This window comes from Hippopotamus amphibius, chromosome 2, assembly GCF_030028045.1.
Source record: "Hippopotamus amphibius kiboko isolate mHipAmp2 chromosome 2, mHipAmp2.hap2, whole genome shotgun sequence".
Taxonomy (NCBI): domain Eukaryota; kingdom Metazoa; phylum Chordata; class Mammalia; order Artiodactyla; family Hippopotamidae; genus Hippopotamus; species Hippopotamus amphibius.
The window spans coordinates 152,611,446-152,683,287 of record NC_080187.1 but is presented as its reverse complement, the minus strand read 5'-3'; the positions used below and the strand labels follow the sequence as shown (position 1 = coordinate 152,683,287).

General features: G+C 42.2%; 2 protein-coding genes across 6 annotated transcripts; both read right to left on the bottom strand.

The window, feature by feature from the left end:
- Positions 1 to 1,177: 1,177 nt before the first annotated feature.
- Positions 1,178 to 11,670, bottom strand: TM2D3 (TM2 domain containing 3). 2 transcript variants are annotated; one of them, XM_057724110.1, is made up of 6 exons: positions 11,549 to 11,670; positions 11,103 to 11,195; positions 9,498 to 9,655; positions 4,933 to 5,107; positions 3,359 to 3,434; positions 1,178 to 1,500 (listed from the first exon to the last, which is right to left on the bottom strand). In XM_057724110.1, the coding sequence occupies exons 1-6, from the start codon at positions 11,637 to 11,639 to the stop codon at positions 1,335 to 1,337; spliced, it is 759 nt and encodes a 252-aa protein (XP_057580093.1). In that variant the 5' UTR covers positions 11,640 to 11,670; the 3' UTR covers positions 1,178 to 1,334. The 2 variants fall into 2 exon arrangements, with proteins under 2 accessions (XP_057580093.1, XP_057580094.1); XM_057724111.1 differs by lacking the exon at positions 11,103 to 11,195 and having other exon boundaries at positions 11,549 to 11,661.
- A 1,877-nt stretch (positions 11,671 to 13,547) lies between these two features.
- TARS3 (threonyl-tRNA synthetase 3) lies at positions 13,548 to 60,275 on the bottom strand. 4 transcript variants are annotated; one of them, XM_057722537.1, is made up of 19 exons: positions 59,920 to 60,275; positions 58,873 to 58,938; positions 57,952 to 58,148; positions 51,110 to 51,233; positions 47,605 to 47,726; positions 45,925 to 46,042; positions 43,663 to 43,727; positions 41,292 to 41,370; positions 40,238 to 40,384; positions 39,335 to 39,433; positions 31,435 to 31,601; positions 30,045 to 30,207; positions 24,220 to 24,357; positions 22,263 to 22,340; positions 22,080 to 22,180; positions 19,125 to 19,229; positions 16,851 to 16,923; positions 15,382 to 15,496; positions 13,548 to 14,063 (listed from the first exon to the last, which is right to left on the bottom strand). In XM_057722537.1, the coding sequence occupies exons 1-19, from the start codon at positions 60,220 to 60,222 to the stop codon at positions 13,915 to 13,917; spliced, it is 2,409 nt and encodes an 802-aa protein (XP_057578520.1). In that variant the 5' UTR covers positions 60,223 to 60,275; the 3' UTR covers positions 13,548 to 13,914. The 4 variants fall into 4 exon arrangements, with proteins under 4 accessions (XP_057578520.1, XP_057578521.1, XP_057578524.1 ...); XM_057722538.1 differs by having other exon boundaries at positions 59,977 to 60,275; XM_057722541.1 differs by lacking the exon at positions 59,920 to 60,275 and adding an exon at positions 59,481 to 59,870.
- Positions 60,276 to 71,842: the final 11,567 nt, after the last annotated feature.

Below are 71,842 nucleotides of genomic sequence, written 5' to 3'. Positions count from 1 at the left end.
GAGTGTACTATTTGGTATCCCAATCTCTCAATTCATTCCCCTCAACCCTCCCTGCTTTCCCCACTTGGTGTCCATGTTTGTTCTCTACATCTGTGCCTCTATTTCTGCCTTGCAAACCAGTTGATTTGTACCATTTTTCTATAGTCCACATATATGTGTTAATATACGATATTTGTTTTTCTCTTTCTGACTCACTTCACTCTGTATGACAGTCTCTAGGTCCATCCATGCCTCTACAAATGTCCCAGTTACCTTGCTTTTTACAGCTGAGTAATAGTCCATTGTATATATGTACATCTTTTTTATCCATTCATCTGTTGATGGACATTTAGGTTGCTTCCATGTCCTGGCTATTGTAAATAGTGCTGCAGTGAACACTGGAGTGCATGTGTCTTTTTGAATTATGGTGTTCTCTGGGTATATGCCCAGCAGTGGGATTGCTGGGTCATATGGTAACTCTATTTTTAGTTTTGCAAGGAACCTCCATACTGTTCTCCATAGTGGCTGTATCAATTTACATTCCCACCAACAGTGCAAGAGGGTTCCCTTTTCTGCACACCCTCTCCAGCATTTATTGTCTGTAGATTTTCTGATGATGCCCATTCTGACCAGTGTGAGGTGATACCTCATTGTAGTTTTGAACATTTTACTTCTTAATAATAAAAGTTAAGTTGCTAGGATTATTCAAGATTATGTTTTAATATAAAAAACATGATAGGAAGAAGTCTGCAAAATTTTTTAAGTAACTTGTAATTTTATTAATTTTCCAGTACTCTTGCAATCTTTTATATTACTAACAAAACTGCAATCACAGGAACCAGACACAAAATTTCTGCAGTTTACTTCAAACAGTCATATATGAAGACCAGACTACATAGACATTACACTACAAAACTCAGAGATGCCTAAAGTTTAGGTAGATAACTTTATTTAGCAAAAGAAGAAAAACACTTTCCACTTTCTGCAATTATAGTGGAAAAGCTTTTCATGGAAGATGACACCCAGGCTGGAGATACAAGTGATACACTTTGAGGTAAGCAATACAAAACTCAAGTCTAGGAATTGAACAGGTTTTCGGTCACTGCAGAGGTTGTTCTTCTAGCTTAAGTAAGTTTAAACTTTTTTCACAGAAAAAAAAAAAAAGATTTCAGGCAAATAAAAACAAATTCCAAATAAGCATGGTTCAGTGTTTTTTATTTTACCTTTATCAAGGCAGGCAAAGTACAGATGCTGTACATTAAAAACATACACATACGTCACTCACAGCACATGGATTCCTACAGGTAAAAGGCCATTTTATAAGCACTGCTCCTCTCTGAAGCATATAACTGCAGCTAAATGTACAAAGAGCCATCTGCTGGTCCCACGTAGCCGACTCCAATGAGCAGGACATCAATCAGTGTCCATATTCCCAGGCCCCCGAAGCTGAAGAGCTTGCCGAGGCCCTCTCGCCACTGGCCCAGGTAGAAGCGGTCCGCTCCAAACCCACCGAGGGTGATGCTGCAACAGCAAACAGGCCTGGAGTCCATCAATGGCCCAACTGCGCCAGCTGTGGCTCAATAACTGCACTAACGCACACGTGTGCAAGGGCCTCAACTCACCAGACCCCTTAATCAGGACACACTATCTCACAAACGTGTAACACTCAACAACCATGGGCAAGAAGACCGTTTAAACATCAAAAGTAAACACACAATTTTTAGCTGTAATAAAACCTAATGCTTCACTTTTAAAGAAAATTGAGCTTGCTGCTTTTTTAACCTTGAAAATGGTGCATCCGGGAGAGCAAAGCGCAGCCAGTCTAACAGACGGTGCAGGAATGTGGAAGCTGCAGGTGGCATTGCCAGGCAGCCAACGCCATCTGGCTGCCCCAGATCAAGTTGTGAACTCTGTCAGTCACTCATCTTTAAAAATTTTGTGTTAGGAATAAATGACTTTCCAGGTTCCTTCAAATTCTAAGACCTAACAATACTCAGACAACCTCTCATTATATTCTTTTAAAGTTTTTATTATGGAAAATTCCAAAACATATAAAAGTAGAAAGTAAAGAGAACAGCTCCCATGACCCAACTCCAATAATTCTCAACATACATCCAAGCCTGGTTCATCTACACCCTTCCCCTCCCTGACCCGGAGTACCATGAAGCAAACACGGGCGTTATCACATTCACCATGGATATTCTGAAAGAAATCATGTTGAGCCCAGAGGAGGAAACGATTCTTACTTTTTAAAAGTCAGCTGTTAAAAATACCCTGGTAATTTAAGATGTTAACAATGTGGGGGAAACTCAGTAAGGGGTATACAGGAACTCTCTAGCTTTGCAACTTTTCTGTAAATCTAAAATTATTCCAAAATAAAAAGTTTGTTGAAGAGCAGAAAGTCAGTTGTTAGTTTTACTTTGAACCACTGCTGACAAAGACACTGCGTGTCAGCAAATCTCACTTTCGTTGCATCTAATTTTTCTATCCTGGACCATCTTTCACTTTCCACATGTGCTTTCTTACCAGGAAAGGAGCCCCCTCTTCCCCAGCCCAAACCCTGACACAGTGATTCCCAACAAGGGGCTACACTGCAGTATCTGGAGGCATTTTTGATTGTCACAACTTCGGTGGGGAGACATCTAAATAATATCCTATAAATGGAGTCCAGAGATGCTACTAAACATCCTACTCTGCACAGTACACCCCCAAACAAAGAATTCTTGGCCCAAACATTAACAATGACAAGGCTGAAAAGCCCTGCCTACGTCTCACCACAGGCTGCAGGGCCTCAGGCTCTCACCCTAAACCTCCAACAATGGACACACAACTTCTTAAATTAGAGAATCGTTTAACCAGCACCCCACCTGCCCTTCCCTCCAGTGGGAAGAATTGGTACAATTTTCTTTTCAAATGTTGAAAAGTTTAACAAATACAAGCACATTTTTATGTAAAAACTGTTAATGTCTATAATTATGTCTGGATGGTGGAATTATAGGTGACTTTCAATGTTTGTCTGTCATTTTCATTTTTTCCAGTTTTCAGTATTGAGCATGTATTATTTTTATAATAAACAAGAAAATTACTGAGAATTAAAGATATACACTCAGGATGGGAAGCACCGACTGGTTCTAATGATCTCTAGTAATGACTCCAGTCACCTCTAGAATGTGCAGGCATCTTGGGAGGAAAACCAGCAAAAGGAAATTAAATTCCAGAGGGTACTGGTCTGATCATCTAAATAACCCCCTACAGTGCTGTCCCTATGGTCTACCTAACACATGACAGGGGCTGAGCAAATGGAGGAAGAGTTTGGAAGAGTCCACCAACCCCAATGACATCCAAATGCCATCTCTGACTTACTAGAAACAGAGCTTACCTGAGAGCCAGAGCAGTAGACCACTTATAACCACCAGTCCAGTTGCAGTACAGCATTTTCGGAAAAGTACGGTTACCTTAAAAAAGGCAAAACACTCCATACAGAAACATGACTATAAAAATACTCTCACTAAATTTTAACTAGCGACTTCATGATTTACAATCTAAAAAGTCAACTCTCTTTACAAAAATAAATGTTCACTACAATGAATGGTAAAAACAAAGCCCTGACCATCTATGAGCATAGATTTGACATTTAAATCAGTTTTGTGAGGATAACAGCTTGAAGAAGGTGAAAACACCCCACCTTCTGTCAAGACATGGGTAAAGTGGGTCTGAGACAGTCCAACCACACACCGGGAGGGGAGCAGACTCACAGACCGCGTGGGGGTCCTGGGACATAGAGCTGTCCCAGTGGGAAAAAGTGAGCCTGAATCCACCTCACACCATACCCCAAACCAACACTGGGGGACTAGAGACCTAAACATGAAAGGCTACACTTACAACTTTTAAAAGAAAGTACAGGAAATTATGAATCTAGAGTAGGGAAAGATCTCCTACAACAAAAAAGGGCTAACTATGAAAGACTCAAAACCTCAACTAATTAAAAATTTAAAGTTCTGTTCAAAAGGTACCAAAAGAAAATGGGGGGGTGGAGGGAGGAGTTAAAATCTGGGAGAGGATTTTAGGGACATCAAAAGGTTACTACCCAAAATATAAAAGAATTCCTAGAAATCTGTAAGAAAAAAAAATGTAGGGATAACAAGTACTGGAGAGGGTGTGGATCATCACAAACAGTTGTGTACCACTGACGGGATACAACCGTCCTGGAAAATAACACATGCAAGAGAGCGTATGCCAGACAAACTCCTGCACGTGTGCAAAAGGAGACACAAAAGCTTTAACAGCAGCTCAATCTGTAAGAAAAAAAAACTGTAAATAACCCAAATACAGTGGAGAATGGATAAACTATGATACAATCTTACAATAGGTTAATATACAGAAGTAAAAATAATAATAAGAGAAGACAAATGGAAGAATCTTAGAGCCATAAGGTTTAAAGAAGATCCCAGAAGACCATAAACAGCCTATTATTTTGTACAATTCTAAAACATACACTACTGAATAATATACCACACCATATTCTAGCACATTCATGTGCTAGAGCTATAAAAAATTTAAAGAAAAGGAAGTGGGATGATAAGAAAATTCAAAAGGGTGGTTACCTCTGAAGAAGAGACAGGGCAACTGGGTGCAGGAAACACTCTGGTAGTTTAGATGGCATCAGACTGCTTTAGTGGTTAATTTGGGGGAAACTCAATCATACACTATGCTTTAGACCTTACACATTTTTTGTCTTACCAAATATTACATTTTAAAAGAGAACTGCAAACTTTCTGGGTTTTTTTTTTAAAGTTCATTGGGTTTATTAATGAGGCCTGGTGTAATTAAGAAGTGCTGATAACTGTTTCTCAGTAAACAATGAAAATTTAATTCTCAAATTTCTGGTTACAGTTCTGCAAGTAAGCCTAGAGAAAAATATTTTGCTCACAAATTTCCTTAACGCTGACTCACCGAGGCAGTGAACGTGGTCCCGTACAGTGCAGTTGGCCATGTAGCGCTGCCTCGGACAGGACACCGCCATGCAACTGGTGGAGCTGGAGCACTCGTAGTCAGCTTCCGGAAGCTGCCAGCAGAACCTGCAAGTCATGTTGAGGACGAAGCTCTTTTGGGATTTGAAGTCTTGATCCTACATACCAAAGGACACAGAACTAGTTGATCATAATATAGTAGTTTCTTAATATGTCAATCGAACTACACAGTCATAAGGCACAAAGTGCCTAAAATACTTATACTTACGACCTAGGAGGAAGTGGCAGAAAAATAGGTACCAAATCAATATGTATACAAAAAAAAAGTATATGCTCCTATGATCATAAATACACATCCAAAAGTATATACCCAAGAAAAAATATCTAGATAAATGCACATCAAAATAACAAAGGTTATTCCAGGATGATAAGATTATATCATCACTGTTACTTTGGCTAAATTCTGAATAATGCACATGTACTTTTATAACACAGAAAAAAGGAAAATGTACTTTATGAACCCTCAGAGTCACAGAGAGCTGAAAGGGAAGATGAGTCCCTCTGCTCAAGGTCACAGAGCTGCGAGCCTGTGCAGAATGCAAGAATCCGGCCCCGTCTGAGGCTTCTGGAGGAACAGCCTGGCTACTGGGTCTCAACTCTTCCCTAGGAGCCGTCCCACGTGCGGTCCAGCAGTCCAGAGCCCCAGGGCTGTCAGTCCAAAGCCCCAGGGCTGTCACACGCTCACAGGAACCCAGCTGGACCAACTCACAGGCGGCTCCAGAAAACCACTCTCAGCTTAGAAAGGACCGCATGGAGAGGCCCAGCAAGTGCTCACTGTGGGCCCTGAGCTTCGAGACCAGAGATTTTTTCATTTCAATTTTAAATGTCCTTATTTAGTCTTCTGCCTATAAGAGCAGTCCATGTTCTTATATGTTGCACATTTGGAAATCACAGAAAAAACCTGTAACCTCTCCAGAGACACGCACTTTTAACCTTCTTTCATTTTTCTTTCCTGTAGTACAGATTTACAGAGGTGGAATTATACTGAAAACATTGTGTCCTTTTACACCCCCCCCCCCCCCCCCCCCGTTGACATTATATTGTGATACATATTTTTCAAAATCACATTTAAATTGTAACACAATCACCTCTGGAAGTATCATATTTACTAACTTTTTTGATTAATGCAAAACTACTTTTATGGATAGTATTTGAAACTGAATAAGGCACCACTTGATTTAAGCAATATTGCTGTAAACATTTGCATATTTCTAGTGATACATCCATAACACATGCTTCTTATCAATGGTTTTTAAAAACTAGGCAATAAGTCTATGTGATACAAACTCCCGGAGACAAGAGAGTAAGGGGGAGGCTGCCTCAGCCCGGCCACAGCAGAACCGCCCTCCCCAGCAGCAAGCACAGCTCACCCACAATGGCCTTCTAGAGAGTCTGTTCTACACATGGGCACATTTATGTCAGATAATTTTTTTTAATTTAATGTTCTCACTGATATTTACTTTTCACTTAATTCTGTAGATATCAGTAAATATCTCTAGAGCTGCCTAGTTCTTTTCAAAAGCTGCAATGTATTTACTCCATTACACAGTGAAGCGTGAATTAAACTGTTCTCTCTTGGACATTCAGCTTGTTTCCAATCTTGCCTATGTGAACAATGCAGCTAATACCCTTAGGCATATTTATTTGCTTCCATGTGCAATATGTAGTATCTGTAAGATAAATTCCTAGATGTGGAATTGCTGGGTCAAAGCTTATGTGCATCTGTAAGTTTCACAGATAAGACAAAGTGCCCACAAGAGGCTGACTAACCTACCCACCCACTAATAAGATACAAGAGTGTTTGTTCCTTATACCTCCAGAATTCAAAGTGTTATTAAACTTTTTGACTGTTTTGCCAATCTGATATGTTTAAAAATGCACTAATTTGTATTTAATTATGAGAAAAATTAAACACCTTTTCCATGTGTTGAAAGTCTACTTGTATTTCCTTTCCTATGAACCATGTGCTCATGTCCTAATACCGTTTTTCTACAGGATTGTCATGTTCTTCTCATTGCCTTTTTGGATATCTTGATACACTATTAGTGCATTATTTGTCACATGTGCTAGAAATACTTTTTCCTAGTTTGTCATCTATCTTTGGACTTTATGCTTTTTTAGGTCACGCAGAAATCTCTAGTTTTTAGTAGTCAATTTTTAGTAGGCAACCCAGCATTTACTGAATCCATTTTCACACCACAAAAAAGTGTAGACCCCAACAAAAGCTCATCTGTAGTAAAAAGATTTGCTACCTTTCCCTTTGTGAAACAGCTGTCATTATTAAGACTACAGAACCTATCTGAAGGAATTGAACTTGTTCATTCAAATACACCAGCAGACTGAGCTCCTCTCCAAGGAACAGAAAGCAGTGTTTCTGTTAAATGCATTTCCAGCTGATGTAACTGGCTTGACAGTATCCATTACAGCTGGAGCAGGAACAATCTGATATGACAGGGATTGCAGGATTTTTGCATTTATTTCTATTTATATACTTTACAGGACCATTATATGTTTTTGACTAGTGTAATCCAGGAGAGAGTCCCTGGGTCTGAGTCCCTATGTAGTATGCATCAGAAGGACAAGAAGAGTGTATTTCCTTCCATTAATCTGAAGCTCAAGATAAGGTGAGGGAGGGAGGGAGAGAGCTCAGTGCAGCACAGTGAGAAGACAAGCACTTGCATGTGCGCCTGCTGTCATGGCTTATTTCTCCCTGAAATGCTAACTTCTTTAGCAAGATGGGACCCTACAGGTGGTCAGTAAACAAACAAGGAAAGAACACGTGGCCTGCCCCAGATCACCTGGCTACAGCAGTCCTGGGACCTGCAGCTCCTGACAGCCAATTACTTAATAGCGCTTCATTTTTGTGAAGAAACAGACCACCAGACTCTCCAAAGGCTGCCTTCAAATGCCACACCTGAGGGCTGGGCGCCTGCTGCTTTACAGGAATCTCAATGACTGGCTAGTCAGGAAGCAGGTGAGATGAAAGCACCTGGGGGAAGAGGTAAAGAACCTATCCAGGGCACATCTCACCCAAGGGGTTAGGACGGACCAGGGGCCAGGACCCAGGAGTCCGGAACCTTCCCTAAGACCTTGTACTTTCTCCTATCCTCTGCTATTTCCTGCTAAATGAAACTACTTGTTTTCGGAACACCTAAAGAAGGAAAAAATTGAGAACTATGTTTCAGTCAGGAACCAGTTGTGAAAGATGAATGTTAAAGATTCTGAGGTGAACAAAGGAGGCTAATCCTGGAAAAGCTCCCCTCAGTCATCAGTTTTCTCATTTTTTAAAGACACCTACTATGTGCCAGACCCATGAAGTATGCAATTTCAAAAGCCTTCAAACAGGTTTCGCCATTTGGTAAGTAGGAGAAAATTCTATTTAAGATACAGCAACAGGACGAACTGATAATCCAAGGGCAGTCATGAAGATTACCCAGCAACTAGTTCAACTTTCCAGCATGCTTTAAAGGGTAAGGCTGATACACAAAAATGACAACTACTAATGGTTACAAACACTATGGCCAGACACTGAGACCACATAAAATCTCATTTCCCCTTTGGAGTAAATTTCATTTCCCTCATGCCCTCTCCTGATACTAGACTTCACGAGAAATAGAGAAAGAGCCTGGGGGTAGAAGGAACTTTCCAATCTAGCCCTCTACAGACCAAGTTCCAAAGAACTGATGGGGAAAGGTACCTTCTTCAAGTAAGTCAGAATCGTTGGGTCAAAGGAAATCTGCAAAAGAGAATACAGTATGGAATCTGTGTTTTCCTCCTAGAATGAGGGCGCCATGGAAACACTTTAGGAAAAGCTGTTCTGGGTCCATCTGCTGATTTAACAAGAGACAGATGACTAAATCACACAGTCATGACAGGACCAAGAGTAAACACTGCTTCACTATTCACTGCTACTCTCTATCTCACCCAGATGCTGGGACTACAATGACGTGTGCAATAATTTACCTGGTCCAACTGTTCAAAAATGCAGATATATGAGTCTCTCTGCCCTAGTCACACTCAACAGGTGTGTGGCTGCCTCCAGTAGTCTGCAGCTCTGAAGCAGGTATCCTGAGAGCACTAAGGAACACCAGCTGTGAAAGGCTTTGTAGGTTCCTTTCTGGCTATCAACATATCAGAGATGGGCTGCAGGTGTGACCACTGTAACAGGATCATTTCTAATGGACAACTGTTGGTGCACTTGAGCCTTTTCTACTTCCTACTTTTTGTAAGAAGTCTGACAATTGCTTCAATTTATCTTTATGTCAAAAAATTGCTATCTAAACCCTTGCAACCAAACCCTACTTGGACATGGAAGTTTCTGTCTTCTGATAAAGTTGACTTTACTCCTCAAATCTTACTTTTAAAATGCACAGCACTTTCTGAATTTCCCCCATAGTCAAGTCTAAACTCCACAGTCAAGTCTAAACTCTACTTATAACTCAAGCTTTACAATGAGTTAATTAAGAATAAGGAAGTTGCAGTACTTACAACACAGGTAACAGAAGGTTTGACTGTGCAGTCAAAAGTGACAGGCTTCCCATAGACACAGGAGAAATTGGTCTTGCACTCTATACAGTCTGCGGGAAGTCTGCTACACAAACCATTGCTTGGACACTTCATCACATAAGGTGGGATATCGGTACTTTCTGTGAGAGGTGAGAGAGAAGCTTATTCTCTTAGAACACTGATTAGAATAACAGAGGAAAGCAATTTTCTAAGGTTAAGAAATGCAATCATGAATATAACATATTTACAATGCTAGGAATAAATTAGGACCTCAAAAGATCTATCATGTTACAAGGTGAAAAAATGAATGCCTACAGATGGTAAAGCTGGTTCAAGATCACAGAGGGAGGACAAACCTGGAACCAGAACCCAAATGTCTCAGTTTCCAATCCAATGTTCTTTTCACTTGAACTCACTAATTTATAATTGAAGCCACTGACCCTCTAACTGAATCAATCAGTACAACCAAGTACCAACCCTAGAAAACGTCCTGTCATTATTACACATTGGTACTTCAACAAGCCACAATCTGCAAGTAACATTTACAGCTTTACACTACCAAAGTTCAAAATAGTTCCTTATAGTAGTAATTTATTCAGTGAGTTGCAGTTCTTTTCTCCAGCCAGCCTAGCTGGGAGTACAACATATTACTATCAGTTAAGAGAGGATCAAAATTGCAAACAGTAGTCTCAGGGAGGAAGAGAAGCTCTCAAAAAAGTCCAAAAGAGTCAAAAAGTCTTGTGCTTTCTCTATAAAATAATCTATATTTTAAACTCAAGTATGTTGCTGTCTTCTAGTAGCTTTTATACCCCAATTAGAATCAGTAAAATACCTCTGACAGTTTCAATTCATTGAAATAATGCAACTCTAAAGGAATGAAACTACAGAGACCAAGGTTCCATTTAGCAAAACACACTAATATTCATTTAAAACTGGTCATACTTAAAGTCACTATTAAGTGGGCAATTCTACAAAACACCATTTTTCTTTTCTTTTGCTCCTACTTCTACTGTGGCTAGTGGATGGGCACTTAGAATCACAACTGAAATGCCTTTGAGGGCCAGACTAACTCCACCACCTTAAAGATGAGAAAACCAAAACCCAAAAAGGTGAATAATTCGCTCCAGCTCCCAGCTGCACCACCAGAGGTAGATGCCAAGTCTGTACCAGTCCCTCTGCAATCCCTCCATTTCACACAGCCCTGGGGGAGCCTTTAATAATATCCAACATCAAGAACAGGGTTCAAGAAGCACAAGAAATTATCTGAAGGGAAAGAAGCATTGAAGGTTGAAGGTTATCTAGATGGATGAAGAAAAAAAAAAAACTTGAAATAAAGAGATGGAAATGGGGAGCCTGGGACTGGAAAAAGATGAGGCAGGAATAACAAAAGGTACTGAAATACCAAGACTGTCTACAGAAAGGGTATGTATACCTACCTTTAGTTCACATAATCTAAAATGCAATCTCTAAAACGTTCAACACAAGAAAAGTAATTTCACATTCTATAAGAAATCTTATCCAAAAAGGAAAGGGAGAGACCCCTAGGTAGAATTACACACATTTACTAGAGTAGAAAACGTCTAGTACCTGCTGCCCTGGGCACTACTGTGAACGTACGTGTGGGGCCCGGATCCTTGACGGACTGAGCCAGCGGCTGCGAAGGCTCTACACTGAAGGACCCTACGAGTAGAGAAACGAAGACCTCAGGCTGTGTGGGGAACGCGCCAGGCCAACGGCTGCTCAAGCAAAGCTCTCGGCCTGACTGCCGGGAAACTAAACATGAAACCCAACGGGGTCGACACCAGTTTAGGTCTGCGGGCAGCTGCAGACGACGCCCGGCGCCGGGACCCAGCTCGGGGTCCCCGGCTCCCTGAGCCGAGGGGCGGCGGCAGGACGCGCAGGACTCGGATGCAGCGACCCGCGCCCTCCGCCCGCACGCAGCCTCCACCCACGGGCCCAGCCCCACACTCCCCGCGGTCCCAGGCCCCCCGCCCCTCAGCCCGGGCCGGCGCGGATCCCAGCCCCCAACTTACCGCCGCCCGACAGGATGTAGAACTGGGAGAGGAACAGCAGCACGCGACAGAGGCGGCGCAGGGCCCGCAGCGGGACCGCCGCAACCGCCATGTTGCCGGCGAGCGCACTTCCGGGCCGCGGGGCGGGGGGGGGGGGTTGCTCAGCCGAGGGGCGGGGCGCCGGCGCACGCCGTAGGGGCGGGTCCGGGTGGGTCCTCAGCGCAGGCGCAGGCGCGGTCGCTCTGCCCGGGTTCCCCACGCCTCATCCCCGAGGGCTACCTCGTGCCAGAGCACCGCCCGGGTCTGGGATGAGGGGGTCACTTTTCCCCCGGCGGCTGGAGACCCGGAAAGGTCACCTGGGCCCGAAAATCACACCTGAGGGAACGAGAGCAGAGGCGGACAAATATGGGAAGTTGGTCGCTGTTTACCTGTGGCTGGATCTGTACGTTTAGAGACTAAAACTGCTGCTGTGCGCTCGGTACCGTGCGAAGGTTTGACGACGTTACGTTTCATGTCAGACTAAAATGGTGCTTGTTTACAGATAAGGAAGCTGGCCCAGACTGCTCTGGAAGGGTCCCAGGTGTGCCAGGTGGCCCCGAGGCCCCGCTCCCCGGGAGCATCTCTCCAGGCCCGTCCTGCCCGGAGGTCTAGCCAATCCTTAGAGAAGCTCCTCGAAGACAGGGAGAGGCTGGACTGAAGTGTGGCCGCAGGTCTCAGGCCCCCAGGTCCTTCTGGGGGAGGCCCGCCCGGGGAGGGAGCTGCTCCCAGGCTGCAGCTCCCTGCGGCCCACATGGCGGCCATCCGCACCTGTTCCCACCGCACCTGTTCCCACCGCAGCATCCTTTGTCCTGGGCTGCGCACAGGCTTCCCTCTCCCCGCTCACCCGCGTAAGGCCGTCTGGGGTGGGAGTGGGGAGTCTTCTGACACTCCCTCCCTCACTAGTACGTTTGGTGAATGAAAGGAATATATTGAATAGTGCTTGGCGTCAATAAAAGTTAGCTTAAAAGTTACATTACACAATCTGCAACTTCTAGCATCACACAGGCCTGACCCTTGAACAACTTGGGGGTGAGGGGTACAGTGAGAAACCCACATGTAACTTGGAGTGGGCCCTCCTCATCCAGTTCCTCCCTGTCGGTGGTTCCATCTCATTAGATTCCACCAACGGCGGGTAGGATCGTGTGTACTCTAGTACTGGCTATTGAAAAAAACCCACGGGTAAGTGGACCCGTTCAGTTCAATCCCCTGTTGTTCACGGTCGACTCTACTGTTTTGTTCTTCCAACTCTTCAGGAAGCTAAATGATGTGCATACAGAAGAGAGAGCAGGTCTTAAACTTATTTTTATTCCACAGCACATAGCCAAATAAACACACACACAAAATACTGCTTGACTGGTAGCTAAATTTACTATTGACATAAAGCCATTTTAATTCAGTTCTGAGCAGTAAGGTATTCTTCTCAGTTAAAATCAGAAATCCATTTGAGTCTGTAAATCAATGGAATGTTATCCCATCAAAAGAGGAATTTAAGTCTAAGGGAGCAATTATGGTATAAACCTATATGTGAAACCCTGGAAGTACTATGTAACACATTTTATTTGAGTTTATTTTTTCTAAAGATAAATAAGGTACAATTCTCATTTAGAAGTGTTAAAATGGCAACTCTTATCCTATAATGGAAACTACATAAGATCGCACAACAATGAATTTCTTTGATTTCAGAAGCCTTTGTTAGTAATCCAGTATTTAGTACTAGCTTCTTCTTTTGTGGCTGTTGGTTAGTTAAATCAAACTGATTCCGATTTTGAAAGTAAAGTTTCAGGACTTCCTTGGTGGTCCAGAGGTTGAGACTCCACACTTCCACTGCAGGGGGCACATCCCTCCTTAGGGAAGTTCCACGTGCCACATGGTGTGGCCAAAAATAATTAATAATAATGTTTCAGTGTGAACTTTAGTAAAACTTTAGTTAAAAAAAATACCTGAGACATAGGGTTATTAGAAAACAAGATTTTCCGCCATATTCGAAAACCTTTGCAGACTTTTATTTGAAACTTACCTTTTGAAAATCACAATCCTTAACAATAACATCTCCTAATGCTCATTTCCTAGTATTTCCCTCTTTTGATGAACAACATTTTCCCACTTAAGTCTCTCATGATATTTGGGAAATTTAAAATTTCCCACCCTTGTCCTCTCATTGTCTGCCGACACAGTGAATCAGATTTCATGCATATCAGCCACTCATTCCCGTCTCACATCTCACTGTGCCCATCAGTGGACGGGACAATGAGTCCCAAGTTCTCAGAATAAGTAATAATGGTAATTAAGGAAAATGCACATTCAGGGGTCAGAACAAGGTTACACAGACATGAGCACAAGGAAGGACTTCAGAATTCTTCCTCAGCATTCAGGGTACGTGATTTCTTGAGATTCTTCAGTTTATCTATGGCAGAATTTACTGAAATCACTCCATGAATTTTGTTGTCCCTTGTTCGAACAATTACGGCATTATTTGTCTTCTCCTTTTCTCCAACCACTGTGGAAAACAAAGGGAAATAAATATGTTTTCAATCAACAATTTACTAAACATTAAGTCAGCAGTCACATGGCATGTGTCTTACTGAATTTTCTTCTTAGTACTAATCACCAAATATCAATCTAATGTCCATTTGGTCATCCTCTGAGAGTAAGTTTCTTGAGACAAGGAATGACTTCCGATCCCATCTCTCTATTGCCCTCCTTTTGAGAACACCTGTGGTGGTCGTGGGGTACACATGGGAGCAGGGATCTCCTACAGACCCCAACTTCATCTGACACACCTAATGTATCAAGACACGGGCACCAGACACATGCCCAACCAGCTAACAGAATTTTCTGGAATGTATGTAAAAGGTTTGTTCTCACTAGTGACCCAAACTGTGAGATGACGCAGAATTCTGCAGCCATGTTTCTTGCTGTCTGGAAGGAAGATACTGGCCAGCAAGTAAGGGGGATAAAGTAGATTTAGAGAAATATAAAGAACCAGAGCAAAACAGGGAACAGAAATGGGGAGAAATGGTCCTGGTAAGGGTTGAGTTCCCATTCCAGTTACTTTTCTAATGGTTTGGCTATTTAATTCTACCTCCTATGGCACAAGATACTCTAACTCCCTTCGTATACATTTCATCATGTCTAAGCTAATTTGAAATTTCTGTCATCACCAGAAGCCTGAAGAATCACAGTACCTACTACAAGCACTTTTGATGATAAACTGCTCATAGGATGACCCTGTGCATATTTATTTTACCTTCTACAGAAACTTTCAACTTATAGGAGATAATCATATTGTGCCTGCAGCCATATCAATATCAGTTTCCCTTGATTTTGAATCATTTTTACAGTCAAAATTTTAGATTCTGCACTGAATTACTCATGTTCCTCAAAAACATTCTGCTTTTTCACTTAATTCTTTTCTTTTGATCATCTTAAATTTGGAATCTTTCCTACTCATTAGTTTAATCCTAAAAATTTCTAATAAAACAGAAAAGCAAAGGAGATTATTTCAGGCCTGTCACATGGTTGAAACATAAGGAATATAATTCTACCTGATAAGATCATTTTCACATTTTTTACATTGTCAGTTTGAGATATTAATTCTTCCTAGTAATACTACACCACAGGATCCATGTGAAACTTCATAACTCTTCCAGCAAACAACAAAGAGTATCTAGCCAGGAACGCCATAGACTCTTCTTTGTGTATATGTACTCAGCAGCTATTTGTCATAATCAAGCAGTTAAACCATATTCTTTGTTTTTTGTTTTTTTGGAATTAAAGTGAAAAAACAAGCATTTATACATACAAATTTAGATTACCCAAAATAAAATTATACTGAGCCAGCTGTGCATTTCGTATTTTCTTATTTAGTGTACAACTATGATCTAAGTCAACATCAACCATGAATCCTTCGTCAAAAAATTCACTGGATACCTACAAAAGAATGAGACACTGTCATTAGTACATTGTGTATGGTAGTGTGGTGGCCAGCCTCCATGATGACCGCCAGGGTCCCACCCCATGATATTCACACCCTTGTGTGTTCCCTCCACCTTATACCAGGTTGGTCTGTGTGACCACAGTGGAGGGGGAGTGATGGCATGTTATTCTGAGATGAGGTTAAAGGGCTGAGTCACTCCCCCTGACGGCAACCTCTGAGAAGGCTGCAGCCTCACCAGGCGGTGGAGCCAGAGTCCCTGCCCAAGCTGTCCCAGATTCTGACTCGCAGAAACTGTGAGACAATAAATGTTTGTTCTAAGCTGCCAAGTTTTGGGGTAATTTGTTATGCAGCAACAGATTATATAAGTATTCTTCCCTAATAGAGCCACAAGGAAAAGAATAACTATGAGGTGTTTTAAAACACCAGTTTCTCCACAAATATCGTATATTAATTAACACATACATGTGGAATCTAGAAAAATGGTACAGATGAACTGGTTTGCAAGGCAGAAGTAGAGAAACAGATGTAGGGAGCAAACATATGGATACCAAGGCGGGGAAAGCAGGGGTGGGGAGGTGGATGAATTGGGAGATTGGGATTGACATATATACACGAATATGTATAAAATAACTAATAAAGATACATAAAAGCAAAACAAAATAAGATACAAAATAAAACATGACACAAATAAACTTATCTACAAAACAGAAACAGACTCACACAGAGAACAGCCTTGTGGTTGCCGAGGGGGAGGGATAGAGTGGGAGTTTGGGATTAGCAGATACAAACTATTATACAGAGAATGGATAAACAACAAGGTCCTGCTATATAGAACAGGGGACTATATTCAATATGCTGTGATAAGCCATAATGGAAAAGAATACGAAAAAAAAAAAATATATATATATATATATTTTTTTAAATAAAGTCAGAGATGAAGTCCCTGGAAGAGGAGTGAGGAGTATTTTAGACCTAGCAACACGGAGGTTGTTGATGACATGGAAAAAGGAATTTAGGTAAAGGGGGGAGAGAGAAGTTATAGGTACATTCACTTTATACACACCCATCAAGCTGGACACCTATGAATCTACACTTTTTTGTATGCATACATAATATTTGAATATATGTCATAAAAATAAGTAAAACATCAATTTCTCAAAACATTAAGAAATAAAGTTCTGATACAGCTACATAGACATGACAGCCATAGACTGAAAACATTTACTAAAAATATGGGGTGGTAAACTAATGTATTAGTTATGCAATATTTTAAGGCATAACATTCCAAGTCAATGACGTTCACAGACCACATGCCAAATTATGTACTTCAAATGTCTCTTATTTTACCTGAAGTGCATATTTTTCACAAGTTGGCCCCACAGGGATGACCATTACCTGACGAGCAGACAGCCAGAAAGGCCTGAAAAATATAAGTAATATGTATTTTCAAAATGACCATTTATTACAAGATTAAAAAATAACCAAAGACTCTTTTTCCTTTTTAACTAAGACTTCACAAGAGAGCAGGTTCAGTAGTGAGGTATGGAAGTAAAGCAAACTACATGAAAAGGCAGTAGAGGAGACAAACTGGGCATTTTGATTGGAAAAGGAGGGAAAACAGGTTGGCAGCTAGATGAAAGGGCTAAACATCATTGACCATACAACCCAGCAACCACTCTCCTGGGCGTTTATCCCAGAGAAATGGAAACATGTTCACACAAAAACCTGCACTCTAACATTTATAACAGCTTTTTGTATAATAGCCCCAAACTGGAAATACCCAAAATGCCCTTCAGCGAGTGAATGCTCACATCACACTACAGAACACCATCTGCAGTGAAAGGGAGCCAACAACTAGTACTTGAGACGCCTCGGATGGATCTCAAGGCAATTCCATCTAAGGAGTGAAGAAAGTTTCAAACAGCTGCTCACTGTGATTCCATTTATGTAGCATTCTGGAAATGACAAAATTATGGAGATGGAGACCAGATTAGTGGCTGCTGGAGGATGGTGACAGGGGCGGGGTAGGAGGTATGTGGCCACAAAATAAATGACAGCATGAAGGATCCTTATAAGTAATGGAACTGTCCTGTACCTTGACTGGCAGGTACACAAGTCTACACGTGTGCACAAATGTGAGACCTGAACGAGGCTGGTGGATTGCATCAATGTCAACTTCCCAGTTATGCTGTATATGGTTTAGTAAGATGTTACCATTGGGGAAAACTGATAAAAGGTATACTGGATCTCTGTGTACATGATTCTACTGTTATCTCAAAATAAAAAATTTTTTAAAGATGGAAAGGTGGGTATAAGCAATGTTTTATGTGTGAAATGTTCGCCTTTTTCTTCTTCATCATGAGTATTTAGTTTGAAGGTGGAAGGAAATGCATGGGGACTATTACCAGATGGCACTTTGTGAATGTATGTTTTTATTTATTTATTCTTAAGTTACAAAAGCAAAATAATACATGTGACAAATGATATTATATATATCATGAAATACAGTGAAACGAAATAAAATGAAAAGTAAATGTTTCCTTTTGAGCTCTGTCCTCACCCCAATTCCACTGCCCCAGGACAGATACATTTTAAACATTTTGATTTTTATTTCTCAGGAAGATTTCCGCCACAACTTGGTAGGTGTTCGAAGGGTTGCTGTGTAAACTGTGGAGAGTGTGCACTGCATCTCCACAGGGAGGTGCGCCCACACGGTCTCCTGACCCCCTAGTTATACTGCTCTCATGCAAGACCCACTATCTCTCACTGCGTTAACTATTTACAACAGAATCAACTGGAGAGAAATATAAACAAGTTAATTCACCCTCAGGCAGCACACATACTCGGATCCATACTTCTGGACTCTCTGTACCTGTAATAGCTTGGACACCCCATGACACCTCAGTATGCTTCTCTAATATCTCAAGTCAGATCTCAGGGACAGACAGACTCAGGCAACACCACCTGCATGGCCCATTCTAAGCGACCATCCACATTCAAATCTACTTATCTATTTTCCAACACAATTATCTCTAAGTCTCTGATCTTGTGGCCAAAGCAATAACCAGAGCCCACACATCACTGTAACTCCACACCTCTGGCCATTTTTCCTTCCGGCCACAGAGGGTGACCAGAGGTACCACTCAAAAGCCTGCACTCAGAACATTCACCTTCCCCCTCCATCCCTAGGGTGGGAATGCCACTGCAGCCGTCCTCTTTGGCTTTGGGGCCACTTGTGAACCAGGCTTACATGTTTCCTCCTAAGTCACTGGTCACAGGGCTGTGAGGTAAGTAGCACAGTGGAAGGAAGGAGGGTCGTAAAGCCAGGGATGGTGCCCTGGGAGTGTTCCAGGACACTAGATCTTTGAGGGTTTTGACACAGGTGAAAAGGTTACTCTTTAATTTTACTGAGATCCCAAAAAGGTAAATCATAGTGTTATGCCACGCTGCTTTGTTTGTTTTGTTTTCTGGTCTGCCAGATGACACAAGAACTTTTATTTGCTGTTTGGACACTTGCTAATTATAAGGCAGGAGTCACCAATTTTTTCATACTAGTTTCATCTTTTAGACATGATTTTTAAGAACAGTAGACATAGAGCTTCCCTTTCCCATACCACTCACCATTTCCCCCCATAGTTCTCTGAGAGGATGGCTACCATTCTTTCCACTGACCCCAAAATGGCTCGATGAATGATCACAGGGTTCTTCTTATCATCCCCATCCTTACTGAAAAATGAAAATTATACATGTAAGTATTCTCTTAAGAGTCACAAATAACTTTATCTTCTTACCTTATATTTAAAAGTTATTTTCCCAAACTAGGTAAAATAACAGATCCCTCATAAATTATCTTTAAGCATAAATGTGCTATTGATTAGAAATAAAGGGGCTTTTTTATCTCTCAAATTACAGTATCTTTTATAAACCAAAGGGAAATTAGATGTATCATCTGAGAAAAAGCAAGGTAATGTTAGACCACTATCTCTATTACAAATCTACTGATTATTCTAAACTACCAGCTTTGTTCAAAACTACCAGTTTACTCATATTGAGAGGCAATCTTACAAATCATATCTTTAAAATTAACTTTATTTTGAACTATGGCTTACTCCACCAGTAATTTGGCCAGAAGTATTCAAATTTTGTTGCCCTAGCTGGCTTATTTTAGCATAAATAAAGTCCCCCTACCCCTAATTTTTTTTGTTCATTTTAGCAGGCTACTGGGGAAAGATGATTTTGCAAATACAAACTTAAGACACCACCTTTTCCAAAAGGCCCAAATTTATTCTTGAAAGTTCCATGCTTTCCCCTTTAATCTCTGAGAATTTTTATTATTCCCATGTCCTGATGTAACTCCCTGTATGGACACTTGGACTATTCTTCAGCTCTTTACCTTCTCACAGGACCTAACTCTGAGTGTAGCTCTACAACCATTAATCAAAGCACAAGATGGAGAATCCAAAATAAAATTTTTGTTGCATAAACACAAATTAAGATCAATCCATAAAATCCTACGCTCTGGGAAATTGGTGGTTGTTCATTTATTATAAGAATCTTAGTAAAAAATATTCTATTAAAATTGTTAGATTTAAAATATGCCAATAATTTTTCCCTTTTTGCCTTAATTTTGAGTGAAAGAGATCTCAATACATTATCTAATCAACACTACATCTAAAGTTGTGAGAAGAGGAGAGTTTAAAGGAATGATGTTGTGATTTTGTCTAATTCAAGTCAGGAGAATGGTCTTTAAAAAGAAGCTGGTTCCAGGCAGAATGAAGTAAATAAGCCTGCCGCACCCGACACTCTCACTGAACACAGACGTGGACCCTGGAGAGAACGCAAGGAGCAGCCACCCGAACGAGCGCTGGGAGGAGTGAGTGATGCCAGGGGATTACCTAAGACCAGAATCTGAAGTGCCACCAAACCAGCACTTAGTTTCTTATAATTTTGTCTTGCAGTTTGTGTGGCAGCCCACAAGCAAGAATACATACCAAGTGCAGACAGGAAAAGCTTCAAGAGAAAGCCTTACTTTCTGCCCAAGAGCCAAAAAAATAACTGCTAAGGTTCTGCTCTCTTCTTCTAGCCCCCAGCATTCCCACAGTGGCACAGAGACTAAACAGGCACCTAAAACTCTGAGGAAGGGAATCATTCTCTCTGACCAGAACAGCTGTGATCCAAGCATTCAGGGTGAATCCCTGTGCTCTCTCTTTGGCTTCCTGATACTGGTCTCTGACAGAGATAGTCTTGAAAAGAACATGTAGAGCAGGGAAGCTAAAGCCCAGTGTCCTGGCCACAGGACTGCAGAAAGGGACTTCAGGGAACCAAAAAGTGTCAGGGAAATACAGAGAGCAGGGGATGCAGAAGAGCTTCCCTTAAAGGGGTGTATGAGCTCACCTGGCCTCACCTTTCACTGCACACGCGTGGATCTGACCCTAACAGCACATAAAAGGCTTGAGAACTGGGCTGTGGGACTTAGCCTCTGGGTGGCACACACAGGACAGGAGGCCTCACTGATGCCAAGATCCAGGGATGCTCAAGTCCCTGATATAAAATGGCTGGCACACTGAGTCCAGTCGGCCCTCCATATCCAAGGGCTTCATGAATACGGACACAGATACGGAGGGCTGACTGTACAGCCTTGAAAACTGGGCTGACGCTGAAGCCACAGGAGGTAGGTTGGAAATTACAGCCTGAACCTGCCCAAGCAGAATGACTGCTAAAAAGTGAACAATCCCCTTAGGATTTAAAAAAAACAGCGTCTCACAATATAATAGTAACAACGTCTGGGATGCAATTCCAAACTACTCAGCATACTCATCACCAAGAAAGGGAATAATAGTAACTCTGCAGTGGGCGAACCTGGCAAACTTTATTTTAACCAAGTGCTGGAGGTTACCATCACCGGTGACAGGTCACAATGATACCACTCACGCCCTTGACAGGATAAGCCACCCTCAAAAGGTGATATACAGTATGATCCCACTGTGTGACATTCTGGGAAAGTGATGGAAAGTAGGTCAATGGCTGCCCGGGGCTGGGGTGGGAGGAGAGTGTGACCTCGAAGGAACAGCAGAGGAGTTTGCTGGCATGATGGAATTACAATCGTGGTGGTGGGCACATCACTCTATACGATGTTAAAATTTATAGAAATGCACACACACACCCATATACACACACGAAGTCAACTTTACTGTGTGTTAAGAAAAAAATTTTTAAAGAAGTTGTTGGTTTACATTGATGAAACTGCCTTTATTCCTCTGCTTTCCAGGCAAATACTATCCTTAAGACACAAACCCAGGGTCAGCCCTTTGTGAAGTCTCCCCCTCTGCCTCAGGAGACTTCGCCCGCCTCTTAGGTCATGTTTTTATGGTCTTTGCTCATAGCTCTAACCTTCTTTTCCCCTACTAGCCAGGTACTGAGAAAACTAAAGCTGACCTTCAGCTAGGAGGTCAGACAAATACTGAGTATATTGGACACAGACAGGCATTCACTGATGCTTGCTTTTCTGTTGCTAATGTGCAAAAGACAATGATTAAGACATCAGTCCTGTATTACTTATCACATTCAATCACTCACCTAACATATGTAAGATTAAATCGTATGGGTAGTTGGAAGTCCAGTTGAATTGTAGCACACTGATGGTATCTGCCAATAGCATCCTTGATTTTTACATCAATCTGTAAATTAAATGATGTTTGCTTAGAAACAGTTTTTATTTTTCTTTCAAATTTTACTTTTTGAAGCATATGGCCTACTTACTTTAGGACCATAGAATGCTCCATCTCCTGGGTTTATCTTCCATGGTTTTCCAAATTCTATCAAGCTATTCTGTAGTTGCTATTTTTTGCAATAAGAAGAGACAATTTATTATAACTTCTACTTCATTATACATTTTATCTTTTTTGTCATATAGCTCAAAAGAGTAAGTTACTATAAATCTTAATTATCTCTGTTAGTTCGACATATTCTTATTGAGCCTCTTTTACTTTCAATAAACTACTGAGCAAGGACTATGTGAAGAGGATTAAGATGGTATTGCTCTCAAGAAACATACATATTTTAATTGGGGGAGAAAAAAGCTAAGGTACTAAATTGTCTCAGTGAATTCCAGGAAAGTGTTACAGGGGTACCTCGGGTACTTCCGCCCCTGCAGGCTCCCTCTGCCCTACTCTTCCCAGCTCCTTTCAGGACGGGCCTCCACACAGCAAAAGGCAAGAAAGCTCTGGCCTTGCCCCTCGTGCACTCTGTGTTCAGGTGTAAGAAGACCGGGGGCAGGCCTTGCACTCGCTCTTACTTCTCCCCCACCTCTGCACTTGCGGCTGGTAAGCAGGGCCCCCTGCGACACAGCAGGTGTGGAAGCGGGAGGCCCACCCTGGTCTCCAGACTAAGCCACATTAAGTCTCTCAAGTCAGCTCGCAGTGAGGCCACTCCACACCGACAGTGACTGAGTGTGCACACAAGTATTAGTGACAGCGCTCTTTGGGTCTTTCAGCCACTCCCTGAGAAAACAGCTTCTCTGGGAAGCACCCAGGCATCCCTAAGGCCCTGGCCAGAAGGCTGTCAAAACAGCTGCCAGATGCCAGTCATCGTCCCAGCGCACTGGTACCATGAGGGGGTGACATTTGGGAGTGAAGCGCCTGACAGAGAAGAAAAGCAATGGTGGTGGCTTGGGGCCGAGGCCAGCATCACCCAGAAAGCATCCTCCGGGCCTCAGTCAGAGCAGGTCAGGAGCTGCTCCTGACCAGACCCCAGGGGGCTCCCTCAGGGGCCTAAACCTCCTGAAGCAGCTTCCCTTGTGCTCAGGGCCAGGGAAGTCACCTCCACAGATGCACTTCACAAGCTGGAGCCACTCCCTCTCTCCTGTTTCTGAAGGGACAAGAGACTCTGGCACATGTTCTCAGACAAAATGAGGCCCTGCTACAGCAGGTAATAGTGATGGAAAGAATCATAGGGCCTCCCTGGGAATTAAAAGCCAAAGAAAGGCCAGCTTTAGTAGAAGAGCATACAGTGGAGGTCACTGTGTCTCTTGGGCCTCTGAGGATACAGAGGTAGGAAGGCCCAATTGGGGGGGTGGGGGGATGCTGAAGCCAAGAAAGCTTTGGGTTGATGTGAGGTCTCAGGGAGAGGGGACGTTGAGCCTGGCCTGGGGACACTGCCTGGCACCTCTTCTCCCTGCTGTTTGTCTATTCCACCCCACCTACACCAGGCCTCTGGCTCCCAAGAGCACTGGGGTCTAGACTGTGGGCCGTGCTAGGCTCCCGACACATCAATTTGTTTGCAGTTGTGAGGGAGGGGCTGGAATGTTCTTAGGGATCTAATGACTCGCTGCAACTCTGGGAAAATGGGACCCCAGAGAGGCTGGGGGTTAATCCAGCTCAAGGAGCTGATGGACCTACATCAGTTCCAGCGGCAGAGGCCAGACCAGAGCTGCTGAAGAAGGAGACAGAGCATATCTTCAAAAACTTACAAAATTGGTTACCACAGATCAGCACTGGAAAGAGCATAAATGAAAGCCTGATATGAACTAAAGTCTGAAATGAATGTAAGGTATTTTTCTTATCATTGTTTCGAAGAAAACTGGATTAACTACATTCTACAATTGGCACATTTGTCCCAGAACTTCCAATTTTACATTTTCACTGCAAAGCATTGCATCCTCATGCAAGGTATTTTCCATATTCACAAAAATGAAGGGTAACATTTTCCTTCTTCCTACCTTTTCAGCTTCATCCCATATCTCAATCTCTCCTAGGAAGTTTTCAGGTCTTGTTGACAAATTTAATTGAAACGAGAAGCCAAATGTTGAGTAAACAGATTGCAAAAACTGCAAACACCCTTTTATTTCTTCTTCAATCTGAAATTAGAGCAAATGAAAAACTTAGATAGACACCAAATTAAATCCATTTTTGGCATTAAAAAACATTCTTCATGTCAGACAGAAATAAAGTGTGCTTTTACTACAGAGAACAGTTGATGGCACTATTCCAGTAGTTGTCTTTTTCTTACTCAAATATTCATGAAATGTCCTCCAGATGCCAGTGTGCACAGGCTGCCAGAGGCCCCTGTAGTCCAGCGCAGGGCTGGGTGAAGAAGCGGGTGAGGGCACAGTGCCACACAGGAGGAAGGGCAGCTGTCCAGAGGAAGTGATGGCCAAGCTGCAGCCAGAGAAGAGGTAGGTGTTCACCACAGAGGCAGGGCAGGAGCTCCCTCAGCAGCAGAAACAATGAGGGTGAAGGCCCACAGGATGGAGGAACGGGCCAGGGCAGGACAGCCGTGGGGCGCTGCATGTGACAGGGCAGAAGGCACAGAGGGAGCGTGGTACACAGTCAGGTTAAGGAAAACACAGTGCTTTCAAAGCCAGAATAATGTCTGCACATTTTAGCCTGAGAGCAATGGAGAACCAGTGGAGGTTTCAGCAGGGGAATAACACAACTCAATGTGACTGTCTGAAGAGAAGAACAGCCCATTAGGATGCTTTTGGGATCATTCAGGAGGATGGTAGCTTGAAACAGAAGCAGCTGGAATGCAGGGAATCAGGTGCGTTTGCAGGATACCTGTCCTTTTGTTCACTAACAGATAGTAACTGCCTACATTGTCAGCACTGTGCTGGATGCTGAAATTCAGGAATGAATGAAACTATTCAGGCATAACATATTTGGAAGAGTGATCAATAAGGGCTTGTGATAAACTGGACATGAGAAGTGAAAACCAAACGACACCAGGGTTCCTGGCCTGGGCAGTGGAGAGGGCACTGGTGCATTGATGAGAGGAGGTGGAAGTGGTGTGAGAGGCAGAAGAGAGGCCAACGCTGGACCTGGCCAATGTGAGGGTGCTTGTGATGGCCAAGCAGACAGGTCCCTCAGGTCCTGGAGGGTTGGGGTATGGAGCTCAGGAGGGACAGCTGAGATGCAGCTGAGGTTAGAGAGGGGACTGCAGCCAGAGAGCACAAGGTGAGAAGAGCAGGGCCAGGGCTGTGAGGCTGAGACAGTGCATCCTTGAGAGGGAAAGACGGACACATCTAAGTGCAGGCAAGATGGAGCAGCAAAAACTGAGATGCAGAGAGAGGGGACGAACAAGGACAGGGATTAGGTTTTGGGATTTTCATCAGTGGAATTAAGCAGCCCATGCTCTTTTCTGTCTGGCTTTTTACACTCAGTAGAATTATTCTGAGATCCATTCATCTTGCTGTGTGCATCAACAGATTATTCTTTTTTCTTGCTGAGTAGTTTTCCACTGTTTGGATATACCACTGTTCCTTTATACACCCAGCTGTCATTGGGCTGTTTCTATATTTCAGCTATTTCAAATAAAGCTGCTATGAAAACGTGTGAACAAGTCATTGTATGGACATGTGCTTTCTTTTTCTCTTAGAAAAGGAAAAGGAGTAAGATGGCTGGGAGATACTGTAAGCATGTGCTTCAGTTTTTAAGAAACTTCCAAACTCGTTATCAAACTGACTGTACCATCTTCCATTTCCACAACTAGTGAGTAAGAAGTCCAGTCCCTCCACATTTTCAACACGTTAGTCAGCCTTTTACACTTCAACCATTCTAGTAGGTGTAGAAGCAGCTCATTATGGTTTCAATCTTCATTTCCTTAGTGACAGATGATCTTGAACCTCTTATTCATGTGCTTCTTTGCCATCTGTATATCTCCTTAGATGTATATCTTTTTCTGTGTATATTCTTAGGTAAAGTGAATGGTCAAATCTTTTTGACCTTTTTTTAAAGTTAAACTTTTCATTTTCTGAGATTCACATGCAGTTGTAAGAAATAAGGCAGTGACCCTTGTACCATTTACTCAGTTTCCCCCATGGTGATATAATTTTTGCTTCAACCATCAAACATAACTCAGAAAACTCAAGAGAAAAAGGAAAAGAAATATTTATTGTATTTAACCATGTTTTACTTTTATTGCTGTTCTTTCTTCCTTCCTGATGTTCCAAGACTGTTTCTTTTATCACTTCCTTTCTCTTTAGAAACACTCCTATAGCCATTCTTTTAAGGTAGGGCTAATGTCTTGATTTCACCTTCATTCCAGAAAGACATTTTTTCTGGATATAGAATTCTGGGTTAACAGTTATTTTCAGCATTTGGAAAATGCTGTGCCACTTCCTTCTGGCCTGTTTTATTTTGTCTTGTTGATAAGAAGTCTGCTGTTATTTTTTTTAATTTTTTTTCCTTAAAGGTAATGTATCATTTCTTTCTCACTGCTTTCAATTTTTTTTTCTTTTTCTTTATTTTTCAAAAGTTTGGCTATAATGTGTTTTGGTGTGAATTTCTTTGGATTTATCCTATTTGGACTTTCTAGGTTACTTGAATCTGTAAGCTTATGGGTTGTTGTTTTTTGCCAAATTTGGCCGGTTTTCAGCCACTACCTTTTTGAGTACTTTTTCACCTCCACCCTACATTTCCAGAACTATTTCCAGAACTATTCCAGAACTCTGGTGACATAAATATTAGGCATTTTGTTATAGTCCTGCTGGTCTCTGAGGTTCTATTCACTTTTCTTTCAGTCTCTTTTCTCTGTTTTTCAGATGGTATCATTTCTATTGATGTTTTCAAGTTCACTGATTCTCTTCTCTGGCCCCTCCATTCTGCTCATGAATCCATCCAGTAAATATTTTATTTTGGTTATTACATTTTTCAGTTCTAAAATTTCCATTTGGTTCTTCTTTACATCTTCTATTTCCTTCCTGAGATTGTCTATTTTTTCATTTGTTCCAATGCGCCTGTAATTGCTTATTAAAGCATTTTTATGATGGCTTCTTTAAGAGTCTCATCAGATAATTCTAATATCCCTGCCATCTCTACATCAGTGTTCCTACATTGCCCTATGTCATTCAAGTTGAAATTTTCCTTGCTCTTGACATGGTGACTGGTTTTTGATTTCTGAAATCTAGATATTTTGGATATTATGTTGTAATACTTTGTATTTTATTTAAACTCTCCATTTTAGCTGGCTTCCACTGACTCTGCTCCAACAGGGAGAAAGCAGCACTGCCTGGTTATTGCAAAGTGGGAGCAGATGTCTGGGTTTCTCACTAGGGACCTTGAGGGAGGCAGGAGCTCCTCACTACTGCTGGGTGACAGTAGAAGTTCTGTGACCTAGTAGGTTTCCTCAGATAACACCTCAGCTGGGACAGGCAGGGGTATCTGGGTACTGCTCCTCACATGGCCTTTACCAACCCCCAGGGTGCATGGCCTCATTGCTGTGGAGTGGTGGCAGAAGTCTTGTCTCTCCACTCAAGCAGGAAGTGGAAGAGGCACCTTGTGACTGCCAGGTGAGGGTGGAAGTCCAGGTCCCCCTTTACTCTCCACTGGCATTATGGGGGGGCGTGTGGGGGGGTCCCTGTTAATGCCTGGAAGGGATGAGTAGAATTGGTATGATTTCTTCTTTAAATGTTTGGTAGAATTCACTAGTGATTCCTTCTGGGCCTGGAGTTTTCTTTGTGGAAAGGTTGTTAACTACCAATTCAATTTCTTTAATAAACACAGGGCTACTCAGATTATCTATTTCTTCTTGAGTAAAGTTTGGTAGTTTGTGTTTTTCAAAGAATTTGTCCATTTTATCTAATTTGTCAAATTACTGGCATAACCTTGTTCATAATATTGCTTTATTATTCTTTTAATATCTATAGAATCTGTAGTAATGTCACTTCTCTCAGTCCTAATTTTTTTTTCTTTTTCTTTCTTTCCTTTTTTGGCTGCTCTGTGCAGCTGTGGGATCTTAGTTCTCTGACCAAGGATCAAACCCAGGCCCCATGAAGTGAGGGTGCAGAGTCCTAACCACTGGACAACCAGGGATGTCCCAAGTCCTAATCTTTTTAATTAGTATCTTCTCTTTTTTTTTCCTCTGACAAAACTAAAGGTTTATGAATTTTATTGCTCTTCTAGGAGAAGCAGTCTTTGGTTTTTATTGATATTGTTACATTGTTCAAGGGTTTAACTGTATAATATTTTCTAATTTCCCTTTGATTTCTTATTTTACATATAGGTTATTAGAAGTATATGATGCACTTTCCAAATATTTGGAGATTTTCCAGATAGCTTTCTGTTATTGATTTCTACATCAATTTCATTGTGGCCAGAGAACGTACTTGGTATAAATTGAATCCCTTTAAATTTACTGAGACTCATTTTATGGCCCAGAATATGGTCTATCTTGGTAAATGTTCTGTGTGCACTTTTAAAAAATGTGTACTCTGTGGTTTTTGGAGGGTTCTCTAACTGTCTATTAGGTCAAACCACTTGATAGTGGCCCTTTGCATGACACTTTTAACTTGAATTAACATGAAAACTTGAAAAATAATTTCTAGGCAATACTGAAAAACACATCCAAATTCCACCAATCCCCTTAAAATAGTCCACTTAATGTACTTAAGTTAATAAAACTAGAGAAAGCTTAAAAGAAAAAAACAATAAATTTCATGTCAAGAAAAACAAATAACCCAATCAAAAAATGGGCAGAAGCCCTAAACAGACATTTCTCCAAAGAAGACATACAGATGGCCAACAGATACGTGAAAAGATGTTCAACACCAGTAATTATTAGAGAAAAGAAAATCAAAACTACGAGGCATCACATCATACCAGTGAGAATGGCCATCATCAAGAAGTCTACAAAACGATAAATGTTGAAGAGGGTGTGGAGAAAATGGAACCCTCCTATACCATTGGTAGGAATGAAAACTGGTTTGGAGGTTCCTTAGAAAGCCAAAAAACAGAGTTGCCTTATGATTCAGCAATCCCATTCCTGGGCAAATATCCAGAAAAGATGAAAGCTCTAATTCAAAAAGATACATGCACCCCAATGTTCACAGCAGCACTATTTACAATAGCCAAAACATGTAAGCAATCTAAGTGTCCACTGACATATGAATGGATAAAGAAGATGTGTGTGTCTCTCACAGACAATAGAATACCACTCAGCTATAAAAAAAGAATGAAATATTGCTATTTGCTGCAACATGGATGAACCTAGAGATTATCATACTAAGTGAAATAAGTCAGAAAGAGAAAGACAAAAATCATACAATATCACATATGTGGAATCTAAAAAATGATACAAATGAACTTATTTACAAATCAGAAACAGACTCACAGACACAGAAAACAAATTTATGGCTACCAAAAAGGACAGGAAATGGGGAGGAATAAATTAGGAGTTTGGGATTAACAGATACACACTACTTTATATAAAATAGATAAACAACATGATTTATGTTCCAATAATAAAATTGCCTTTACTTTTGATTTCTGCTAGTGATTGCTTCTTAAAAATTTTGAAATAGCATCAAACAGAAGTTATAATTTTCAGAGAATTATGTTCCTTTATAATAAAATAAATTATGTTTGAAAAAAACATTTTCATGTCATGAGATTACTGACCTACAACCCAAATTAGAGAATTACAAAATATTGGCGCTGATGGGACCTCAGAGACTACAGTGAACATCTCATTTCACAGAAACTCTGAAAGACCCGGCAACATAGCACACTGAACCCCTGCTGACCACGCCTCCCCCACGTCCCCATTTACCTGCTCCACCATGCAGAAGATGTGAGCATCATCCTGCTGGAAGCGCCTAACACAGGTCAAGCCACTCACAGTTCCTGACGGCTCATTCCTGTGAAGAACTCCGAAGTCGGCAAATCTAATGGGCATTTCCCTCCAAGATCGTGGACGATGGGCAAACATCAGACTAGAAAAGATGCAGTGGCACACAGCTTTTCCTCAGCATGGAGAAGTTAATGCTCTAAGTGTCAATAAGTTACAATTAAGTGCCTCAGGATTCGTAAACACCTTATTCTGGTTCTTAGATCACCAGTTAAAAATTTCTTCTCCCACGAATCAGTGAACCTTGAATTTACATCACTGCATACTCTGAGAAAGAACCCCATTAAGTCCTGCAGGATGCTGCTCCTTACTCTCATTCTCCCAGGGAGTTCCCACTTATTGTTTACAATCCATTTCCAAGGCTACTTCTTAAGTGAAGCAGCCCTGGATACTCCCCTAGAAGGGCTAGTCAGTCTTGCCTCAGGCTCCAAGAGGAGCTGGAATCGCCACGATTGTGACACAGGTCTTACCATTTTCTATTTTTATAACTGACTGTCCTCATAAAATTGAACTTCTTTTAGTCTTTACTGAAAAGGGCAAAGAGCTTTCTTCAATGCTCAGAGGTTTGTTTTGAGTAGTTACCTTCTAAGGTAAATTTATTTGAAACTATGTATGCTGATGATACAAAGCTACAATAGTTGGGATTTCTTTTTTGTGGAGAATTGTATCTGTTCACTTTCAATTGTAAAATCTGCTTCTCTTACAAGGTTGCATTTGCAAGCAATGCAACTTTATGATAATTACATTCTTTCATAGACACTAAGACAACCTTGATTGTAAGATGTACTGTTATTTTATATGCCACTGAGAAAGAAGATAACCATTGATTAAATCACAGCATAATGCTAAGAGACCAATCATAAGATGGGTCCCAATTTCAGGAACGCTGAAATGTGGGGGAAAAGGTTTCTGAGAATCAATGAAATCCAGTCATTGATTTTGACTTCACTGGTCTTGTTACAATCAAGTATGTAAAAACTAGATGTTCTGCAAATATATATATTTGAAGTGTATTACTATTAGGAAGAGAAATATTGTAACAATTATAAAGTTGACGTGTAACATTATCCTCTGAGAAGCACAAATTTTAAATAGTGTCCCGCTAACATCCCACACCTGCCAAAGAGCAAACATATTTCAAAAAGTAAATTCATTCTCCAGAATGAAATAGCTTGGTAAAGATGATTTCTAATCACCACTCTTCATATTAAAGGAATCACTTAATTCCGAAAAGCAAAATAATATTAAAAACTAATTGTGAGGAAGTATTATGCACTCACAGGCACAGATCTGCTTCACTTTTAATACTCACCAGTGCCCTGGACAATTCATGGGCTTAAGGGCAAAAGTATCCTTGTCAATGTCAAAGGTGAACATGTTGTCACTGTAATGCTGCCAGTGTCCGGAGGCTTCCCAGAGCTTACTGCTGTACATGTTGGGGGAGAGCACCTCCGTGAAGCTGCGTCGGTGGTACTCCTCCTAAAGGAGACGCGCGCATAAAGTTAAAATCTGCTGGGATAGGTCACAACTCCAGGCAAATAACACTGTGAACAAAGATTTTTAAAATTCAGGATTATGTCACGTTAATTCACGGTTAATATGCCCTTGGTTTTAACTGTGGTACTTTACGGATCATGCAAGAAAGATTAATGTATGCTCAGCCTCATTTTCACACTAACTATATTTTATAGTATAATAATATATAGTAAATAATGTCTCAATTCTTTGAGAATTAGTAATTGACATACTATATATATAAACTTTTTATAACTACAAACTCCCAAATCCTTGCACATTCTAGAGAAACAGCAGGGTTTTTTTTTTTCCCCTATGGCTTAAGAGGTAGAATGATTTTATAACTCAATAAGCTTCTGAGGGCAATGTTGCATGTTAATTTACAGTTTTGATCCATTTAGTTTTAAACAGAAATAAAGTTGGTTATTTGAATCTGTAACATTTTAAGTGGTTGCTGTCTACTGAGTCATGAGCTGGCTTCGCTCCTTTGCTACCAATCAACAGCTTCCCTAATTCCATCATTGGGGTCAGGAAAAGAGAGTCTAGACTTCAAGCAGAGTTTTTCTTTTACTTTAACTTTGTTTTATTTTTTTTTCTACTAGTTATCTATCTGATGATCTTTGTTCAATGTTTCTTAGAGTTTCAACATCTGTTAATCATTTATGGGCATCTGGCACAAATCTAGATCACCACATTTAGCTAAGTAAAAAATATATTTTTTTTTATATAATTAAAAAATGTAAAACATACTATTTCAAAATGACTAACAAGAATAGTTTTGCATCAGTGACAGGGATATATTACTTGTTAGTCTTCAGCTGAGCATCTTTCGGTCCAGTCATGAAGAGCACAGTCATCCAGTAAGCTCCTTTACCTGATCTTTGTTTTTATCAAATCAGAAAATTTCAATAAAATTATATAGGTCACTGTGAATGGCAATAATTACTTGGTGGTAAGTCAGATGGCTCCATATACTCAGATTAAACAAGGTCCCAGAAATTAAAGGGGTTTTTACATTTTGCTTTGTTTTTACAATAGGTTACTTTTAAAGCTTAGTTCAGGAGATAGTAATCAATGGAGTTTTTAACCCACTCTGGACACAATCATGTTAGGAATCTATTCTGTTGAGGTATTTGGAAATGACTTTAAACTATGCCCTATGAGGGGAAGCGTCATTATGTTTACAACTTATTTAATGCAGTTTTATGCCTTTATTTTATACTTCATCTCTGTATGTTATAACATGAGTAGGTCATATATGTACAGTTTTGTCTCTCCCACACACACATACACGTCAGAGAGGGAGAAAGCAAACTGGCAAAATTAACAACTCATGAATTGAGATGATTCACATGAATGCTCACTGTACTGCACTTTGACTTTTCTGTAGATTTGAACTTTTAAAAAGAAAATGTTGGGGAAAAATAATATCTGAGTCCATGTCATCAATTTCTTTCTCTAAAGAAAAAAGAAAATCAAGTCTGAGAAAAGAGAAAAGTCATGATGACTGAGCAGTCTATAGCTCAGTCTGATCTGATGAAATCCTGAAGGCTTATTCTGAAGATTAAAAAGCATATTTCATCCCTGCAGTAATAGTTTCAGACCATAGAAAGTACTGAATCTCCACCTGCACCTGTGATCTGGCCACCAGAAATAGCACCTAAATATCAGTGTCACAGAGAAATTCTTTTAAGTAATTTTTCATTATAAACACTAAAGCAATTCCACTTAAACAGCTCCTTTCCAAAATAACACTAAAATACCAGAGTTTTATTAAAAGCACAAATCTACAAGGCCAGAGAGAAAAGGAGGGGAGAGGACAGCTGTACGGTTAAGAATCTGGAAAGCAGATGAACGAGGGCTTAGCAGACCTGGGAAAGCTGAAACTGCATGGGAGAATCCCAGAAGCGAGCCTGTTCTGGCTGGACATAGATTTCTTGACTTCACATTTTTAAGGCATTGTTCCTGTCTTCTGTATTTTAGGGTTTCCACTGAAAATTTCATTTCTTTGATGACTAATGATGGTTAGCATTTCTAATGTGTTTTTCTGCTGTTTCCATTAACAAAATCAAATATCTAGGGATAAATCTGATGAAAGATGGGTAAGACCTCTAAAATAGCAACAATAAAATATTGCTGAGGGAAAATAAATACCTAAAAGAACTGATAAGATTTCTGTATTTATGGATTGTTAAACTCAGTGCTGCTCAGGTGTCAATTATCTGCAAATTAATCTATAGACTGAGTGTAATTCCAATCAAAATCTCAGCAGGTTTTTTTTTCTTTTTTAGAAAACAGACAAGCTTGCTGTAAAATTTATATGGAAATACAAAGAATAGTCAAAATAATCTTGAAGAAGAATAATAAAATTAAAGAACTTAAACTACTGACACCAAGACTTAAAATACAGTAACCAAAGTGGTGTGGTATTGATACAAGACCAGACAACAAAGGAATCAAAAGAACAGAATAAATACCCCAAAAATATATATATGTGACGATTTGGTTTAGGACAAAGATTCCGCTACAATAATAAATGGTACTGAGGGTACTGGATAACCACAGAACCTAAAAATGAATCCAAGGTAAATCATAGCCTTAAGTATGAAGGCAAACAAGTTTCTAGAACAGAAGAAAGAAGAACAGCTTCATGACTCTGAAGTAGGCAGAGATTTCTTACACAGGACATGAAAAACACTAAGCAGAAAAGAAAAAATAATAAACTGGACTTCATTAAACATAAAAAATGTTGGTCCAAAGACATCACTAAAAAATAAATCAGTAAGCCACATACTGAAAGAATATACTTATCACGTATATTTAACTGAAGACTCAGATTCAGAATATATGAAAAAATTCCTACAAATCAATAATAAAAAGGCAAACAACCCAGTGTTTTAAATGGGCAAAATATTTAAACAAGAACGTCACAAAAGGGAAATCTAAATGGCCAATAAGCGCATGAAAAGATTCTCAACATCACTGTTCATCAGGGAAATGTAAAATAATGCCATTATACCAAGTGTTAAAAAAGAAATAACAAGCGCACAGTGGGGCCACTTGCCCCCAAGACAGCAAACCAAGACAGTTTCAAGCCATCCCAGAGATGTGATCTTTATAACAGCCCATCTGAAATGTCCTAATCAGCACTGGCTGAGGTAACTGCCTGAGAAAGACCCTGCTGTTCCTCCCCCAGTAGGAGCCTGCCAGAAACAATGCTTTCTTTTCATTTGCTAACCGCTTCTTGTCCCCTCCCATCCTTCTACCTATAAAAACCTTCCATTTTGTACAACGCCTCCTACTGCTGCTGATTCTGGAATTTTTGAATAAAGCTAATTAGTTCTTCACATTTACTCAGCTGAATTTTGTTTTTAACAGTGCAGAACAACTAAATGGTCATATATTCCTAGAAGGAATAGTAAGTGGTTCAACTACATAAAAACTGTCCAGCATTTTCTTTAAAAGTTAGTCATTTCTACCGCAGGACCTAGCAATTCCACTCCCAGGCAAATCCCAAAGAGAAGCGGGTTCTTGGGAGGACCAAAGACGTGATCAAGAATGTTCACAGTAGCTTCATACATAATGGCCCCAAATGGAAACAACCTACATGTGCACCTACTGGAGAATAAATAAACAGATTGTACTAGAGTCATAAAATGGGACAACTCAAAGCAACAGGGAAAAAACTATTATACACACAACCTGGATGAATCTCACACCTTAAGTTGAAAACAAGAAGCCAGAAACACAATAGTGAACACTATGATTCCATGTCATGAAGTTTAAGACCAAGGGCAATTAATCTATGGCGACAGAAATCAGCATAGAGATGATCTCAGGGGAGAGGAAGGGACACAGGTATCAACTGGGAAGAGACCCAAGAGGACACATGACAGGATGGAAGGTTCTTGGTCTTGATTTGAGTGTGGCTGGTAGATGTGCACACACGAAATACTTCAGATTCGTCCACTTTAATGAATGTAACTTATATTTCAATCAGTAGCCTCCACCCAAATGCAGTAATATTGTTAGGGAACTGTTGACTGAAACTGCCCACCTTGGCCAGGCACGATGATAACCACTTGCCTGAGTTGTCTCACAACAGGAGGTCCCAATAAAGAACAAGGCGCTGCCCCTGAAAACTAACTGGGAGAATTCGGGAGAGGCCAAAAGGATGGAGGACACGCCAGCCCATAATATGTCCCACCAACCTCCCAGAGTGCTTGGCACTGGAATCCATCTTAGCTGAGAGATGTGCACATCACCAGGAAGGGCCCTGAGTCAGACCCAATATGGGCCAAGCAAGATGACTGGCCAGAGACAACTCAGCAACTAACCCCATCACCATAACCCTGAGACTGTGACCCACGTGGAGAGCAGTCCTCCTGGGTTCCCTTACCCTCCTGCTCTCCACCCAGTGCCCCTTCCCAATAAAGTCCTTTGCTCTGTCAGCACGTGTGTCTCTTCAGACAATTCATTATTTCCAAGTGTTAGACAAGAGCCCACTCTCAGGCCCTGGAAAGGGTCCCCCTTCCTGCAACAACATAAGGGACCCAATGCAAGAACCACTCCAATGAGCCTAACACGTGGAACCAGGAACAACAGTTTTTAATCAGCAGTTTTAAGCTACTTGGTTTTGGGACAGTTTTCTAGGCTGTGACAGAACAGACAACCAGGACAGAATGTATGCTGGAAGTGGGTGCTGCTGCAACAGTAACCCTAAAACAGGAGGCTGTGGCTTTGCGGCCAAGTGGTGGGCAGAGCTAGAAGGGCCTTAAAGACACTGTGATGACATGAACACTGATAGTGCGGAAAACGTTACTGGAAGTTGGAGAAAAGAGGACTCTAGTTACGTGGTGCCAGAGATTTGGTAATCCTGCCTCCCCAGGTAACACGGAAAACAGGAAAAGTCCCCAAAGAACTCACAGACTTAGCTGGGGGTGTCTGAGCAGAATGTGGAAAGGGACAGAGGACTTCTAATTGCCTGTGACAAAATACAAGAAGACAGAAACTAGAGAGAGTACTGTTACGTTCCTGGCTAAATTTAGAGAAGATACAAAGGTGGCAGGACATACTGGGTTCAAAAATAAAACTTTCTCACCTTCAGACCCTCCCAGCAAAAGACTCACAAGACTCTTGACAACAAAGGTAATACCTTAAGGGTGCGACTGTCTGCTCTTTGCAAAGACCTTGGAATAAGCTGAGTACCCAGTGGGGGATTAAGAGTCTTAAGACTCAGCTTTGTACACTCAAAGATGAGGCTTTTATATTTTTAAGTGTCATCTCCCAGCAGCCTCCAAGGCAGCCCCAGGTAGAGAAGGATCTGTCCCAGAAAGAGATGCAGGAATGGCTTTTATCTAAGCATTGATTATAAACACTGTATGTAAAAGTGCCCCCCACACTCTTAAAGGAACTGTGCTAGCTGGCATTGAAAGGGACAGAGAGCATGAAAAGAAATGAAGTCTCTGGACCCCAACAGTCACAGAAGGCTGGAGACACTGAGAAAGCTGCTCAGAGGTCCACATGGACAGGGAGGCTGACTCGGAATCAGGGCCCAGCAGAAATAGAACTGAGTCTGGATCAACATGCGTTTTCTGACCCTGGAGCAGGGAAAACGGGTGGGAATCGGGGTTTGGACAAATCACTGACCCCAGCACCTCCTCCTCCCCCAACCCCTTCCTGAGTAGGAATGTCCACGGCCTCCCACTCCTCCATCATCATTTTATAATGTGGTGAGGGGGGAAGGGAGTGGGGTGGTCCACAGGTCTTACACCGATGAGAACTGTATCTGATGCTCTCTACCTCAGGGGCTACACCTGAGAGACCTAATCAGATGACGAGTTACTAGGTTCTGATCTGATGTGGTAACCAGATGAGACTCAGAAGAGTTTTTACTCAATAGTCGAACACACTCAAAGGGCAGAGCTGATTCTCCTCCAGCCTCTGGGGCCTGAAGAGACAAAGAGCCACCAGACATGCAGCTGGAAGTCCCGGGGGCCAGGCCCTAGAAACAGGGGCAGCCTGTGTCCCATCCAAACACAAGTCCAGCCCTGACTCAGCTCAGTCTCTGGACTGAGTGCTCCTTCTTTCGTTCTGGCGATGGGTAACTGCTCAAGTGGGAGAAAACATCACCTGGAGCCTCTGCTATTATGTTTACATACAACATTCAGCATAGGATAGAAAATTATTAGCTATGGAAAGAGGCAAGACCACATAATGGAAAATCAAGAGAAGGTGAAGTCTCTGAAAGTTTTTTTCTTTTTTAACATGGAAAGGCCAGGCCGATCTCCTCAGACAAGGATATATGGGGGTTCAGAGTTCTTCACTTCATCTGTGTCTGCCAACAATTCCCTTTCCAAGCCTCAGAGACCCCATCCTTCCCGCCAATGCCCTTACCTCAGCGTAAGAGACCACTGGGCTTATGTATATAAATCCTGCAACCCATACAATCAGGCCTTGGGCCTGATCATCAGCCATGTCTGTCTTGCATCTATAAAAGATAAAAGATTCCCTTAAGGCCACCATAGAGGCGTCCTGTTTATTCTCCACACATTCCATCCCCAACCCAGGGGGCTTCAGTGAGTCTTCAGGTCTCACCTCCCCACTCTCTGATCTCCTCTCATGGCTAAGCTGTGGCCAACGCCTGTGGAGGGCATGCAGCCCAGGCAATAGAACCCATGGAGGTCAGCCTCCAGGCACACAGCAGAGAAGAGGAGGAAGGAAACAAGTCAGAGAGTAACCAGTACAGGCTGTGTACCTTCTCAGGAAGGCACTGCAGAAGGTGACTCCCCCCACAAGAAGGATAAGCAAGGGTCAGGGAAGAGGGGACTCAGCACAGCAAAGACACGAGGGGAGTAGCCAGGGTGACGATGAAAAGAAGTCCTAAGACAGCAGTTGTCAAAAATCTTAGCAGCAAGTCAGTTCTGGAGAGAATGGACCAAATTTGGAAAAAACATTTTTTTTTACTTGGAGATTACCTGAATCATCAGAATACGCTATAAGGAGTTTCAGAGTTTTGATAGAAAGTTGAGGATGAATTAGTGATGGGCACATAGAAAACTGAGGAAATGAAAGTTCTAGGTAATTATTAATTACAGGAAAGACAAAGAAAGCACAGAAAGGAAATGTAATGCTAGCAGCCCACCTGGATCACCTCTGAGCAGTATCTATATATTGTCCTAATGAAGACTTTCTACTCTATGAACTTGTACTACAAGTAACTATATTACAAAACTGTTTTTTCACTCTTTGCTCTGGAGCTGCCAAATCACCCTGGAGTCACATCATAGACAACTTGGGGGTCGGGGGGCGCCAGTGCTCCAGGGACCATATCCTGAAGAGCAATAATACTGCACAGTTTACATTCTGTGCCACACACAACACTTCCTCCTTTCTTCTCTCCCAGGGAGTCCCATACTTGGTCTGAAGTTTACCTTTCTATCGTACATACTCTAGAAACTTACACAGACAAGAGGTACATTTAATGAAGTCCAAGGATAAATGTAAATATTTAAAGAAAATACAAATTGTCTCAATGTTTTTAGTAGAAGGCATGATGTGGCATTTCTCTTTGAGGTTCAAAATTCTTAGTATTATTAAAATAAAATTAATGGAAATGCTTGGCCATTTTATAATGAGAGAAAAGAGCAAAATGTGAAATGTTGAGTAAGTATAGAATGTTTTAAAAATTAACTTACTCGTATGAAATCCATAAGTGTATTATAAATGAAGGCTCCTCTGGGAAGGAAGAAACAGCTTCCAGGACTCAGATCATGGAAAAAGAAAAGTTCTTGTTCCTAGATTAAAACAATAATTGCATTTCAAATTTCACTGTTGCATAATATTTACTGTACATATATGATATGCTAGGAATAAAACATATACTCAGTTATTTCCGATTGTAATATTAACATTCCAAAGTCCCTCAATACTGTACTTGAATCTAACTGTATGTAACAGCACATGCAAAATTACAACTCATAGTTATGGTTACTCAGCTTTGAACTTGGCTTTTATTTCACCTTGTATTTACTGCTGATTTCTTCCTCGGCACCTTGAAGTATGGATCTTATGGCAGACAACATGGCTGGAGGTGGGCTCTGACATCAGCATGCCCATCATGCCGAGAACCTGCCGAGAACCTGCCCAGAAGCCACCACCATCCAGTGTCAGTCCTCGTGCCACCCCGCATGCTACCCAGCAGAGCCAAGGACACAGAGCTCCACAGCGAATGCCTGGCTATAACAGCTCCTATGTGGCAGGACTGGGAGTTAAACCCAGGTCTGCCTGCTTGCAAATCTTCTTTGTTTCTGCTCTGTTTCCCAAATACAAAGTATATTATCAAGTATACACTTTTCTTTAAAGTTATTTTTATATCATGATAAAAATGAAAGGTGCAATTGTTTAAATCTAATAAAAAATACAAGAAGGAAAGAGGTTAGAAGACATTGGGGTAGGAGCATGGAAGAACGCAGCAGCAAACCATGAGCGCCAGCAAAACAGAAGAAAGGAGAGGAGAAGAAGAAGAAATGTTAGTTTTAAGACACCCTAGCTCTGAGATGCGGTTGCAGACCAGCTCAGCGGGGTTCAGCAGGGCACACCTTCCCGATCCTTAGGTGATCCCAGGTCTTGGTCTCCTCCTGGAGCTCCTCCCAGGCTGCCATCATCTGGTCATCAGGAAAGGATATCCCATAGACCCTCTGCAGCGTTTCCATTTCAGGGTTGCCCTCCCAATATGTTGAGGAATTCTAGACATCAGACGAGATTTGGGTAAACACACCAAACCCTTGGTTACGAATAAAACTGCTCTGATATATGTACAGCTGGTTCACACCAGGGGCCTGAGCTGCCCTGGACTTTGGTATCAGCCAGGTGTCCTGGACCACTGCCCCGCAGATACCAAAGGATGACTATACATGGTTTCCCACCCTAACATCAGCATAGCTTACTTAAAGATGAGCTTTTGTAGACTTAGAATCTTAAACTGTTCCTAACTAAACCTTCCCAGCCCAAATTATACCATTAATCAGTACATTACGTAGCGAGTCTGCTGTGGATTCTAGGGATGAAAAGTGAGAAAGAAAGCGTGGAAATGAGGAAAGGCCAAGCACCAAGTGCATCACCCAGGAGGGGGCAGCAGAGGAAGGAGTGTGGGGACGTGTGGGAGGCCTGGCTGACATTCATCACCCCTCCTCCTCCTGGTGAGAAAACCAAGGCCCGGGAAGGGCAGGACCGCAAGGTCAGTCGCATGCCTCTTGGTTCCAGAGCGTGTTTTCTGCATCATACCACTCTATCCCTTCTTTTCCTCCTTTTCCTACAGTACATTATTTTCACATGCAGATAAACGTTCTTGTTCACATTAGGACAATTCAAGAAAACAACAGTATGCTGAACAATATCTTAACATAGATGAAAAAGAAATGCACTATAACACTTTTAGTAAGATTAAGTGATAAACAATTAAAGGCTACATATAATGTTCTAATTACCAAAATTCTAAAAAATTATATTATTTTTAGAAGCCCATATAAAAACCAAATAAGAATGTAGTGTTTTTAAGTGGCATGGTGTTCAGATTATAAAAGATATTATTGAACTACTGTCTTATCTAGTTCACATTAAGTTTACTGTATTAAGAAAAAAAACAATCCTTACCTTGAAAATTTTTATGGCTTTAATTTTTCCCGTGTGTCTTACATGGGGGCCTTTACAAAGGTCAACTAGTGGACCACACCTGTAATGAAATATTTAAAACATGCCCAGGCACAGTTATAGCTTCTTGGACTATTCATTAGAAACCATGTTCTATGTTTTGGGGCAATGTTTAATTTAGGAATAACTTAATTTAAATTAATTTTTAATTTAAGGAGCAGGAAAAGGTGATTCACCTAGTCTCAGATTCCAGTCTTCCCTCCTCGGCTCACATTCAAAAGCCACAGAATCTCTGGGAAGAAACTGTGCAGACAGAGGCAGCATTTTTCATTGTCACATCCTAAGGCTCTTAAAAACCTTCACTGTCATAAAATCAATAAGCCATTTCCCTGCTCTACACTAATTTTCAAAACCAAAATTATATGAGTTATAAAAATGCATTAACTTGATATTTTACAATAAAAATAAACTTCACCAAACCCATGGAATGCACAACACCAAGACTGAAGCATAATGTAAATGCTAGACTCTGGGCAGTGATGACGTGTCAGTGTAGACAGACTATAACTCATGTCCCATCTCTGCTGGGTGATCCTGACTGTGGGGAAACTGTGCATATATGGGGGCAGGAGTGTGTGTGGAACTCTCTGCACCTTCCTCTAAATTTTGCTGCGAATCTAAACTGCTCTAAAAAAATAGTCTATTTAAAAAGTAAATAAACTCAAGGGTTTTTGTTTGTTTTTAGGCCCTCCAGTTTCATGACAAGATGCCTAATTGTCTCTTGGTTTATAAAAACACTATACCGACTTACAATGTAAATCTCAGGCAAAAATTTAGATCAGAGATGACACCATTATTAAAGCAGACGGGGCTGCAGCTGGGGACTTGCCTGCACCTACACTGAACAAGGGACCACCAAACCCTAACAAGTGCAGACTTTTCTCCAAGTACAGAAACATTAACAGAGTTAAGATATAGTGCAGGTCAGAGAGGAGGCGACTTAACATCAACCAATTTAAGGAAAATTTAGTAAAGAAAGAAAGCTGTCCCTTAATTATTCCAACTAGTTTGAAGTATTTTTAGATTCACTGGCTAAAAAGTTAAAAATTACAATGAATACATAAAAGGATCAGATTATTCACCAAAGTACAATGAAGCTTTAAACGTGAAAAGGTCATTTCTTTACGTATTCTTCCCTGTCCAAGATGGAGGTTGTATGTCAACGCTCAGAGAAATGGGAAAAAATGCCTGATTATCATGAAAGACTTTAATAAGCTAATCTTAAATAATTCCATAGGGGAAAAAGCCATTTATTTTCAAAAATTAAATACGAGCCATCCCAATTGACAAAATAAGCATCAACGTTGTCCTAAGTTAAAAAAAAACCAAATGTCAAGTATTAAAAGCCAGAAATTTAAAACTTAGCATATTTTTTTCAATTTCTTCATTTATTTTTAAACTAAAATGGTTATACTAACATTTATTTGTATTATAGGTAACAAATAACAAAATCTTTTCAGGTCATTGGACAGTGGCAAAAACATAAGCATGGTATACACCTTCAGCATAAAATGGCCATGTGTTCATATTATCATTTAAGAAATGCACTGTGCACAGCTATGTGTAAAGGGCGTAGATTTTACTCACAGTATAATGAAGCCACAGAACCACAGTACTTGAGTGTGGAAAGGAAGTGCCCTGTGGAGGATGTTTGTAGTCATACTTAAACAGGGACCAGGTCTTCTCTGATGGGACCGTGAAGGTCACAGGGAGCCAGAGAGAGGAACACATAGGAACAGGGATGAGCAGTGCCCACAAGGCAGCTGAACAAGTGGACGGAAAAAGGGGCTGGGAGCCTAACATCCAGCAGAACTAAATGGTTTGGGTGGGTGCTCCCACTGGCCTCTGCCTCCCACCACTTCTCATCTCACTGTGAGTCCCGCTGATGCGTGGAGGGTGATGCTCTGGGACCCCAAACAAGGTGGAGGGTGTGGTAAGAGGCAGAGAAGCACTGCCCGAAGAGATGGCCCATGACAGCTCCCACTGCCCCTCAATAAGAATGTGGGAGGACAAACAGAATTCCTTCCCCTGACAGTCCCCCAAAATGTGAGGCCCTGGACAACACTCACAGGGAGAAAGATGCTGCTACAGCTAACAGCCAGAAAACAGAATGTGGGTTTTTAGTACCATCTTGATAAATACAAATGAGAAAACAACAATTCCCCTTTGGTGATAACATTTCAGAGTCCCCACCTATAGTAGTACTATACCAACTATGCAAATTTACAAACAGACCACCCACCAAAGACAAAATTGCTACTGTTAATGCCTTCAGATGAACCACTGAGCAGTGTTTAAAATTCACACACGTTACCTGTAAACTGTGGTTGTCGGCATGTTGACCTTCTCCTTCAGGATGCGGCACTTAAATTTATTGTACTACAAAGGAAAATACGTTTACATATTACCGCACAAAATGTTTAAGCGGGAAAAAATGTTCACTTTTTTCAGTACACGCTGAATGGGATGTCTGCTATGTTCTAAGTGCTGAGACCCTGGAGATACAAAGAGCTCACAGCCCAGAGCTGTGCCGTCCAGGACAGAGCAGGGAGCTCACATGGTCCCTGAGCATTTGAAATGCAACTGATCTGAAATGAGGTGTACCACAAGAGCAAAACATTGGCTTTCAGAGGCATAATGAAAAAAAAAGAAAAGAAAAGAATATAAAATAGCTCACTAATTATTTTTTATGTTGGCTACATGTTGAAGTAATATTTTTGATTTATTAGGTTAAATAAAATGTTATAAAAATTAATTTCATCTTTCTTTTACTTTTATAATGTGGCTACCAGAAAATTTAAGATGACATATGTGGCTCAGATTTGTGGATCACATTATTGGACAGCACTGTTCTAAAATATTCCAGTTTTAACTACATGAAATAAAATTCTGAGGACGTAGCTACATTATTAATTTGTGTAAAAATTAAAACAAAGTTTATAGTAAAAAATATAATTACATTAAAAAGCTTAGCAGACACTTTTCCTTTCTCTTCTGCTTTCATCACTATTACCATTGTGCTGGATACTTTATATTAAATAACTACTTAAAGGAGGTGGTTGTTGGGAGAAAAAAATAGATTTGTATGACAACTGTTTCATACTTATATGTTAAAATCAAATCATTTTTCTTCATAAAGTTTTGATTGAGTTTAGTTCTCAACCCACAGAATGGGAGAAAATAATTGCAAAGCACATATCTGATATGAGATTAATATCCAGAATATACCAAGAATTCCTACAACTCAACATCAAAAAATAAACAACTGAATTCAAAAATGGGGAAAGGATTTGAATAGACATTTCTCCAAAGATGATCTACAAATGACCAATAGGCACATGAAAAGATGCTCATCACTAGCCATTAGAGAAATGCAAATAAAAACCACAGTGAGATACTACCTCATGCCCACTGGAATGGTTAATATTAAAAAAAAAAAAAAAAGGAAAGGGAAGGAAAGGAAAGGGAAGAAAAAGTCAGGTTGGCAAGAATGTGGAGGAACTGGAACCCTGTGCATTGCTGATGGGAATGTAAAGTGGTACAACCACTGTGGCAAACAGTATGGCAGTTGCTCAAAAAATAAAACACAGGATTTCCATATAAATCAGTAATTCCACTTCTGGGTATATATTCAAAAGAACTGAAAGTGGGGACCTGAATAGATACACCTGTGTAGCAACAATTTTCTTAGCAGTCAAAAGATGTCCATTGACAAGAGTGAATAAAATGTGGTCCATCCATACAAACAGAATATTATTCGGCCTCAAAAGAGGAAGGCAATTTTGACACCTACAACATGGATGAATCCTGAGGACATGATGCCGAGTGAAACAGGCCAGTCACAGAAGGACAATTACTATATGATTCAATTTACATGAGGCTCTAAGAGCAGTCACTCTATGGAGACAGAAAGGGGTGGGGAGAGTAGGGAGTTAGTGTGACGGGTACAAGATTGCTGTTGGGAGGATCCAAGAACTCTGGAGACGGATGCTGATGACGGCTGCACAACAATGTGAATGTACTTAATGCCACAGAACTGGACACTTAAAATATGATTAAAACAGTAAATTTTATATTTTGGATAGTTTACCACACACAGAAAAAGAGCAGCTTCAACTTTTACCAAACTCACATCTACTTTTTAATTCAAGCCCACAAAATTAACGATATTGTATTCTCAAAGTATGTATTTTCTCTGATATTTGTGATTTAAAAAATAAAATTAAGATATTTAAGTACACTGGTTTAAACAATATAAAGAGAAAGTTCAAGTTTTATACAGGTTACTCCAGGCTAAAATCTATTTTTAAAATTAGCAGAAAACCCCAAAGAGGAAAAATCAGACTTTTATATATTTTTATTACTAATATTGTTGAGTTTAATAGCTGGAGTATTAACAATACTCAGAATTAATCGGATTTATAAAACACACAAATGAAAATTATTTACCCAGCCCTCTGTCTGCATTAAAAATTTCAACCAACCCATCTGGAACAATTTGGTGAGCAGCGGCCAATTATTTGTTAAAACCAGTCATCTGTATTAAATATTGTTCACATTTCCAGCATGAAATCACCTTAAACAGGTCCAGCAGGGCCTCCTTGCTGACTTCCAATCGTTCGAAAGGCTGCTGCTCTTTGATGATGGCCTCACACGCACTCTCTAGCGCTGGCAGCTCTGTGCTGGACATGGCCCTGCAGGGAAAAGCAGCAAGAATCAGCACTGATTGCTCAGATGTGATCCTAGACCTGTGGCCTTTGTCACCAGCTGACTAGCTTTCTACATAGAGGAATGTGGTACTTTACTGTCCAGGATTTCGGAGAGTCAATCATCCTTTCACCAGGCAGGTAACCCTACTTCTCAAAGAGGGAGACAGAGGCGTGAGCTGATGACCTGCCCTCGGTTCTCTGAACAGCCCTGTAGGACACTCCCCAGTTGGACCAAAAGCTCCTCCAGGGTCTCATCTTCTGGGTGATCTTCCTCATCCTTCACACATTTATGTTTTTGTCCAAAAACAGTGTGGAGTGCACCACGCCCCTGCCCTAGATAGTGAGATCCAGGCTGGGAAGAAGCTCTGTGAGCATGAACTGCAGGTCAGCCGCAGTTCTGGGCAGCCCCCAGCTCCTCTCAGGAACCCCTGTCTGTGCTCACACCCCTCCAGCCCTGTAGGCCGTCTGCATTCCTCAAACGAGCTGCACACACCCCCACCCAGGGCTGTCCCACAGAAGCCTGGGACGTTCTTCCCCCACCAGCCTCAGAGCTCACTCCCTCCCTCCATCCCATCCCTCCTTCAGGGTCACTGAGCTCTCAGCTGACCGCCTGCCTGCTTAGTCGCACCTCCCCTTCACAGCCCTCATCATCTCCAACAGCAGAAGGCTGTGTGTCTGTTTATGTTCATCTCCCTCAACCAGACTGCCGACCCCACAAGGACAGGCTGACCCGTCCACTGTGGAGTCAGCAGCACCAAGCCCAGAGCACACAGGAGGCATCAACACATCCTGTGGAATGACTCCTTTTGGGGGAGGGGGGTTGTTAACAGCAGATGAAGCTGGACAGGCTGGGAGCAGGAGCTGCAGAGTGCTGGGTGTTTAGTTAGAGGGGTCGCTTAGGCAGCGTGGAGGTGATAGATGGAGGGGAAGTGTACCACAGTCGTCCAGGCAAGGACACTATGGCTCTATGTTAAGGCAGAAGGCAGGGGGAGAACTACTTAGGGGATAAAACTGGCAGAATTGGATGGAGTGACTAGGAGATGGGGACTGGCGAGGAGCAGGGTAGGACTGGGAGGACCCTCAGGTTTCAGTTTTAACAGCTGGTGGTTTCCTTAAGAGCTATGAGAGGTAAGGAGGTGGGCCAGGGCTGGGCCTGCTGCTCGTGATTTCAAGCATAGATCTACGGAACATGAGGCCTCTGCGGACCAGCCCCTCTGGCAGGGGCTGTGGTAGACGAGCGGCTGCGGTAGATGAGCGGCACCCTTGACCATCACGGTGCAGAGCTCAACACGTGCCCTCCAGGGATGAACCTTACAACTCCAGTCCGAATCAATAATTTGCCCTAGTAGGTCTCAGGTTACATAAACAGCGTATCACGTCCTTCTCAGGAAAAGAAAGAAAACAATTTGAGAAGTTACCCTTGAATCTAAACTCATAAAAAAGAATACTTTTTGAAAATGGTTACCCTATCTACAATCACATTCTATAATATGTGTTCACGACACTAATGCGTAACCACTATAAACACATGCACTCAGAGGCGTTACCTGTCTTCAAGGAACATGTCGTAGTAAAACCCGCTGTCTGTGGGTGGGCAGCAGCACAGGAGGCCCCCGTAGCGGAGCTCCAGGGCTTCCCCGAGGATGTGGGCACTGGAGTGCCAGTACACCTGCAGGAGGGACAGAGGCCATGGCCACAACCTTGGGTCAGGGGAAGCCACCAGGCAGACAAGTGGGTGAGTGAGCACGGGATACAGTGTAAGAGGACAAACACCACGATACAAGGCAGCGTCAATCTCTGGTGACCACTGACGAGAGCACACTTCCTGGGCCCTCCCTGGAACCCCTGGCAGCTGGCTGCTTGGTTCTAACGTGCAGCTGCTGCTCTGCACGGCACTGAAGTCAGGCTCCTAAGCCACTTCCTCGTGTGCCTCAACCACCAAGCAGAGCAGCCGCCCAGAGCCGGTTCAGGCCCAGCACAAAGGAACACCAGGGAGTGCTGGGCACGGGCCACCTCTCCCCTCCTCTGGGCAGCTTGAGTCAGATGTGAGGCCACAGTGGCTGCTCCTGACATCGCTCATGTTAACAAGATTCTGCCATCTACACAGCAGTCTTCACACGCTGAACAGCACATGGCTGTGGAAGTTTGAAAGATGACTCAGGAAGACAGTGGAGTCACTGAGGACTGCCTGCCGGCTGCCAGGGTCCCTCAGGCAGGGTGTACATTAGTTAATTCACTGCAGTATCCAAGGGCTCTGTGATCTTGCATGACAATGCAAGTCCGAACACTTCTGCCCACACTGTCAACACTCTGCAAAAACTTTGTTTTGAGGTGTTGGGGTATCCTCCCTATGGTCCTGATCTTGCTCCACTGGACTTTCACCTGTTTGGTCCCCTGGGGAGAGCTCTGTGAGGATGAAGATTCACTTCTAAAGAAGAACTGAGGACAGTGGTGCATTCGTGGCTCGCAGGTCAGACGAAAACATTTTTTAATGAGGGAATACAAAAGCTTGTTGACAGATGGACAAAGTGTATTGAAAAGCAAGGAGATTGTGTCGAAAAATGATGTATTTGTCTTTTTTAAAAGTTAATTAAAATAAATTCTACAGCCAGAGTGCAGATCATTTTTGACTCAAAAAAAAAAAAAAAAATCACCGCAGTCCAAGAGCTGGTCACTAGCTCTACAAGTTCAGAAAGCTGATTTGGTTTTTAATTACCAAGGAATCAATGGTTTATGGATACATTAAAACTAACCAGTCACCAAGTAAACACAGATGCCAAAGGAACAAGAGACTCAAGTTCTGTGGCGGCACTTTCCTTAATTAAACAGGAAACAAATTACAATTAGAAAGCTGTCTGAGATAATAAACCGGAAGAGAGGGAGTCAGCCAACTGGGCAGGCTCTGTGCAATCCCAACCCGAGGCATCAGGCCCAGAGGGGCAGTCCTCGGGGCAGAGCCCTCTGCTCGGGACAGCACAGGATGCAGGCTGGCTGCCAACATCAGCCCAAGTACCTTCTTCATACATTGTCCACACCTGGATACTGCCTGAGCCAAACATTGTGTTAGACACTGGAAACAAGAGAGAAAGAAATGAGAGCCGCTGGCCTCATGCGGTTTACAGCCTAGTGGGGGAGAGATGGGCAACAAACCTCTAAGCACAGCATCACGAGATGAGAAGAGTATTTAAAAGAAGATGAACAGGGCTCTGTAATCAAGAATCACAGCAGAGGCCCTGTACTCACAGGGTGGTTGCGGGGGTGGGTAGTATCACAGAGCAGCTTGAGGAAGGCTGACAGGTAAGAAGGGCCAGCGGGTTTTAAGCAGAAAAGAAATGATTGAATTTACATTTTAAACCTTGTGCAACACAGAACTAGCAGCTTCGGTTCTTATACACATCTGGTTTTCTTCACACCTCAGATAAGTACCTACACTTCCTGAGTGTAGGTCCCAGCAGCACATCGCTGACTGCTCCTGGGACTTCAGCAAAGATTCAGAGCAGAACGAATACCCACCTACACTCTCCTACTGGACAGCATGCTTGCAAAAGGAAATATCTATTAGATACATCTTAAACTTGAAAGCTCTACCATGTTATAAAATGCCCCTTGTTTCTGGTGCACGTATTTATCAACTTTACATGAACATTCTTACTCTGTCACTTTCTACATGAATTTACCTAGAGGGCAGGGACTATTTCTTTCATATGTTACATTACGCACTAAATATTCTTGCAAATAGAAGCATCTTTTAAAATAAAGTTTAAGAGTTTGCTATACAAAGGAGACGAATTTTTCTGTAAAGCAAAAAATGCTTTACAAAATCACTAATTTTATCATCTTGTAGATCTGAGTTTTCTAGATTTGCTTTTCTAGGGTTTCTTTTTCATGGATATGCATTAAGTATTCATAAATGGGTTTATGCTCAAAATCTTGTGAATATGTTCATAGTAATAGGAAAATAAAATCCAAGAACAACAACAACAAAAGTCTTTGTTTCTAAATTACACTAGAAGAAGCACCCAAAGCTTGGAAGAACAGTTACTGGACCACCCTGAGCCTGTGTACAATTAACAGGGTAACTGTCTGATAACGTAAGTATGGACTCAGGGAGATACCACACACAAGGGGCCGGGGCTGGTGTCTGGCACAGAACAGTCTCATTTTCATGAACCACCACAACTATTTCAGAAGCTCTACAATGTGACGCCAGCTGTCATGTTAGTATCAGGGTAGGCAGAGGGACGGGCTGCTTAGACACTCTAGAAAGATTTCCCAAGATAACACAATAACTAAGTTTTCTCTTTCATGATATCACTGAACCCAGAGGGAAAGAACTCCAAAGAGGCCGACCCCTCCACAGAACATTAAGTTTGGTAGCTCCCCCCACCCAAACACCTGACAGACTGAAAGCCTTTAGCAGCCCACTGTTAAAGAGTCTATTGAAGAACAGTGTCCACAGGTCAACCAAGAACCACCGGTGTGGGAAAGTGCCCGGGTCAATGCAGGATTCCACCCTCAGGAGACGGTTAAAACTAACTGCCAGGCCAGCACCACGGCTGCTCCCATTCCGCTGCTACCTGACTACGCCGGAAGCTGACACCACCTGAAAGCATCTAGTTGTTTATTTCCTTGCTCACTACCCCTCCCACCAGCCATGAACTCTCTGAAGCGGGAGCCTCTGCCGCCCCACAGGGTCTGGCACGTGCACCCAACACCTCAGATACTGGTCAGCTGACTGAGGGAATTAATACGTGTTCACAAGTTCCAGGGTGACAGCAGGCACAAAGTTAGGTGACAGTTGTTAGGTTTAGATCTTAAGTGAGAAAAATGAAGAAGTATATATAAGCTATGTATTTCATTTTAAAACTGCTCTTTCTGAATCACTTTTAAATATGGTATTATTAATATTATATTTATTAAACACCAACGCACATTTTAAACCTCAGAAGGCCATAAAACCCATCGTTCTTGACTTCAGTATGTGGCTTCATATACAATGTAACTGACAACATAAACATCCGAAGTGTGGTCAGTTGATCTTTAAACACTTACAGCTTGGGCTTCCTCATCATCAAATGTGAGCAGCTCTAGGATGGAATCCCTTTCCAGCGGACGGTCCAGGTCCCACAGCTCCCCATTCACTTTGGCTATCACTGCGCTTTCTGCCAGCTCCTGACTGGTAAGAAAACAGCCACGTGGGAGTTAACGCATAACAGGCTACAATGATTTGCTAAAACAAAAGATGAAAATGATTTCCAGGGTTTGTTTCTTTCTTAAGTGGTAAGTACAAGTGTAAACTAATAGGATGGATTTTTAAAAATTTTGTAACATTTACTTTAAGTACAAAAGTAATAAGATACGTTCACTATAAAAACTCAGAAAACAGAGAATGCACAAGAATAAAATAAAAATCACATACGTCTCACCATTCAGAGATCACCACTCATAACATTCTGACACGTTTTTTCAGTCTTTCTGTATACCCACCCTTCCTTAACTCTCTCTCCCTCCCTCTCTCTCTCTCTCTCTCTCTCACACACACACACACACACACACACGCACACCTTGAAAAATAAAAAACACAGTTGCCAACATAATTTTAGAGCCTGTTTCTTCACAGCCATGCCCTCAGACAGATTCCCAGAACACTCTGGAAGGACCACACTGATTAAGGAAGCCTCCTCCTGCACTTTAGGTCGCTGGGTGCTTTGCTATCAGAGAGTACACTGCACAGACATCCATGCACAGGCAGCTTTGTTCTTTGGTGACTTTTCTAGGAATAAGCCTTCGGAAGTAAACCTGTTAGGTCAAAGAGCATGTGCCTCTAAAGGGCTGCTAATAAATATCATCTGAATGTACCACTTCTACACACCCTGATTTTTTCAGACTTTGCCAGTGCAATGTTGGAAATGGTTGTTTTAATTTGATTTATTGGATTATAAATGTTTAGTGGCCAGTTTGTTTTTATGAACTGTCTATGTCCTTTGCCTATTTTCTACTAAGGTGTTGATCCTTTTCCTTTGGGTGTATCTGTCTTTTCATTAACATTTATTGTTGTTTGAAAATTACTGACCAAAAATAACATATTAAGAGAAGAGACCTGGAAAGCACAGAAAAGCACAAAGAAAAAAAATCACTCAGGACTTCCCTGACGGTCCAGTGGTTAAGACTCCGTGCTTCCAATGCAGGGGACGCAGGTTTGATCCCTGGTTGGGAAACTAAGATCCCACATGCTGTGGGCAGAGTGGCCAAACAAAAAAAATCACCCTCAATCCCATCACCCAGAAATTACTGTTAACATTGCTTTTCTGTTAACTGTTAACATTTGCCTTTCCACTTTTTTTGGATAAATACATACACCAATGTAAAATTTTTAATAGTACTTATTTTATGTTATTTGATAACCTACTTTTTAAACTTAACAATAAACCATGACATTTTCCCCAACAACAGACAGACTTGTAAACCATGCTATTTGACAGTTGCAGTAGAACTAAGATTTACTTAATGAACCCACTATTGCTAGGCATTTGGGTTATTTCTTTGAGGGTTTTGGTTTTTCTTGTTTTACTTTGACCATGACAAATAATGCTGCAATGAACATTCTTGAATATACATCTCAGTTCCTGATTATTTTCTCAGGAAAAATTCTAGAAGTAAACCTGCTTGGTCAAGGGATACACAGGTTTAATGACTTTAATTGGACTATACTGCCAAATATTCCTACCAGGAAAGGGCCCAAGAATACCTTTCTCTGTGCTCTCACGTTAGGGAGTACAAAATTGTGTCATCTTGACAATGTAACGTTTTAATTTGCATTTCTGTGAGTACCTTGAGCAGGGGCACAGCCCTGCAGTTAAGAGCACACATTCTAGGGTCAGGTCAACCTGCGTTTAAACCCTGGAAAATTTACTCAGCTTTTCTAAGCCTCGGTTTCCTCACCGGTAAAATGCGAATTACAGGATCTTCCTCATATATTTATTCTAAGGGTTAAATAAGGCGTATTCATAATAAGAAGTTAATAAACTTTCAGCATTTTGTCAATGGAGTAGAATTTTATTTTCATCTTTGCTGGCCGTGCCAGGCTATAAAGACTCCTCAAGGCCATTCTCTTCGTCCTCCACAGTCAGTGTCTGGCCGTCCTTGACACAGGAGGTGGCCATGTGTCTTAGGTGGAGGCAGAAGAGGTGTATTCTGAGATATGGTGTCTACCATATCTCAGTCCAAGACCATGCAGAGCACCTGTCCATCCCCTCCCGGCCCTCTGTGGAAGGAGCACACATGTGCTATGACCTTTGGACCATATAGACAAGGGAACACTGTACCAGGCCACCCAGCAGCCAGATGGAAGGAATTTAGGTCTCCAAATAAGCATATGGAGAAGTGCTACCTGCCAGCCTGGACCCTTCACCCCTAGACTGCTGAGAGATTCTGACCATATTTAAGCCACTGAGTTTTCTGTGGCCTCTGTTGCAGCAGCTTAGCCTGTGTCTTAACTAACACAGAAATAAGGACCTAGAAGTGAGTAACAAAGACAAATCCTGTGACAGTGGCTTAGCAGATGGGAGGCAGGTTACAAGGAAAGAGATACTCAGATATGGAAAGCCAATAACCCTTCTTACAGCATAACAAAATATCTTGCAAGACCTGCAGGCAAATAATTTGCTTATGATGCCTGCAGCACATGAGTAAACAGTTACAAAAAGGCAAATGTTGGGATATGCTGGGTAACTCTTGCGGCTTTTAGCAAAATACTATCAGACCAAGAGAGGTTCAGGTGAGACTTGTCCCTTTGAGAGGGAGGCTCTCTCTGCCTGTGACCTGTAAGCCAAACTGACTGGGAGTTCAGAAGTGTGAGGCTGCACATGATGTGAAAACAATCTTCTGTCCCGAAGAGCAGGAGGCACAGGCACTGACAGCCCTTCTCAAAGGCCATGCAGAGACAGACAACACAGGCGAGTTCAACTGCAAGGATCAAAGCAAGGGAATCGCCTGCCCCCAAACTACGGTTTTGTCTGATCTCAGCCCATTAACTTGAGGGAGAGAAGGACAAGCCAAGGAGAAAGGCCAGGGAATAAAGAGGGCGAGAAGTCTCTGTTCAAGAGAAATCTTTAGTAAGGTTACTTTCATGGGAAACTGATTAGAAGCTGCTGGTTAGAAGCCTATTATGGTTTACAGTTAACTGCTTGAGGAAACTGTTTTGCCAAACAGACTACAAGCTCAGCTTACAAGTACCCGCGACTGATCCTTACAGGAGCCCTAAGCCCCACGTGTGCACCAGTGGGAACTGCACTGGGCAAATCATGCAGCCTCCATGACAAACAACTGATGTGGCAAGTGAGGGCGAGGGACAACGATGAACCTTCCAAATTGCAAAATCAGGGCTAACAGAGGATGGTGGACAAGAGAGCTGCTCCCAGAGGACAAAGGGTGGCCAGGAGGACTGACTCAAGCCCCCCCCACAGCCAAGCTATGGCCTCACAACCACTGCTGACAGGATCTGTGGGCCCTTGAACACCACTGTCTGCTGCATCGCTCCTCCTCCTTTCTCCAAATGACACTTTAGTCGTGATTGTGTTTATCTCACCACTGTACACACGTGGCGTGTGCAGCCTTGTCCATTAGTTTACTTGCTGCTGAAGGGCAAGCAGCTAGCTGATGGGGGTGTTGTGTGCTTCACATGGAAATCCTGGGCTTTCTGCTGCCGGGTCAGGAGTGTCTTGCCTGGGGAGGGAGGGGGGATGAGCAAGGCAGATGCTCACAGGTGTCTGGGTGTCTGTCTGAGGGGCACGCCCAAGCAGACGCTGTCCCCAAAACCGTCCTCCCTCCCTCCCGTGGTGAGAGTGCCTGGGCTGGAAGCATGGCCGGCAGGAGGAGCTACATTTCCATTCTCCTACAGCGTGGCCCTGTGACTAAGCGTGAGCTAACAGGCAGTAGGTGGGATTAAATTGTGCTGCTCCAGGGTCTTGACCTCAAAGCACCCTTGTTCTCCAGCCGCTCTTTCCCTGTCTGCGGGCAGGTCCGTGGGTGGGACCCAGCCTCCACCCCTTGACCTGGACAAACCCTACCTGAGGGACGGAAAACCGAGAAGATGGGGGAACCGGGGTCCATGAATGACTTCCTGGACCAGAGATGTCCACCAGCTGGGCCACCGCTAGACCGTCAAGGGAGAATGTGGTATCTGCCTTATTTAAGCCACGGTCTCTGGGGGGTTCTTTCCTTAAGAAGTTTAGTCAAAAGCCCCTGGGAGTCTCCTGGAAACACAGGTGACTGATTCAGGAGGGCTGGGGCCCAAGAATGCATTTCCATCAAGTTTCCAGGTAATGCTAATGCTGCTGGTTTGGGGACCACATTCCAAGAACTATTCTTCAATGAACTACTATGAAATGTCTTTTGCCCATTTTTTTCTGCTGGGGTACTTTCTCGGGATAAACGGCTATGTATAGAATGACTGGGTCCAAGGGTTGAGGGTCACACATTTACGAAAGAGACTGTGCCTCTGCATCTCCCCTCCAGCAGTGCCATTTCCCCCAAATCCTATCAATATTAAGTATTATTCATAAATCTTTGACAGACCAGTAGATAATACACAATTACTTTAATTTGCATTTCTAAGATTATCTTTTCCTCTGAAGTTTTCATCTTTTTCCTATTAATTTGAAAAACATTTAAAGAGAATTCATTTGTTTTATATGGAACATTTTTTTCACATCTGTCATTTCCCTTTTTATGTGTCATTTTTACACATAGCCATTTGTCTTAAGTGTTTTTGAACCTGTCCATCTTTCCTTAATGATTTGTACCTGCTCTGAGGAAGGCCTACGCTCCCTCAGAGCAGGAAAAATCATCTATGCAATCAATTCTCAGGAAACCAAGGGAACAGGGAGTATAATTTAATAAAACTATTATTTTTAACTTTATTTTTACATCCAGCCACCTTGCTGCACCCTTACTTATTCTAATAGTTTTTCAGTTAATACGCTTCTCTAATTCACCTTTTTAGTTTCCTCCTTGTTTAACTGTTCTTTTTCTAACTGCCTGAGTTGAATTCTTAGTCATTTCATTTTTTCTTATTCAATAATAGAAGCCTTCAACACTACAAATCTGTTTCTGATCACCACTTCAGATGTATTCCATAGATTTTGAAATGTATTCTCATTAGAAGTATTTTCTAAGAATACTTTTTTTACTCTTTTTATTTCTAAAAATACTTGTTTTGATTTCTTTTCACCTGAGTATTTTGAAGTTTTTTTTTTAATTTCCTAGTTTTGTTTTGTCTTGTTGCCATTTAATATTTACTGAGTTCACAATGGATTTCATTTTGTTCACAGAATGCTAACTGTGTTTCTGCATTTTACTGAGATTCTGAGGAGCTGAGATCACGAGCACAGGTACCAAGAGAGAAGGCACCATCTGGGCCACAGCACGAAGGTCAGGGAGTAGCCATGAAGCCTACCTTAGAGTGTTATTATTCAGATCATACAATCTTAATTTGTGGCTATCTGATCAAAAACTGAGAAAAGCATGTTAAAGTCTGCCACTCTTGAGTTCCTTTAATTTTGTATTTCTGATTTGATGCTGCATTATATAACTCACAAAGGTGTATGACAAATCGGGGATTACACTGTTCTTCTATTTTAAAAATAACCCTCAGTCTCCCACTGGATGATTTCAGCCCTGTATTCTGCCATTTGATGGTAATATTATGACCTCTGCTTTCTTCTTATCAGGTTTGCCTGATATAGCTTTGCCCATCCTTTAGTTTTGGGCAATTTTACTTTTCAGACACTCCTGCAACCCCTCTGTCATTAAACTCCAGGGTGGTTTTAAACTGGTGCCCTATGGGAATGCATGTCACTGACTGTACAATGATGAACAAGTCCTATAATGCAATGACCTTGTTTCCCAAGCTTGGACAGTCTCTTCAGTGCAGGATGTCTCACACTTCAATCTGCCAACATGCAATGACTCTCCACAAGGAAACAAACTTATTTCTGCCTCAAAGCCCATTTTCCCCAGCACACTTACTCATCTCTCCTGGAAAGCACAGGAACAGGTTGGGAGGGGCCTTTAGGGTGTATAATATAACAGGATGAAAAATACAATCTTAACCATATTTTTCAAAGGAAATCTGAAGATTTTAATTGTTGAAAAGTTTTCTTTTTAAATAATAAGTTTATTTACATGGCAGTTTTGAGCTGTAACTTCCACAGAATTTTATTTAATGCCAGGAATCAACATTAGTCAAAACAATACAACTTCACGGAAGTATCTAATTTTGGGGAAGATCAAAGCTTTCAGGGCTGTTCATAGCTCTTAACACATACATCTTCAATCTGTAATTAATAGGCCTTCTTGCACATTTCTAGAGATGCTTTCATTTTCAGGGTATCTTTCATATACAGTATTTCATTTGATCTTTACAACCTCGTAAGGTAAATGATAAAAATATTATTTATGCTTAAGATGTAAGAAAACAGGCTTAGAAAGCTTGAAGGACCTGCCCACATTGGTCCAAAGACACAGTTATTTACCGCTGGAACAATGGCTTGGAATCAAGTCCAACAAAAGGCCTATAAAATCTCATGGAAATATCCTGATGATGAACCAGGCCAATGTAATGTTGCCTGACAAGGATTATACATTTTTCTCTACAATATATTTTTATTAGAACTCTAGAAGTTGGACCCTTTAAAGAGGAAGAGATTGTGTTCTGATATTCAATTACTTATTAAACGGCCCCTTTAGAAGCCAAGAGGGAAAAAAGTAACTAATTACATTTAATTTATTCAACTGAGTAAGAAGAAAATATTTTAGCAGCTCCTAAGAACACATTTTCACCAAGCTCTGGCGCAACACTTAGCACTGATTATGTGCTCCGCACTACGGTTTACCTAATTTCAGCAGCCACTTGGTGAGGTGTTGTTTTCCAAGCTTCCCCTTCCACTGTTTTCCCATCAGCCACTCTTACTGTGATCACATTGCTTGTATTTCCCTTTTTTTCATAAATGGCAAGTAAGAGCTGATGCTCTTTCTTCAGTATTTCAAAAAGCTTCAATCTTTCCTTCACAAAATTTGGTGGATTCTTCACCTGAAAAGCATTAGAATACAGCAGGGTTAACACACACATAGCCCACTTTTTTTTCTAACTGCTCAGCTCCAAATATGCCCCACTCCTTCTCAGCAGGCCCAGGTCATCCCCACGCCAGCACCTATGGCTCTGCTTTCACTCTCACCCCCTGGAGACTCCCCTGCCCAGGTCTAACTCCCACTTAGCTCTCAGGGTCCTACGCAAATCCCTCCTCTTCCAACTACCACACCCACTGGCAGCACCCTTCTCTACATGTTTAACACGTGTGTGTACAGAGCTATACAACTCAGCCCTTATTAATACACCATCTGACTTTGTTCTCTAGTGGTTTCTCGTGTTTGTCAATCTCCTCAACCAAATGGACCCTCTGAGGCCAAGTACTCTTCCTCTGCTCCTACCAAATGCTGATGTACCTGATCATCTCTCTGGTTGTTTTAATGGTTTTTATTAAAAAAGCAAAGAAGCCAGTTTCCTTAACACAAAAGAAGAGCTCTGCTGTCCCAACTTAAATAGACTGAGTGCGTCACAGCTGTGGGGCTGGCTCATCTCTAAGTTAACATATCTTGTATCTAAGGCTAACAAAATTTTTAACACACTTCTCTGGCCCAAGTCGTAATTTATAAGCAACTGTTTTAATTAAAAATCCTACACAATTAACTATATAAGCATATTTAAATTACAGGTAGTACTGATATTTTATATTATTTCCACAGCAATGACTCACCTCACTGTCAGACCCACTTTCCTTCTTCTTTCTAATGTCCTTTTCTTGGCTTTGACTAGGAGGAGGCTGAGAAATAAAGGGAAATAATAAACAACTCATATCAATGACAACAAAGAGCAACATGTCTGAAGCCCAAGGAAGGAGAGGGACAGGCCAGCAGGCAGCAAGCGTCCCATGTTTAGAGGCTCACCGCTGGGCCTCTCCTGACCATCACTTACAACCCTCAACAAGAAGTCGTTTTCTGGGGTTCAGTCCTTCCTGAATGTGCACTTTCACACATTCTTGTATACTTAAATATATTTTCTTCTTTAAAGATTCCCCACCACCACCACCTAAATTTTAAACAAATAATGTCGCTGGAAGAATGGTTGCATAGCTGTCCGCAGAGGCTTTAAATGCACTGTTTCAGGAAGATGTTGCCCGGGTACCACAGCCTCCTGGTAAAGACTGAGGAACACCCACCCTCTGAGAAAACTTTCAGAACTTAGAAATGCCTTAGGTTAGAGTAAGGTAAGTGAACCAAAACACTAAAATACGCTATTAAATGACAATGTTAAATACACAAATTTCAAGACAGACCCCCCCAAAACAAGGCAACATCCAAACACCTGTCGTAGACGGCTCAGACCAGCCATTCATCAGGGGGAAGGGAAGGGTTTCTATATGGAGCTGTTGGTCTTCTTGCGCAAGAGGAGAATCGTGAGTTTCAAACACTGCAGCACTTTTTTCAAAGAAAGGAAAATGCTATTTCTGCCACTCAAGAAAATGTGCGGCGGGCAACTTACGGGAAGAGCTGGGACATTACAGCGTTAGGTCAGCCTGGCGATCGCTAGAAACGCAGCGGTCCCGAGGCGGGGGGTGGGGGGTGGACAGCCTACGGCGGGTTCCTGGCCCAAGGAGGGGACGCGGGGCGGGGAGGACAGGCCCCGCCCGCCGCGCTCCTGCCGCCGCCCGCCGCGCGCACTCGCACTTGGCGCCCTCAGGCCCGCAGCGCACCGGCCCCGCCCCGCCCCGCCCTCCCCCGCAGACAACACCCCCGCCCGGTACCTGCGCGCCCGCGGCCGCGCGCCCGGCCTCCGCCCGCGCCACGCTCTCCCGACGCGCCTGGTGGCTCAGCTCCTCCGCGAGGCACAGCCGCAGGCGGTACAGGCGGTGGCGCAGCTCGCGGTTCTCCGCCCGCAGCTGAGCCACCTCGCGCGTGAGGCACGGCCCCTCGGCCTGGCAGCGGTCGGGCGCGTTCAGCTGCTCGTCCCTCAGGCGGTGGACCTCAGCCCACAGCCAGCGAATGTCCTCCTCCTGCCGCGCCAGGCGTGACGCCACGGCCTTCGCCGCCAGGGCTTCGGCAGCCATGGCGCCCACCTCGCCTCCCACAGGCGCCGCCGCCACGCGTGGACAGTCGGCAGCTAAGGGGCGCACTGCGGGGGCGGGGCGGGGCCGACGCTATATAAGCGAGGGGGCGGGGCGACGGGGCAGGGCTGGCTGTGCACTGCAGGGGCGGGGCGATAGGAGCTGAGTGGGGGCGGAGATATGGGCGGGGCTATAGGAACTATAGGGGGAGGTGTGAAGGCGAGAGGCGGAGCGACAGAAACTGGGGAGGGCGGGGTAATGAAGATGGGTGGGGCCGGCTGTGCACTGCAGGGGCGGGGCTATAGGAGCTGGGGGCGGGGCGATGGGAGGGGTGAGGAGATGGGGAGGGGTGGGGTTGGTGGACCCACGTTGGATGCTCTTCCTGGCTGGGGGCCACCTGGTACAGGCAGAGTGGCCTGGAGAGTGGTGTGGGTCATGAACAGGCTCACCGTGCCTTCAGAGCTACCAGTATGTCGCCAAAATGCAAATTGTCTAAAACCTTGGGAACATCTTCCTTCCCAGAATGATTCTTGTCTTTCCCATCTGGAATCCTGGCAGTCACTATTCTTTTAAATTGCCACCAGCTTCTAAAGTGTGGCCATTGAGAACCAGCTTTCTTTGGCCTCATGCCAAGACTGCCCAAGTGCAGAGGTGGCTGGACCAGGGTGCACAGAGTGCTACAAAGATTTAACTGTGATGGCACAAAATTACTAGCTCCTCGAGGACAGGGCAAATGCCACGTAGGTCTTTGAATCCCTCATAACCATGAGCATGCGCCTTCCCGTTGTAGGAACACAGATTGGTTTTTATTAAGATTCTCAGGACTTAGAATGTGGCAAACTTTGTTCTAAGTTCTTTATGCAAATATTAACGCCTTTAATACTTGTAATGAGAGACACTGTTGTTTCTTGAGGTGGGACTGTATTGCTATAAACTTCCCTCTTAGAACTGCTTTTGCTGCGTCCCATAGGTTTTGGGTCATTGTGTTTTCATTGTCATTTGTTTCTGGATATTTTTTTATTTCCTCTTTGATTTCTTTAGTGATTTCTTGGTTGTTTAATAGCATATTGTTTAGTCTCCATGTGGTTGTATTTTTTACAGTTTTTTTCCTGTAATTGATATCTAGTCTCATGACGTTGTGGTCAGAGAAAATGCTTGGTATGATTTCAATTTTCTTGAATTTACCGAGGCTTGATTTGTGACCCAAGATGTGATCTATCCTGGAGAATGTCCTGTGTGCACTTGAGAAGAAAGTGTATTCTGTAGTTTTTGGATGGACTGTCCTATAAATATCAATTAAGTTGAGATGGTCTAATGTGTCATTTAAAGCTTGTGTGTTCTTATTTATTTTCTGTCTGGATGTAAGTGGGGTGTTAAAGTTTCCTACTATTATTGTGTTACTGTTGATTTCCCCTTTTATGGCTGTTAGCATTTGCCTTATGTATTGAGGTGCTCCTATGTTGGGGGCATAGATATTTACAATTGTTATATATTCTTCTTTGATGGATCCCTTGATCATTATATAGTGTCCTTCCTTGTCTCTTGTAATAGTCTTTACTTTAAAGTCTAATGTGTCTGATTTGAGTATTGCTACACCAGCTTTCTTTTGACTTCCATTTGCATGGACTATCTTTTTCCATCCCCTTACTTTCAGTCTATATGTGTCCCTTGGTCTGAAGTGGGTTTCTTGTAGACAGCTTATGCAAGGGTCTTGTTTTTGTATCCATTCAGCCAGTCTGTGTCTTTTGGTTGGAGCATTTAATCCATTTACATTTAAGGTAATTATTGACATGTATGTTCTGATTACCATTTTCTTAATTGTTTTGGGTTTGTTTTTGTAGGTCTTTTCTTTCTCTTGTGTTTCCTGGTTAGAAAAGTTCCTTTAGCAATTGTTGTAAGGCTGGTTTGGTGGTGCTGAATTCTCTTAACTTTTGCTTGTCTGTAAAGCATTTGATTTCTCTGTCGAATCTAAATGAGATTCTTGCTGGGTAGGGTATTCTTCGCTGTAGGTTTTTGAGAGACACTATTGTTATAACCGTTTATAGATGGAAAAACTGAAGCACAGAGAGACTAAATGATCAAGGTCACACCACTACTGCATGGCAGAGCTGAGCTTTAAGCTTAGATCATCTGAGGCATGTTCATGTGCTCAGCGCTGCGCTTTCTTTCAACCGCGGTAAAATTTAACTGAACAAGTCGCCTGATGAGATAGAGGCCATGAATGCCATCGGGGTTCCAAAATGGGAGAGCGTAGTCTGGACTGATGAAAATTAAAGTTGGCAGGTATTAGAAAGGAGGAGAGGTGGATGAATGCCCCTAGGAGGAGAGGGGCAAGCTGACTGCAGCCTCACACAGCTCCCAGGAGGATGTTCCATAAGTATGATACTAATACCAGTGTGTCTTTGTTATTGCCTCCCCGATCAGCTTTTGGACGGAGACACACAGACTCACAGGCTCCACAGCCTTCCCACTCTTGTCCCCATCTGCGGCCATCTGGTTTCTGCTCCTCCCGTTCTGCCATGACTTACACATTGTCAAACGCCGTGGCCTTACTTAGGTGCCTTTGTAATTTGTCTTTCTTAGGCCCCATCCCCAGTCCCCAGGTAAATGCTGATCTGCTTTCTGTCACTATAGGTTAGTTTACATTTTCCTGAGTTTTCTGTAAGTGGAATCATAGGGTGTGTACTCCTTTTGTTTGGATTCTTACACTAAGCATCTTAATTTTGAGATTTACCCATGTTGTTGGGTATTTCCTTCCTTCCTTCCTTCCTTCCTTCCTTCCTTTGTCTTTCTTCCCTTCCATTCCCCTCCCTCCCCTCCTCCCTCCCTCCCTTCTTTCCCTCTCTCTCTCCTTCATTCTTTCTCTGAGTAGTATTCTTTTGTCTGCCTATACCGCAATTTGTGTATCCGTTTGTCTGTTGTTGGACATTTGGATTGTGTCAAGGTTGGTCTGGGATCTATCTCACAGAGAGCTCATCTGTTCCCTAAACTCACACTGTGCTTATTTGCCCAGTTTCAGAAAGCAGAGTATTCATAGACACACTCAGCAACTGGCAGAATCCCCACAGTGGTTCCCTCAACCATGGACTTGAGGCTATTCTAGTAAGAAAGACCAAGAGGAAGCCACTCAGATTTTCTCAACCTTCAAAAAGTAGTAAACCAAAGCCAACAGCACATTCCTGGAGGAAGTGCAGAGATGACTGCCACCCTCTAGGACCTGAACGGTGCAGGTGTGGAGATTCTCACCACACCTTCCTTTACCTCCTCTATCTAGCTTGTGTAGATGACAGATAAATGTTGAGGAACCAGAGTGGATTATCATACATTTAATTAGATGGTGACTTTAGCAGTTGCAGTTGCTCTTCCCAGTCATTGGTGGAGTGTATCAATGTCATTCCTGACACCTTATATGCAGATATTGATCTGGCTAATGCTTTTTTTCTCTCCACCTGTTAGTTAAAGGCCATCAAGAGTGGTTTTCTTTCAGCTGGAAAGACTAGTAATATCTTCACATTCTTGTTAAAAAAGAATTAGTAGAATCTATGAACTGATTTGGAGTGATTGCCAGAAAATATTATGGAGTTAAAAAAAAAAAGTTTAAAAGAGCATATATAGTATGCTACATTTTCTATAAGAAAGAAAATTTAAAAAACATACATATATCTGTTATCATCACAAAAAGAAGCAGAAGAAAGATGAACAGAAGAATGGAGCTGGGTGTCTACAAGGGTTGGAGAGATGGACTAGGATGGAGGCAGAGGGAATGATACTTCCCTGGGTGTACCTTTTCATATGGTTTTGACTTTTGAAGGTATATATATTACATATTCCAAAATTAAATCAATAGATATGGGAAGGGGGAAAGCTTAAATTAGAAGCAATTTGAAACAAATGAACTTGATTATAATTAAAATGAATGCCATAACCAAAGTGAAGGGGGAAGGAAGAAAGAATGAATGACTATATATGCTCAGTCTTGGCCAGGGTTGAGTGAGGTGGGGGAAGTATTTCAAATGAATACTGAATCTTTTTACTTACTTTTTTAAAAGATTTTTTTGATGTGGACCATTTTTAAAGTCTATTATTGAATTTGTTATATTGCTTCTGTTTTATGTTTCGGTTTTTTGGCCACGAAGCATGTGGGATCTTTGCTTCCCGACCAGAGATCGAACCCACACCCCCTGCACTGGAAGGTGAAGTCTTAACCACTGGGCCACCAAGGAAGTCCCTGAAACCCTCACCCCCTGCATTGGGAGGTGAAGTCTTAAACACTGGGCCACCAGGAAAGTCCCTGAGCCCTTTTTAGAAGGTTTGGTTATTGTAGTGGTCTGAGCAAAGGAATTCTGAAAGAACTTTTGGTGCATTATAGGATGGAGCAAATGAGTAGATGTATTGATGTCATTGAGAACTAGGGTTCAATGTAGACGAGAAATGTGAATGCAGAATACAGGAAAAAAGGAAACAACCCTGTGAGGGTAGATTGGAATTGGCATGATTAGTATGAACTCGTTAAAATGTATGCGAATATGCTTGTTTTTGTGTACATAATTATACATATGCATATATGTACATGTGTACATGTATATGTGTACATCCATGCCTATATTTCCTAATGCTGTATGCTGAAGGGACAAGAAGCAAACATACCCAGCAGCAATGAGCACACCTAGCATCAAGGTTTGACTGCGGTCAGCACACTTAGCATCAAGGTTTTGACCGCCAATACCATTGCTCACAAAAGGAACTAGGGCTTGTGGGAGAAACGGCTAATTCCAGGGCTGGAGATAAGCCTGGAGACCTTGTTTTGCTGAAAAGTAAAGAAGTGCTCACCACCACCCTTAAAATGGTGGGAACATGTCACAAGTATATAGGAACAAGCTTGGGCTCCCACTGGCCACCCCAGGACCATTTGAACAGCAAAAACAATTAAGTACAGTAATGAATGATAAACCATTGAAAAATATAGGAATTCATGCTAAGAGGGCTAAATGGTAAATGCAGAGGTAAACATAAAATTGAAAAATCATCCCTTCGCACTGTCATAGTAAGGATTGGATCAGGCAAGAACAATCTAGGGAGCACTTCTGGGAAGCAGCAGAATACTTTTATGATTGTAAAGTGTCTGTCTACAGACTGTTGATTAGTTGCAAGGGAGAGAAAAAAAAAAAAAACTAATTACATGATTGAGAAATCATGCAATACCTTGGCTGGCTGATCAAACTTAACATCACCTATAAAGAACATGTAGATATCATGTACCCCCCAATGCATAACTCCAATATAATTACAAGAAACCTCAGATAAACACAAAATGAGGAACACAGGATTAACAAAATGGCCATGATGGGGGAGGGGGAAATGTTTTCTTAAAAAAAGTCAATATCATGAAAGATAAAGTTTGTAGAAATGTTCCAGAATGAAGAAGGCTAAAAAGCCATGATAAGTAAATGCAGTTGTATCAGATCTGGAGGGTAAAAAGCTGTACAGGACATGATTAGATCAACCAGACAGAAGTGGAATAGGAGTGGAATATTAGATAAAAGGATTAATGTGAATGAATCAGGTCGATCATTGTTCTAAGGTTATATAAGAGACTATCTCCATTCTTAGTAAAAACAAGCTGAAGAATTTAGGGGTAAAGTGTCATGACGTATATAACTTACATCCAAATAGTTCAGAAAAAGAAAATATTGTAGAGGGAGGGAGAACAAATGATAAAGCAAAGAGTAAAAAAATGTTAATAGCCTCAAACGTGAGGCTTCTGAAAATTAATCAGTTCTGAAAACATCTCTCAGATCATATCTCTTCCCCTGGGTAAAGCCCTCAGAAGCTTTCTACTGCAAAGAGAGGAAAATCCAAATTTCTTATCAGGACTGAGCAGGCCGGCAAGATTGAGCTCCTGACAGACTTTCCAACGGCGCCCCCTGACCGCACACCGTGCAACCCCACATGCTGGTTCATGGAACCCTCAGCTTCCCATTGTTCTCCTGCTCTGGGGTTTTACACATCCTGAGTCTGCCTGCTCATAGCTTCTGTCCACTCTTAACATCTGACTTCTGTCCATCCTGGCAGTTTCAGCTGGAGTGCTACCTATCCACTCTATTTAACGTGTATCCCTACCCCCATTTTCTCTTTTTTCAGCTATATTGTAACTATTTTATTTATTCGTTACCTGGCTTTTTTCTCTCACTGGACCTCTTCTCTGGGTAGGGAAGTTGTCTGCCTTGTTCACCATTGTTTTATATCATGCGCCAGCATAAGGTGAGCATCCAAATAAAGAAAATCTTAGAGTCAAAACGGCCCATGACAAAAATTTGGAGGCAGTAAAATGATCAATGGGTGCCAAATGCTAGAGAGGAGGGATGGATGAATAGGTGGTAGTGGAATTACATCTGATGCTATAATGATGGATACATGTTGTTATACATTTGTCCAAACCCACAGAATGTAAAACACCAGCAGTGAACTGTGGACTCTGGGTGATAATTATGTATCAATGTAGGTTCGCCATTGTAACAAATGTACCCCTCTGGTAGAGGATGTTGATAACGGGGGAGGCTGTGGGTGTGGGGGTGGCAGGGGGTACATGCGAACTCTCTGTACTTTTCTGTGCAACTTTGCTGTGAACCTAAAAATATAAAGTCTATTAAAAAAAGGAAAAAGAAATGGCATGAGAGACTACAAAATACCACAAGGTGGCACTGATTCCCTTAGAAGTGTCAATGTGGGGCACATGACCTTCGCTGCCTGTGCAGAGGAGAGTAGTTAGGGTTAGGGGTTTGGGACCTCCAGTCCAGTTCTTAGGACACTCAAAGTGCTTTACAGCACTATCACAGCTCGGGCCCAGCTTTGCACTTTCAATGGATGTTTTAAAATGTCAAGTTTATTGTTATTCAGGCAGGGGGAGGCCAACAGATCAGGAGACCACTGCCATTGAGCGGATGGTTTGTCACTTACAGTTCCCAAGAGGAAGGGTGCTGCATGCCAGGCAGGGTCACATGGGGGAGCACGGCGTCCATCAGGAGGCAGGAGGAGCAGGAGGGAGATGTGAGTAAGAGCCTTTATCATGGTTTCTGTAGGAAGGAATGGGTGAAGCGGGGTAAGCAGGCTTACGATGGGCTAGTTTGAATACTTTCAATGGGCTGTGGGGCAGATGGGCTGTCCCTAGTTTTCTGATACCTGGCCCCAGGGTCATTAGGGAGGTGGAGAGTGGCCCCAAGTGTAAGAGCCCCAGAAAGGAGGTTTTGGGGGGTGTGGGCCCTGGATTGGTGACTTGCCTACGAAAAGCGTGCTTGAAGGCGAGTCCTTTGCTGTCTCTAGGAACTGGCCAGCTCTCCGGAGGGGTGGGGGTGGGAGGGGAATCTCTTCCTAGTCAGCAAGGCCCCAAGATGTCAAAACATAAGAAATACATGGTTAATACAAAGGAGTATGATGACATTGAATTATTTTCTCAAGGTCATACACGAGGTCAGAAGCAAAGCCAGGAAAAGTCTTTTCTTGTGGCACCATCATCAGACTATCCCAAGGGTGTTTGGATTTATAAAAAGTAAATCTTCCACACAGATACTGTAGAAAAATATCTAATTGCTCCTATAAACAGAACTGGCAAGAATATTATGAGAAATGCAGATCTTTTCATCAATTTCCTAAGCAGAAAAAAGTTTTTAAAAATCAGGCTTCTTTAAATATCTCCCCACCTGTAAGTGATCTGCTTTTTTAAAAAAAATTTATTGGATTATAGTTGATTTACAATGTTGTGTTAGTTTCAGGTGTACAACGAAGTGATTCAGTTATACATATACATATATTCATTCTTTTTCAGATTTTTTTTTTCCTGTATAGGTTATTATAGAATATTTAGCAGAGTTCCCTGTGCTATACAGTAGGTCCCTGTTGGGTGAATGAGCTTAGGGTGACTTTTAGAGAGAAGACACAGTGCTGTGAGCAGGAGAAGGACCCCGAGGCCATAATTCCTTCTCCTGGGCAGAGGGAGAGGGAGAGACCAGAGAAGAGCGGGTCACCTGCAGAGGCAGCCAGGGAGCGTCCTGAGGTGACGCAAGCCTGGGGGCTCCAGCAGGTGGAGCAATCATATTACATCCACGTGATCCACAGTGAGGCATGGCTCGTGGCAGAGGCATCCCCTGACCTGGCAATAACCCCTTCTAATCTGACTCTATTAAGTGGACACCAGGGTTGCATCAGAGGTCATCTATGGGACTGGATCATTTAACCAAACCATCACACAGAAGTGTCCCAATTTCTAAAAGAAAAGGAACGATGTACTAAGAAACAGCACTCAGCAGACAGTTTGGGAAAACCAAAATGCTCTGTTGCACAGCTGGCTTTGGCTGAGTCCCTGTGTGTCTACAGCCACGCTGGCTGTCAGGTTGCGTCCAACCCCAAACTATGGCGGAGAGAAGGCCAGAGGGATGAGTAGTCGGGTCCTGACACAGCTTCCAACACCACAAGGAAACACTTCAGTATAGGCTGTGAGCCTGTTACACTTGTGATGTTGAAAGTAATCATTTTGGGGGGATGCAGGTGTCACCTGGGAACGGCTCACCTGGGGACCCGGGGAGGAGTTTCAGCTGAACGGGATTCAGCCAGGCTGCATATGGTTCATCTTTACAAGCCCACTGCAAGGGGCTCATGGGTGCAGCGCAATCCTCTTAGGCCACGACGGCCAGCATTGCAGGTTTAATCCCAGGCCCCCCCCACCCCCCGCTCCCCGCAGACCTGCAATCTCTCCAGACAGTGGAACGAGTTGGCCTGCAGATGCCCGTGCAGTGTGGACGATGCCTGCGGAGGCCGCGAAGCCTCCAGGCCCTGGAGGGAGCTGTTTCCCGGGCCCTCCACATGCCAGGACAACAGAGAGAGGGGCCGGGTCTTGGTTCTATCACTGTGAGCCAACAACATGGAGAGAAAAGGAGAGGAGGGCTGAGCAGCTTTCAGAGATCCCCAGGAGTTATAAAGAGAGGATCCTGAGGGACTTAGACATGAGCTGGGTGCTCCCACACTTGGTGTACGACGGCGTGTTCTCCTTGCAGGAGTGCAACCAGATCCTCTCCCGGGATGGCTCTCAGGAGAGAGTGGACTCTTTCTTCCTGAAGCTGTGCTCCAAAGGACCAGAGGCTTTCTGTGCTTTTTGCTCTCATCTGGAGGAATTCTGCCCTTACCTGCTTACCTGCTTTTTTCTTTACTTCCAAGGTAAGAACATGGTTTGCTCTGAGAGGTGGTAAGATTGATGATGGTCTAATCAAAATATTAGGCACCAACACCACACTCTTTAATAATGAGCTTCAATGCAGCATTGATTTTTATTTTAATAAAAAGATCTAATATTTCTCTCTAAAATCTCATGATACAGAGGTAAATGTCTGTGGTATCACATAAAATCTTACAGAACACAGCCTAGGGGATGATGTCCATTGTCTGATAGAAAGATTTGCACCTTTCTGATTTTAACGAGGACTTTTAATTGCAAGGCATAAAATATTAATAGACTAAGTTTCTGTGAATAGAACCTGGCCTGAGCTTTCATTTTATAGGTAAAGGCACAAAAAATTGCCATGGTTCCTCAAAATGTAAGAGTTACCACATGACCCAGGATTCCACTGCCTGGTATACTCCCATGAGAAATGAAAATATGTATCCACAGAAAAGAGCCTTTGTGAGGATGTTCATAGTAGCATTATCCCTAGTAGCCAAGAAGTAATGACCCAAATATTCATCAAGATGAATGGATAAACAAAATGTGGTATATCCATGCAATAGAATATTACTCTGCCATTGGGACTTCCTAGGTGGCACAGTGGCTAAGAATCTGCTTGCCAATGCAGGGGACATGTGTTTGATCCCTGGTCCAGGAAGATCCCACCTGCCACAGAGCAACTAAGCCCGTGTGCCACAACTATTGAGCCTGCACTCTAGAGACCGTGAGCCACAACTGTTGAGCCTGTGTGCTGCAACTACTGAAGCCCATGTGTCTAGAACCCATGCTCTGTGACTAGAGAAGCCACCTCGATGAGGAGCCTGTGCACAACAATGAAAAGCAGCCCCTGCTCGCCTCAACTAGAGAAAGCCCATGTGCAGCAATGAAAACCCAACACAGCAAATTAATTAATTAATTAATTTTAAAAAATTATTAGAAAATAACAATGAAGGCCCGAAACATGCTACAACATGGATGAACCTTGAAAACCGTATGCTAAAAGAAATAAGCCCGTTACAAAATGCCACATATTGTATGATTCCATTCGTATGAAATGTCCAGGATACATAAATCCATAGAGACAGAAAGTAGATTCGTGGTTGCCCAGGTCTAGGAGTAAAAGGAATAGGAGTGACTGCTATTTGGTACAGTGTTTCTTTGGGAGGTAATGAAATATTCTGAAATTAGGTAGTGGTGATAAGTTGAGTATGTCTATGATATACTAAAAACCACTGGATTGTATTACTTTCAAAGGATGCATTTTATGGTATGTACGTTATATCTCAAAAAATGCTGTTATTTCCAAAAATTAGCATGGGAGTCTTCTCAGCTGTTTCGCGTCTCCTAGTCTTCCAAAGAGCCCTATAATTGCCTTCTTCGATTTCCCTACCTCCTTCCTTCTAAGGAGAAAGGGTTTGTGTTGGTCAAGATCAGTATGTCGAAGGAATGAAGAGTGGGGGAAGGGAAGGTGAGCGCTGGAGAGTAAAGCAGCACAGAGCTGGACAGAGGAGGCGGCTTTGGGAAAAGTGATGACAGCAGATGTTCTGGGGCAGTTGTAGGACTGTGGGAACAGAGGCAAAAGAAGGAGATCCCTATTGTGATGCTATGGCCTGTGTACACGGGTACCACTTAAGTCTTCAAGGATTGCAGAAAAAGATTTTGAAGGATTTGGTTGTTGGTCTTCATTTGCCTGAACCATGAAAATCCCAGCTTTACAACAGTTACATGTATTTTAAGACTTGTCTTGGTGGAAAAATTATCCTTGGTTTTTAAGATAGTTGTTGTGAACTATAGTCTTACTGTAAACTCTCCTGTACCACAGCCCCCATAACATTTAGTAAAATGGTCCATCCATGGACCAAGTCAAGATGGTGAAAATGAATATTTATAAATGGCTTCTTATTTGTACATTATTTTAAGTTGCCATGTAATATATATATTTATACATATTTCAGGTTGTAATTAATATAAATTTATCAGAGAAGTATTTGTCCATCCATTAATTTATTGATTCAATACAACTTTATAGAGTACTGTGGTAAATGAGAACAATGCAGTCCTTTATTTTTCATTTATCAAGTTCTTTATTGCCATTAAATATCTGTTATACATTTAAAAAACTTTAGTAAATATTTTTACAATGTGATTTAAAGTGTTGGTAAGTCAAAAATAGCCTGAATATCTATTGTAGTAAGCATTTAACTTTTTAGGTGAGGGTTAATTACAGAGTGAGTTTTGTTTGTTTGTTACTGAATATTTTTTTCTTCTAAAGAAACTTGGCTGAAAAGGAAGAGGGTGAGGGAAAAGGATCAGGTGGAGTATTAGCTGTATCTTTACCATTTTAATTCTTTAAAAAATTCTGAGGCATATCCTGGGAATATGTCCAAAGAAATCCATAACTTGAAAAGATAC

Excerpts from the sequence above, each read along its gene's own strand:
- TM2D3 (XM_057724110.1), bottom strand. The coding sequence starts at position 11,639 with ATGGCGGTTGCGGCGGTCCCGCTGCGGGCCCTGCGCCGCCTCTGTCGC. Across the intron at positions 5,108-9,497 it reads AACCTTCTGTTACCTGTGTT|GATCAAGACTTCAAATCCCA; the intron begins GTAAGTACTGCA and ends TTTGGTATGTAG. Across the intron at positions 1,501-3,358 it reads TCTACTGCTCTGGCTCTCAG|CATCACCCTCGGTGGGTTTG; the intron begins GTAAGCTCTGTT and ends TTGCTGTTGCAG.
- TARS3 (XM_057722537.1), bottom strand. The coding sequence starts at position 60,222 with ATGGCTGCCGAAGCCCTGGCGGCGAAGGCCGTGGCGTCACGCCTGGCG. Across the intron at positions 31,602-39,334 it reads CACTTATGGATTTCATACGA|GAGGAGTACCACCGACGCAG; the intron begins GTAAGTTAATTT and ends CGTCTCCTTTAG. Across the intron at positions 16,924-19,124 it reads GAGAACTATGGGGGGAAATG|GCCTTTCTGGCTGTCTGCTC; the intron begins GTGAGTGGTATG and ends TATATTTTTCAG.